Source organism: Acomys minous, assembly GCF_964271855.1.
Source record: "Acomys minous genome assembly, chromosome: 7".
In the NCBI taxonomy this organism is placed as follows: domain Eukaryota; kingdom Metazoa; phylum Chordata; class Mammalia; order Rodentia; family Muridae; genus Acomys; species Acomys minous.
Window position 1 is genome coordinate 61,545,797 of NC_140488.1, and position 72,089 is coordinate 61,617,885.

Here is a 72,089-nt window from a genome sequence, read left to right on the forward strand (position 1 = left end):
AATAATAAAAACATTTTAAATGCTATATTTTGTGCATCTCTCAGGTTTTTGAAGACTTTATCTAACTATCCTACCTTATCTTTATATAGAGTCAATTCTATCTGCTGTAACTAAACTGTATATTCTTGTGATAAAAGCAGACTATTAGTTGACATGATCATGATTTGATCAACTAACAACTTGTATAACTTATTTATTCTAAACAGCCTGCAATAGCACTTTCAAAGTACTGGAAGTAAACCTTATATTATAATTGAGTTATATATATATATTTCCTGATTGTTTTGTGGTTCTTCTTGCTGTAGGTAGTTTGTTGTATATATGTATAATAATATAAATGTATATATAAAATATTTATTAAAAATTGAAATTGTAAAAAATAATAATTGAGTTTTATAGTTGCAATACTTTTATAGATGAATAAGTAAAAATGAGAATATTTTAATGTGTCCTAATGAACTATTATTTAGTCCTATGTAATTACTAAATATAAAGTAAGGGATTTATATAAAAGTAATGTTTCAGAATATAGAGGAACAATGTTGAAATTGAACTGGGCTTTTCCGTATTACTTAATATTTCAGAGTATGGTATGTGGCAGCTCAGAAAGAAGAGTAGCAGTGGTCTTTCTCAGATTTGGACCTTGCATATTACAGTACCTGCAGGGAATCATGTGGTTGGCCTGGTATAGCTGCATGGGTTTCTGAGGTTTGATTCCACAGCTACTGGAGCAATGGGTGCCTTCCAGTTTCTTAGAAGCTGAGGTACTACATCATTCATTGAGACATTCAGGGTACTTCTGATTATTTGTGCTCCTCAGAAGTGAGAAAAGTATGTAGAAGTTCGGCAGGAAAATTAGTCTTAGACATTAATCTTGCATACCTTCTCTAGCTTGAAACTGCCATTATATCATAACAAGTGCCACTGTATTCTGTTTTGTTAACTGTATAAAATAATTGGAATGAATTCATCTCAGCTTTATTTGCTGAAAATCCTGTGAATGAGCCTTGTTTTAATTCCCACAGACAGTATCAGGTGACCCTTATTCTGTAAGTACACATTGGTAATTACAATTAATAACTTGCCAGAGAAGAGGTAGTAACTCATGAAATAGTGGCATAAGTGTTGTAAGGTCTGAGGTCCACTCTGTAAGATGAGGTTCATGATCAGTACTGTGGAACTGGCCAAATGCCCATTACTGGTGAGGTCATAGGTACTATGCATGAATCAATTATTTTGTTTTGCTAAATGGGCATGCTGTCAAACCATCTCTTAAATGTTTATGTTTAACCTGTAGATAAGCTCTTCTCCCAGTCTTAATGAAAGGAGTGTTTCTTTTTAGTAAATGGGGGTTAATATAAGAGATTGATGCCTGGTCAAGGTGCCAAAAACAAGCAGCTCTTGATTGAGTTATATGAGAAGAGGGAACGACAATTGAGAAATTGTTCCATATTATTAGACTGCAGCCAAATTGTGGTACATTTTATTAGCCAATAATTGATGTCAGAGTGTCCAGCCTGTTGTGGCTGGTACAATTTTTTGGGTAGGTAATCCTGGAATGTATAAATATGCAGGTAGAGAAAGTTATAAAGAGGAGGCCCATGAGAATCATTTGTCTGTGCCTTTGCTTCAGTTCCTGTCTCCAGGTTCCTACCTTTAGATCCTTCCCTGCCCTTCCTAAATTATGGAGTATGACCTGAGATTTATAAGAAGAAACAAACTTCTTCCTCTCTAAGCTGCTTTTTGATAAAATGTTTTGTTACAGCAATAGAAACCCTGACTAAGGCATCAGTCAAGGACTGCTTGTAGAGAGGAAAAGTCACTGTCTTCAGTGAGGTAGCCATTGCTGAATTTTCAGGGGTTAGTAGATAGCTTCATATCCATCCCTACATGGGTGGTCATGGTTCAACCCTGTGAGTTACAAAGCAAAAACAAAAATGAAATAAAAGACATGAAAGTGGGATGGGAACTTGAAGAGAAAGAAAGGTTCGAGGATGAGGTTCAGCATGAATGTATCCAGAATACATCGTATACACATATGAAATTGTCAAAAAATTAATGAACAAATAAGTAAAAATAAAAATAAATTAATTAAATAACTAAATAAAATAAAATAACATGATAACTAAGCTCATTATAACATCTGAAACTTGAAAAATTACTGACAGTGAGTTGTCTCTACAGAGAATAATTTTAGGTGAGGTAATGCTGAAATGTTTTTTATTTCTCATATGTTTACTATATTGCTTTTCACTTTTACTGTTTGCATCATGTCTTATAAAATTCAGTAAGCCTTAGTTTATTAAATGTATCATATTATTATGTATACATAAGTGGAATAATCTATCAATCTTATAATGAATGGGGAAGATATCCCACAAAGATGGGATCTTTGAGCTGATGAAATGATTTAGTAAGCAAAGATTGAGAAATATTAAGCTGCTCTCTAAATGCCCATGTTTATAGCTGTGGTCAATTGCTACTCTCAGCCTTAATCAGAGAAGTTTTTCTTTCCAATGAATGACAGTAATGTAGAGATTCAGGGCTGCTCAGGGAGCTTAGAATAATTGACGATTGAATGTTCAACCTTAAACAGCACATTTATAGCTTTCCATCTATAGCACAAGGGGCATTGTTGAAGGGAGGGGAGAGAATGTAAAAGCTAGAATATAGGGAAGAAATAAGTTATGATATATTGGTTTATAGGCATAAACACCCAGTGAAAAATGATCTTAAAGAAACTAAAATTGGTCTGCACAGGGCTGAAGCTGTCAATCTATTCAGGATTGTGAAGGGCTCATGAAGTTCTATCCTTCCCTGCTAAACTATTGACTACTGATGGCTATTGAAAAAAGAAAAGCTATTGTGTTCAACTGACTGATATGTCTTCAGTTGAATACTTTTAGGTAAGCCCACCAGGTGACAACAGGTTGCTCCAAAACCGTAATCAAACAAGTGGCCCTGGTTAAATTCAATGGGTCACAAAACCAAATCAAAAGATATGTGAGAAAATAACTTGTTGAGGAGATAGAAAACACACTAAGAGTGCTGAGTCAAAGATAATAGCATATATGAGCACAAAGAATGTGTTATATCCATTATGAAATTGTCAAAGAACAAATTCAATAAAGGTATATTCTTGAAAAAGAATATTGGAAAAAATAATACTATGATAACAATTTTATTTACCTTTGTGTAACTATACATAGTCATGTTAAAATATATACATGTGTTCTATGTGATTGCCTTTCTGCTTGTTTTTCTAAACTAAAAATAAAAGGAAAGATATAAATCATAATTTACTACTGGCTATTCTAAGAATATGAGATTGTGGGAAAGATTTGGGTTATTATCTATTTTTTCTGGCCTGGGGTTTGAAGTCAGTACCATGCAGATGCTAGGCAGCCACTCTACCACTCAGCTTTACTACATGTCTACCTAAAATTTATGTGCGTCCTCTCTAACCCTTGTGTTTAGAAGAAATATTATTAAACAAATAGTAAAAGCCTGCAGAGAAATTTTACCTAGTCTTGTCCATTATGAAATAATTGCAGAAGGTTATTACATACATGTGTGTTTAAGGGACAATATTCAATGTGTGTCATTGTTTTGATTATTTGTGTTGTTTTAAGAAAACTAAAATTTTTATAAACACAGGCCATCTTCTGAACAACCTCATTTATGTTTTCTTCCTCTAACCATGTCCTTGCCCAGTTATGTTGATAGGATGTGCAAGTATTATTGTATCTGTGACTACCTTTTTAGGCAAAGTATTCTTATATTCAAAGGTGCAGTTATCTGAAGGAGGTCATTTGGGAAACTATGTTACCAAAAGAAATACCAAAAAGCAAGATTTATAAAAAAAAAATAGGCAAATAATTCTATTAAAAATAATATATTTATTACTTTACATGGGGATCATAACATCATTTCTCCTATCCTCCCAGTCTCACTCTCCCACCCTTTCCCCCTTCCTCTCCCCTTTTCCTCAAAGAAGGAAGCCCCCACCAACAACAACCTACCCTAATTTATCAAGTCCTGTCAGGACTGAATATGTCCCCTCCCGCTCCATCCTGGGGAGGCAGCACTGCCAAGGGAAAGTGACCAAAAAACAACCAACAGAATCCATGTCAGAGACAGCCTCCACTCTCCTTACGAGGGAGCCCACACAATGCCTGAGCTACCCATCAGCAATGTCTATGTAAGTGGCCTAGGTCCAGACTATGCATAGTGTTTGATTCCTCAATCTACTCAAGCCCCTCTGGATTCTTTTTAGTTGAATCTGTTGGTGTTCAGGAGCTCCTGTCACCTCCATGCTAATCTATACTTCCTCTCACTTTTCCACAAGATTCCTTATGCTTTACCCAACATCTGGCTGTGAGTCTCAGAATCTGTTTCAATTACTGCTGGGTAGAATCTCAGAGGACAGCTATGCTAGACTCCTATAATACTACTCAGCTATTGAAAACAAGGAAATCATGAACTTTGAAGGCAAATGGATGGAACTAAAAAAGATCATCCTGAGTGAGGTAACCCAGACCAAGAAAGACACATATGGTCTATACTCACTTATAAGCAGATTTTAGCCATATAGTACAGGATAAACATACTAAAATGCACAAACTCAAAGAAGATAATTAAAAAGGAGAACCCAAAGGAGGATACTTAAACCTCACTCAGGAGAATTAGAATAGACAGTGGTGGTGGTTGAAAAGAAGGCACAAGGTAGGAGAGGGAGCGCATAGAGAACCAAGTGGGGAGATCAGACCTAGGGAAAGTAGGAGTGGAAGTACGAAGAGCTTACAGAGGGAAGAGAAACCGTGGGTGGGGCATGTCTGTGACAAGCTGGAGATCTAAGACAGTGTCAGCTTCTGGGAGAATATCGGGGTGATTCTAGCTGAGAGTCCTATTAACAGAGTCTATGGAGACTGAAGTTGCCATGCTTTAACTCCCTCCAGTGGAGAGAGGGGAACACCAATCCACCCACAGAAACTTTGAACCAAAACTTACCCTGGCTACAAGATGTGGAGGGATAAAGATGGAGCATAGATTTAGGGAATGGCCATCCAATGCCTGGCCCAACCTTAGGTGAGACCCACTCCATGGAACAGAGACAAGCCCTGACAGTATTGATGATATTGTACTATGCTGGCAGAGAGAAGAATGGAAAATAATTTTCATAGTTTTTTCTTTCTCTTAATTTTTGCATTTATTTACCTCAAACTCTAGAATTGTTTCAGTTGTCAGCCTGTTTTCTCATTCCCTGCCTGTTAGGACAGTCAGTGTTTTCAGAGAAAATGATGAAAGAGGGTTGGGATTGAGATGGGATTGATTTATTCAATTGCTTTCCCAAACTGCTTTGCAACTATAGCAGAGGCCTATAACTTCATACTTCTAATGAAATAAAGATATATAGTACTTTGATATGGTTTTATGCACATGATAAAACATTCTTATGGTGGTTCCAACATTCATCAGTGATCAGAAATAAAATAGGCACAGTTTTAGTACAAATGACACAAGTGGCACACTAAGCTAATAGGCAGCTGCAGTGAGGTTATCAACCCTATGAGTTTGTATTTAACCTTATAACTTTCCAATTATCTTTTTATGTATATTCAGAGACTCAATTAGGTTAACTGTCATTTTCAGGATGTTATTCTGATATTGAATTACTGACAAGGATTTTCCCTTTGTAATTCCAAACCCCACTTTATTTTATATTATGTGAAACCAAAATAATTTGATATGAAAATCATAAAATTATAGTCTATACACTGAGCCTGCTTTGATTAAGGAATTATATCAGAACTTTTATTTTAACTAACAGTAATATATGATAATATTATATTACAGTTTGTTGGTACCATGAAACAGTGGTGAAGATTTCAAACAATCATATAGCATTGTGAAATAAACTCTTTAGTGTATGAATCTTATAGTCTCTGTCCCCTACTTCTGTAGACCTATTATTAAGATTGACAATTGACTCTTAGTAGCATTTCACTAAGAACCATTGACTGGGTATCCTCTACTACAAAATAGAAAAATCAATGTAGACAGACTCTCAAGTAGACCAGAAATAAAGTCTTTACAGATAGGTAAGAGCTCATTGTCACATATTTTGTTCATTTGCTTCAAACACCTAAAAAACTTAAGTTTAAATGAGTTCAAAGATCACGTTGTTGAGAAATATCATAAAAGGACAAAAGCAAAAGTATATTGGTTTTGTTTATAGAGGAGAGAATTTAAAAGCCTATCTATGAATTGCCTAAGAATAATAGCTTCTCACAAAACACAACATTGCTTCTAGATCCTATTTGGAACTCAATGCAATGTTGCTTTTGAGGTTCTGGACATTGGTGAGATGTTTAATTATCCATAGTGTTTCTTGATTATGACTGATTTTTTTTCTGAAGTTCTCCAAAGGCATCCGAATATTCTACTTGTAATTTTTTTCATTTAATATATCTACAAATAGTTTGCCAAGATCCTCTTGGTCAAGGATGCTTTCTTATACAGGAATTGTAAATACGATCAGATAAAAAAGAAAGCATTCTGCTATCTGAACTAGTATCATCTAACTTGAACAATAATTTTGAAAAAAGGGAAAACAAACTACTATAAGAAACATCTATTTTGAAACCTTAGGAATATCAAGTAGCATGAAAAACACTTTGAAAATAGTGAAAATGTAAAGTAATAGTATTGACTGAATTACACTTTTGACAGGCAATAAAATCACTTTTATAAAGAGTAGAGATATAGCAAAAAAAAAATAACAACAACAACAACAACAAAACATTGGATCAATTCACTTGGTGACGCCTAGTACAAAAATGACAGTTAATACAAAATGTCTAGTAATACAGTACTACTTGTATCTTCTATGTACATGCAGAACTAATCTCAGAGTTGTCTAATCAGATTACAAACAATAAGAACCTCGTCTGCCTGCCCGCAAGCATATTCCAACCAAGCCATTCTATATGAATTTTTATATTCTATGAATGAATTATGAATAAAATTTCCAAATGTCACCAAGAAGATTATCATTATGTATCAACATCCTCAAGCTACTTTTTGGCTATAAATGTCAGATGATTTTTTTTATGGGTTTTAAAACTTATTTGCAATTTGTAATGAGTTTTTTGAAAGAACCATTATTTTATGCGTGAGAACAACTGTCAAATAAATATATTTGTAATGTTAGGAGTTTCATTACCAAATGTCTGCAGGGTAAAGTTTAGGTGCTAAACTGCTTCTTGGTTTATGGCCCCCTGATAGATTTAAAATATGGGATAGAACCCTTGCAACATTCATTAGCTTTTCTCTACCTTTTTAAATTAATAATTTAAGTTACATTTTTTATTATCTCATTGTCACTTACCCACTTCATTAAGGAATAATCATACCATTGGCGTTTAGACCATTACTGTAAAGCGAAATAGAAATATTAACAAATAGTATTGTGTTACTCAACAATAGCTATATGTTTCCAGCTAAGCTAGGAGCAATGTATATTTTATGTCATTAGAAATGTTTTCATCTCTTTTTAATTTAAAAGAGAAGAAAAGATTTAAATTGTTCCTCAGAACAACTTATACCTTATGTGTATTTTCCTATTAGGCAATAAGGCTATAATATTAGGATTGAATATATAAATAATTCTCATAATTCAAAGGAAAGAAATAAAACTACCTCAGAACATTTCATTATGAAAGGAATTTTTGTCACAGTTTTAAAAGGTGTATTAATGCTAATGAAAATCTTAGAAATTCATTCTTTAAATACTGATCTTTGTATTTTGTATTAGTCAGACTAGCTCAGTATTTATTGTTAATGACATATATTTTTTTGTTGGAAAAGTGGTAAGTATAAGACCAGGATTCACCCTGACAAATTATTGAAAATTTTGAAGTAACACTATCTATCTGCTTATGTTTCAGAATTTATAGTTGTATGGTATAAAGTATAGGGATTTAGAGAATATTTAAAGGACCATAATTGTCTACCTACACTGTTTGCACATTCGCTTCTATATTAGATTTTTGTAGATTTAAATTTTAACTGTTCTATGTAGTTATAAACAATATTTTATTTCTAAGATATATGACTTGTCACCAAAATAATTTTAATTCCATGCATTACAGTATTTATAAATTACAAATTCCTTGTCTTTATTTATTTCCAAAGTGGTTTTTTCTCACTGCTTTTTTATACTACCTTTTATTACTTCTATTAATTGTGATGAACTTGAAAGAAATTTCTTTGCAAAAATTCAAAATTAGAAATGTATGCCAAAATATAAAAATACTAATTCAGACATATAAGGAAACAAAGAATGAAGTGATGAAAAAACCCATAGAATGAGAAAAAACCTTTTATGGATATGCATCTGGTAGAGGAATTAATGTCCAGAACACACAAAAAAACAAAAAAGCAACAACAACAACAACAAAAAAAAAACCCACCAAAACAAACAAACAAAACAGAGTCAAGGAAACAAAGGCCCCAATTACAATATGGTCTAGAGATTTAAACATAGAGTTCTCCATAGAAGAACTTAAGCTGGCTAAGAAAATTATCTAAAAGTGTTCATCACACTTAGCATTTAGAGAAATTAAAATTAAAGCAAGTTTAGGATTCCATCTCACTCCAGTCAGAAAGGCTAAGATCAATGAAACAACTGACAAGCAATGCTGAGGAGGTTCTGCAGAAAAAGAAATCCTCATTCGCTGTAGGTGGGAATGCAAATTGTTAAAAAGTCAGGAAATCTGCATGAAGAATCTTCAAAAATTTAAAACAAATGTACCCTATGATCTAGTATTTTGGAAAATACCCAAAGTATTGAATATCTTACTTTGCAGATACTTTTTCAGCAATATTCATAACCAACACATTCACAATAGCAAGGAAATGTAAACAACCTGAATAGACTTCAAATGATGAATGGATATGGAATACTTGCAGCTCTAAAGAAAAAAAATGAAATTTTGAGCAAGTCAGGTAAATAGATGGAACTAGAAAAACCATATTATTGGTAACCCAGACCCAGTAATACAAACATTGCATATTCTCTCTTATGTATTGTTCATAGTTCCATAACCTCAGATGTGACTATACAACATGAAGAACCACAGAGACTAGGAAAATATAAAGAGATCATAGCTATTGAGGTCAGATTGAGTAGAAGAATAGAAAGATACAGAAGATATGACAAATGAAACAAAATAAAGGGGAGAGGGCTCAAATTAATGAAGAGGACAGGAGGTCAATGTAGAAGGAGGGATGAAGGACAAATAACAGAAAAGTGATTCAACAAAGCCTCAAAGAATCATATTGGTTTATATTTACCTAAAGTTTACATAATACAAATAAGTGTGTGTGTGTGTGTGTGTGTGTGTTAAAGGACGGTAAGTCACTTGATCTTAAAATGCTCCCCATAAGAACCATAAAGTAATAAAACCTCTAGTACCAAGGTATTAGAAAATTCATCTTTAATATTTGGTTTGGGTAGTCCAACTCACAGTGGTCAGGCTTGAATCCATGCACACAGAAATAAAAGAAACAAACATGTACATATTATTTTATACAAGTATATACATACGTATGTGTATAATATTGTAAACACATAATCATACATATAAGCATAGGTCTGATTGAAATAATAAACAAAGAAAAAGAAGTTATCAACTTGAGAATTGGAAAAGCATGGGAAAGGTTTGAGCGAGGGTAGTAGGGAGGGCCTAGAAGGAAGGAAAGGGAAAAAGACATGTGATGTAAGTTTATTTCAAATGAAACATACTAAAATAAAATAACCATGTTAAAATTATATTTTAAATTTTTGTGACAATTTAGCATTATTTATCCGTAGGAATACATATCTGAAAAATCCTAGTAATTCTACATTATGTGGTACATTATTATGTCCTCAAGTTTATTCTTGTATCTTAGTTATCTTTTGATGCAAAATTAAAAACTAACAGTCCCACATTTTCTTTCAGAGTAACTCATTACACTTTAGATTATTATGTATAAATGTGATGGTGTTACTTAACTTTATAGAATAATTTGTCTTAAAAAGTTGTATACTGAAGCATTTAAACATTTAATTCATTTATGAATGGAGACCTATGGGTAAAGTTTTTACCTGAATATTAATGTAAATTATGCTGAGTTTTAGACTAGGAATAGTAAATGTTAAGAGAAAAACATGAAAGATGTCTTTTATACTGTTGGCTGTTGAAAGATATTTATATCAAACCAATTTTTCCACTCAATTTTGAAAAAATGACAAATAAAACTTATTTAAAACCACTTTGTGTATGTGTATGAATATCCTATACATCAAATTAGGTTATATTGAGAAATTACAGTAGAACTGGTAAATAAAAAATCTACATATAAATTGTTTGTAATTCTATGAAGGAAATACATTTTTAAATATTCAAGAATATCTTATAAATCAAATCAATATCTTAGAAGATCTATTATTACACATTAGAAATTATGTTTGTTGAAGTTAAATACTTCTGTATATTTTTTTTCTTCCAGTTCTAGCCATCTTAGATTTCCCTTATATTGAAACAGCTATTTGTAGGGTTACCTTAAAGCTGAGGTAGAATGGGTAGGATTTGGCTAGAAAACTGTCAGTCTTGTCCCTAATTAACTATAGGATCTTGAATCAGACTTTCCTCACCTGAGGGTTTTGTGAAACCCTTTTGCAGAGTCTGTGGTTTCTTATGCTGAGGAAGATGGATAGTGGATTCAGCAGCCAGGCAGTATTCATTATCTGCTTTTCAGGGTGAAGTACCTTGAGGACTCGGCAAATTTTGGAGCAATACAAAGCAAATCACCTCTCCAAGATAAATGTTCAAATTATTATGAACTCAAAATGTAGGCACATGTTTTTGATTAAGTATTGCCTCCATCTAGAAGCATACAGTTAGGAAAATATGGCACTAAGGGTCATTTTTTTGTACTTATAGCAAAATATCTTTTAAATGGCACCCTAATTTCGTACTATAAGATTATAACACATCAGTTATTTTAAATATTCCTCCATACTATATAGTTTAAACAAAAAGACAGGAAATCATTGTATGTTTGTGGTAAATTTATATAAGAAAAACTTCAATCGTCACTGCCATTTAACATTTTAGCTGTGAAACCTCTTATATTTTGAAACTGTGCAATAAAGTTCATTGACTGATCTAATATTGTCTTTCTGGATACATAGAATAGAAAAAACTACTTGATTGCCTCTTCTATTAGAACAAGAGCATAACTGAAGGGAAAGAAGTAGAAGCAAAAAGGTTCTCCTGCTTTCATGAGTATTGGAGGAGAGGAAAGGGGATTAGATGCTCAGCTATAAGCATATCTAGATTTCCATCCTGTAGACAAATATCCCAAGATCATGTCAAACAAAACAAACACACAAACATATATCTACCTGAAGTTATATAATTTTTGCAAATTACATTAAAATGTCTAATTTAGCAGATAAATAAAAGATTATAAAGGTTATTGCTGATGAACAAATCTTATATGCAAGGACATAGATTTCTATATACTGACATTTTACTTGTGTATGTGTGTGTGTGATATAACCTACAATATGTAGAAATACAATACATTTAATAATAAAATTCAGAGGAGGAGAACAGAAAGAAAGTTATAGTAGAGTAAGAGAATAACTCTAGATGGTAACCTATATGTGTTTTTAAAAAAGGCAAAATTCTGATCAATTTTATCAATTAATGTATGTACATCCTATATTTTCTTCTTCTGGATTTCTTAATACAGAAACTTACAAAAGTTACTAATTATAGTAATATTGTATCAAGTCTACATAACATATAGATGTGATATGACATGTATAAAAAACATATCAATGCTTTCTTTATGTGGCCTGAGGTTACCTGCGAAAATGGTTTACTATGCTTTTGTCCCAAAATGACTATAAAATTGTGCAAATCCAGAGATTTAAAAATTTGTATTTACATTGAGTACCCTCATCAAATTACCTAAAACAGAAAGTGTAAGTATATTCCAAAATCTACCAAATATCTAAAAAGTGTCATTTCATGCATCCCATTCAGGGACATAATGGTGGAATGTGCCCAGGTCAAACAATGGGGCTGGATATAAGCAAGGTTGTTGGCACAAAAAGAATGACAAATTTTTGCTGTACATGCTTAAAAATACAGAAAGTTCTGCTAAATCAAGTGTTTAGAAATAGATTCTCTAGCACTCAGGTGAACGTGTGTGTGTGTGTGTGTGTGTGTGTGTGTGTGTGTGTGTGTGTGTATGTGCGTGTGCATGTGTGTGTGTGTGTGTGTGTGTGTGTGTGAGAATGAGAGAGAGAGAGAGAGAGAGAGAGAGAGAGAGAGAGAGAGAGAGAAGAGAGAGAGACAGAGACAGAGACAGAGAGACAGAGAGACAGAGACAGTGACAGTGACAGAGAGACAGAGACAGAGACAGAGAAGAAGAAAAAAAAAGGAGGAGGAAGGAGGGAGGGTGGGAGGGGGAGAAAGAGTGTGCTAATATTTGAGATGTTCTCCCAAACCAAAATTCAGAAAGCTTGGAAATAGACTGTAAAATTGGTACTTATATGTAAGTCTGAGTAACAACCAATGTAAAAAAAAAAAAAAAAGGAAAAGAAACTCATGAAAAAGAATAACACACTGTTAAAAACAATTACAACGATAGAAAAATGATTACTTAAGGTATAAAAATACATAGTAATTTTTCAGTGAATAAACAACTCACACATATCAAACAAATTGCAAAATGCCAGAGATAAGTACAGTTATATATAATAACAGTAAAGTAATGACCATTATGATTATATGCTGAAGATACAAGGTTATTAATAATTTGAAAATAAAAGAATAAATAAAGCTTATAAAAATCAAGCTAGAGTGTCTATAATAACTTACATACATACATACATAACATAACATTAGACCTGAACATTATACAAAATGTCTCGAAGTATGAGAGGAGACTATAATGGTAAAATTAACAATAATGATGTTGTGCATATGTATAATATATAATGATTTAAACATGTATACTCTTAATAATCAGTGACAAAATATAGCCCAAACTGAAGGAGTTTAAGTAGTATAGAGTTTGAAATTAACAGTTTCAAGCTTCAGCCTTCTATTTTTTATAATAAGTAGGAAATTAGACAAAGTTCAGTAAAAAAAGAAATACTAGTGGGCCAAATACAACATTCCATCTAACAAAAATACACAATACCCCCAAGTTGCTATGAAGAATTCTCTAGGTTAGACTTTATGCTGACCATAAAATAAGTATGTTATTTCATACCAATGGGATAAAATTTAAGGCACCAACCAAGGACAATACGTGCAGTCATCATCAAACCCCTACCCATTTCTAGCCAAGGGACAGAACATTCTCCACAATTAAGTGGAGACCGGGGACTGACTTTCACAGGATCTCTGGTGCCCCATATTTTGCCATGTTCCCTTGTTGGGGAGGCCCAATGGCAATCGGAGGAAGGATAGCAGACTACCAAGAAGAGACTTGATGCCCTAGCATCATATTCTAGGGAAGGAGGTGCCCCTCAGTCATAGGTAAGGGGAATGGGGTGAAAGCGGGAGGGAGGGAGGAAGGGAGGGAGGAATGGGAGGATGCATGGGATAGGATAGCAAATGAGATGTAGTATGAATCATTTTATTTTTTAGTAAAAATGTGTTAAAAAATAAAATATACAATAGGAAAAAAAATCATGAAAAACTGGACGTATAATAGCACTGCTATTTAGGGAAAATTTTTTATGTTAGCAAAGTTGAAAACACCATATATCCAATCACAAAGAAGTGCAGCTATAATAAAGTTTCAAGGGATATTTGTCTGTATAAAATAGCTGGGTTTTTAAAAATGTTTTGAAATAATCTTTTATAATATTAAAAAAATAAGGACAAAATAAAACCTATGTATGTAAAAATAAATTAATGAGTAAAACCCGGAAATGAAGTTGGCAAAACTGTGAATAGAAGAAATAAGAAAACAATCAAGAAAACAAAAAGTTGGTTCAAAAACACCTCAGAAAATAAGAAAACAAATGAATAAAATAAACAATGAAAAACAGAAAGTAACAAAGTTTAGCTAACTTACTCAAAACTAGATAAAGAACACTCAGTTTACCAAAGCAAAATGAAACATAGAATGTTATTTCAACGGATTAGTTTGAAAATCATATTACAACAAATTTAATAACTTGATTCTATCACTTACTTCTAAGAAAAAATGCTGAAGTCTGAAGATGACATATTATGAGCTGGAAAGTGTGGGAAGAATGAACTAGAAGGAAAATTTCAGAACCTCCCACAAAATAACTTGCAAGACCAAGAGAAGTTCCTTGGCTAGTACTACCAAGCATATATTTTTATATTCCTTCTAAATCAAGAAAAATCTCTTATAATAGTTTTTGAAAATCAGAAAGCAAATAAATCCTAAATGAGGCAATTTACCACATCAAAAGAAAAACAAATATATTAAAATTAAACACCAAATTTCTTGATGCATACATTTTGTAATATAAAAACATGCAAATATAATAGCAACCCAAACTTGGAAACATAAGAAAAGATTATAGTCTGGAATCAAGTGAAAGGTACCCCCAATGCAAAATGAATATTCTTTATGTAAATAGTAAGTATAAAGTACCAAACCAAGAAAATACAGGAAGAGAAAACCTTCAGTCATTAGTTGTGAAATACATACCATGGTAATCTAACACCTTTTATGTTTTAAATATTTCACTAAAACGAGACTTGAAGAGGAATGCCTATGAAAAATTTATAGCTGTTATCCAAATTAATGGTGAAAGACTAAATGCTTTCTTACTAGTATGTCAGAAAATATATAGAATGTCACCTGTCTCCACTTCAGAACAAACTAGAAGTCCACATTAAAAAATATACAGAAGAAAGGGGATTCTTTCCATAGCATAAATGTGGAAGCCTAAGTATAACTTGTGGGAATTCTTTTGTACTGTGTGGATACCAAAAATTGAAAATAGGAAAATGCCACTTTTGAGTGGAAAAAAAATGACATAAAGAGATCCTATTTGATCTACCCATTCTGGAATGGTAGGGAGGAGACTTTACATGGATTAAGGAGCAGGATGTCAGACATGTGTGCTGAGGAAACTTCTAGGCATACTGAGAAGAAGGAATTGTTTAAAAAAAAAACATTGGAAACTGTGTTGGTTCCCTTTGTAACACATAGGGATTGATATAGTCCTTACCATGATAAAACTTCATGGAAGTTAGTTATAGAGAAGCAGAAATAGGTATATAATTGTGTATATATTTAGAAAAAAATTTCCATTATTTTCCTTCCTCTAATAACTGCCAAATAACTGAGACTCACAAATAAGTAACCCATTGAAAGAATCTTGGCTGGCTTTAGGGTCTTGACCAATCTTTCTACCTTCTCTAGAATCTTGTTCTATGGTATTTTATCTCCGCTATTATTTTCCCTGCATCCTACAAGAAAATATTAACATGAAGATGCTGGAAATCAAAGCCAGTCCTCTGCAAGAATAAGTCTCTTAATACACTGAGCAACTCTCTGGCCCGACAAAGAAGAAAATCCTAAAGGTAACCATAATAAATCTCATTATGTATAAAAGAATAATATTAGTGATAAATTTAACCAAACTAAACAGATAAGAAGTGAGTACAGTAATATCTTCAAAGACATAAAAATTCTAGAAGCCTATATTAGTGATGATATTCAAAAACAAAATGGACTAAGGAATTATCATATGTATAGGCATTGAAATAATTTGTCTATAGCAGATCTATACTGAGAGGCAAAGATGCTATAGGAATCTTTTCAGTAGAAACAAAATGACATCAGATTGAAACACAGAATTATACAAAATAGTGAAGACCACTAGAAATACCAATATTATGGATAAGAATAATATGTTTCTGTGTCACTTAAATTTTTAATAGAACATATACTGCTTAAATAAAAATGACTACACAATGAAGTACATATTACCCATATGCAACTGTATGGCACATTAGTGTAGGGACATAAATGGGTATATTTATATTTCTGGTTTCTTATATTACATGGAATTTGACATATATGAAGATAAACTGTGGTAAATAAAATATATAATAAAATATTAACCACAAGCAACTATGAAAATAATCAGGGTTATACTTAATAAAAAAAAATGGAGGTAAAGAAAGAACATCATGATGGGTGGATCGGGGCCCAGGGGGCATCTCCTCAAGCTATTGCACTATCCAAGGACAATACAAGTAGTAAACATTGATTGCCTAATTGGATCTACCCAATGGACAGGACATTCTCCACAGTTATGTGGAGAGCACATACTGACTCTTACATGAACTCTGGTACCCCATATATGACCACTTTCTCTTGGTAGGGAGGCCTGATGGCACTCAAAAAAAGAATAAGCAGGATACCAAGATGAGACTTGATAGCCTATGACCATGTAGTGAGGGAGGAGGTACCCCTCGGTGATAGACCTAGGGGAGGGGAATAGGGTGAAAGCATGAGGGAGGGAGAAGTGGGAGGATACAATTGGTGGGATAACAATTGAGTTATAATATTAATAAATTAAATAAATACATACATACATAAAGGAGTGAAAGGTTTAAAAAATGGTGGTAAAATAAAAAATTGTTTAAATGGTCTATATAAAGGAAACAGAACAAAGAAAAATAAATAAATAGAAAGGCTTCAATAGGTAAAAAGAAACAGAAAGAATGGTGATAAACTTTAACATAAGGAATTCTGAGGATATTATATTCCAAACTCTTTGATATTCAAAATTGGAGACATTACAAAGGACATTTCTCTGTAGAGATAGACAGCATTTCTTCTATAGGAACCAGCTACATGGGACTCTTGCCAGATCCTCCACTATGCTATATAAAACATGTGCTTCCAATCATGTGAAGTAAACAAAATTGTTTCCTTTTTAATATAAAGCTTTTAAAAAGCTTATATAATTATTAGTCACCAAAATGGAGCTCATGTGTATAAAGAACATCAAATTGTGGAGATAATATGAGTTTCCAGCTACGTACCATTCAAAATAGAAGGCAGAACATGTTAAGTCTAATTCACTTCATTTGGTTAAATCAATTCTGATGCCCGGTGGTATGGGGGGAAGAGGGTAGACTACTTTCATTGAAAACATTTTGTCTTCAAAAAAAATTAAGTGTAACAGTATTTGTATGGAAGTTTTATGAGGACAGGGACAATAGATGATTAATCTTTCATTTATCACCAGTATCTGATATGTAACAAGTATTCTATAATAATTTATTGCTTTTTCTTTCCTTTTTAAAATTTCACATGTGTATACAATCATGCCCATATCCACCCACCATTCCTTATCTCCAGTTCTGTCCAGAACTCCCTTTCACAGCTCTCTCCAAACTTCATAAAATATTTTATATTTATAAAACAAAGACAGGGGAGTCACTTTAAAGATGTGTATCTTATGAGGCCAGGTAAGAATAAGGAATTTTATATGCTAGGAAAAGGTACTAGAATTTACAGAACATGGTGACATAGCCCACTGATCCCAATATCTGGAAGTGGATGCAGGATTATCAGTGAGTTTCTATCCCATCTGTGCTATACACTGAATTTGAGTCTAACATGCTCTACATATGGAGAGCCAAAAAGGAAGGCAAGAAAGAAGAAAAGAAAGAAAAAAAGATTGTGGAAAATGTTAGTACATCCAAGAAGTGAATGTTTAACCTAAAGGATAACTCCATGACTCAGTTTCCATGAGGCATCCTCCAAGATGGGGTAAGATTTAGGGAAAAAATCATCTGTTTTGAAGTCACTAACACACTCCTATAATTAATCTCCTGTGATGCCATCTACATAAACCCAATATACAAATTGGTTCACCTTAAAGAAGAAAAGAAAGCAAGAGAAAAGGGAGAAATGGAATGAGGATGGGAGGACAAAAGGGAAAAACTCAAAAACAGTTGAAATATTGACAGATATCTGAACCTGCATATTGTGTGAGAATTATAAGCTTTATAAAACAAGGATCAAAACAAAGCTATAGCTGAATTTGAACAAGGTTAATTTTGATGTGTGTGTATATGTCTGTATGTGTGTGTGTGTGTGTGTGTTTTAGTCGGTATTACTCAGATAAAGAAAACTGAAGGGAGAGATATGAGGAAGACAAATACAGAAAAATAGAGACACAATGAAGATCATTTATTTTTTTGCAAAGGTTCACATGATTGTGGGGGACTGACTAGTCTGAAATTGTAAGGGCAGAGTAGAAGTTCCAAAATTCTGATAACAGTTGACCTTTGACTTGAATCTGAAGTGTTCCCACAAAAGGCTTCTGTGTTGAAGGCTTGTTTCTCAGCTGGTAGACAGAATTTGAGGTGACTGGATCAATTGAGCTGGGACCTAATAGATGAGTTAAGCCGCTGAAGGATTCATAAAACCATTGGTATGATTTAGCGTGACCTAGCTGAAGGAAATAAGTCAGTGGGAGTGTGTCTTTGACATGCTTTCTGCCTTCTAGCCTCGAAAAGGGAAGATCCTATGCTTTACCACATGATCCTCACAATTATGTACAGCTTCCCTGTCACCCAGAAGTCCCAGTGGCCACGGACTGAAATCATACTCCAAACAAGATATCTGCTGTGTAAGTTTATTTCTCTCAACTATTTGTTGCAGCAGCAGAAAATCTACTGGCTGTAACAATTGACATTACAGAGTAACTCTAAATTTAACAGAGCAGCAAATGCAAACACTGCAGGGTCTATGTGTTGCCACTCATGGAGAGAATTTCTTCTTGCATGAAAAATCTTAATTAATGCCCTAAAGCCTTCAAGTCCTTGGATAAGGCACACTCATTTATTCAAAGTCCACTAATTTAAATGTTAATCTCTAACAAATACTTTCAAAGGAAGCTTTATATTGTATGACTAAACAACTAGTAACCACAACTTAGAACATACTGATACAATTGGCAAATGTTTTCTGTGTCCATTCCTGCTTATTTGTCTATTTATTAAAGGTCCATCACAGTGTTTGTTTCTCACTATTTTCCACTAAGATGTGAAGATAGCCTTTATGGTTCATAGTTTGTTTAAGATCATGTATTCCTTTCTTTTGTTCACTGATCCTATAAATAGGGCCAAGCAATTAGAATACTATTGTTATTAAATTACTAGGGTATTTTAATTATTTCATTATTTTTCATCTTATACTATAATATGAAATGTCCACCCTTGCCATTCTTCCCTCCAAATGCTGTCATACAGCCCTCATTTCTCTCTTTAAAATTTGTGTACTACTTTTTCATTTATTCTTGGGGTGTGTGTGTGTGTGTGTGTGTGTGTGTGTGTGTATTCTGATCTGTCTGTATAATGTTATTTGTATGTATATGTTTTCTGGGCTGATCATTGGGCATTGGCTAAACAATTCCTGTGCTCATCTCCCACACTCTTCCTTTCAGAGTTCCTTAATCACTTGTTGTTCTTTTGTTTGTTTGTTTGTTTTTTACTATGAATCTTTCTTAATATGTACATTTATATTATTACACATAAATAAAATAAACTACATACAGCAGGAAGAACCGTGAAACAATCAGGAATTATATAAACGCTATGCTCGTAGTGATTTGGCTATTAGTATTTGACAAGTTTGAAGTAAACAACTTTCCTATCTTGTTGAGTCTAAAATTCTAAATGAAAATCAATATCTATCATATCTTATATATATTAGCTTAAAACATATACCTAGATCTAAAAACATCTTAACTCCTAACCAACTAAGCTAAATTGTAAGACTAAACTATGTGGTCTTCAAACCCATCAGAGGCTTGAGAAAGAATAAAACCTAGTTACCTGAGTGAATCAAAAGTACAGGTTAGCAGCTTCCAAAATAAAAAGAAAGGAAAAAACCCAGACACAATTTGCTGCCTTACCAGTCACGCAAAACTCTCTGTAATGTTGGATCATCATCTTCAGACTACTAGCCCAATGTATATGACTGGATTGAAGCCTCATGATCTTTTTCCTGTCACTTTAACATATTCATTGTTGTTGTTCTTGTTCTGTTCAGTTATGGACAGTCATAGTGGTAGAGTTTATGAATATAGCCTATGGTATTACTTGGAGAGACAATCTCATAGAAAATTCCCTTATCCTTTTTAACCATCCCATCCTATCCTCTGCCATGATCCCTGAGTCTTTGGTACTGAAGTTGTTTTATAGATACATCTATTGAGACTGAGTTCTACAAATCTGCGTTTTGTTTGGTTGTAGCTATCTATAATAGGCACCATTTATTGCAAAGAAAAGTGTCCTTGATGAGGAATAAGGACCATACTTATCTTTGGGTATAAAGATGAATATTTATAATGGAATTAGAGATTGTGCTGGCTGAGTACAGTGTTATTTGTTGATTCTCCTCCAAGATATATGACTTTACTAGTTCTGGGTAATTGGCTAGCTTTCCAGTCCCAGGCATGATTTCCCTCTTGTTGAGAAAATCTTAAATCCAATTAAAGAGCTACTGGTTATTGTCAAGATAAACATGCCACTATTACGTCCTTTGTGTTATTTTGCCATGGTAGTTATAATTGTGATTCATAGGTGTCATAGCTGTGTAGGGCTGTTGATTGTTTTAATGCTTTGGAAGTTTATAGGGGACCTTCTGTACCATATATCTAAGGCATGTGGTGACTTCAGCAATAGGGACTTTTATTTTACCTACAGGAATCTAGCAAAAGCAAGAGCAACGAACTGTAATGTTTTAGAAGTCTCTCATACAATCTTGACCATCCATTCAAAAGAGGGCTTTTCATGCCTGGTCATGGGTTTCTTGGTAGATGGTCTTTGGCTCTCAAAGGTAATTTTTTTTTGTTTGTTCATTTCTTTGTTTGTTTGTTTTTTATCTATAAATGTATAGTATATTTATACACAGACTGATGTGTATAATATTTTTATTTTAGGTATATACTATGATTCCTTATACCTTTTCCAGACATTCTTACTACTATTTTACCCTTTTCTTCTTCTTCTGTATTTATTAGCTTCAAGAAATTCCAAATATGGCTTTAAAGATAAGTTCATTTTTTCTTTCATAATAGTGAAAATCTTGAATTCAGAGGTAGACCTAGTTTACAAATTAGACTGAATTAAAATTACACTACCAGACCTATGAAGTCATTTTAACTACATTTTAACTAAAACTTTGAAATTTAGCTTTTTGTTTCACTTTGAGACAGCTAACAGATAATTTTTATTAAACACATTTTATAAAATAGTGAAAAATAAAACATTTTTCTTATGGTATATATACTTAATCTATATTATGAATATCATAAATTCAAGGTCATCCTCAGCAGAGAGAGAGAGAGAGAGAGAGAGAGAGAGAGAGAGAGAGAGAGAGAGAGAGAGAGAGAAGGAGAGAGAACATGTGTGTGTGAAAACTAACTGGCCTAATTTGATATTATGATATGATTAGATTTCCTTATGAAATATGAATAAATTTGAGAAAGGAAATACTATACAAATTAAGAATTTAAACGGTAATGAATCCTAGATTTTCAAGTTACATAATACTAAGACCACTTTTATCAAGGTAAAAAGAGAAGATTGCCAATCTCCATTTTCATATGATTGTGGTGATTTGAATGATAATGGCTCCCATAGGTCCATTATGTTTGAGTGCTTAGTCCCAGTTGGTGGACAATTTAGAAATGATTAAGAGGTGTTTCCTTTTAGAGGACATATGTAACTGTGGATTTTGAGGTTTCAAAAACCCACACCAGGCACAGTCTGTCTTCTACCTGCTGATCAAGATGTAAGCTTCTAGCTACTTCTTTAGCTCCATGCCTGCCTACCACCATTCTCCCTGCTATAATCCTCATGGACTCATCCTCTAAAACTGTAAGCAACACCCTATTTAAATGCCTTCCTTTATAAGTTTCCTTGGTCATTGTGTTTCTTCGCAGCAACAGAACAAAGATTCAATTGAGAATGATCAAGAAGAAACATATATTTATTAAGTGACTTGAGAAATCAAGGAAGGAAAGCTATTTTTAAGAGCTAAATATGATAGTATAATATTTAAAAATTATGTTTTGCAACTGAAAACTTTTTCTTATTCAGAGTTATGCTATGGTTTCAATTAGTTTTCCATTTATTTCATAGTACATATATTACTATAGTGTAAATAATCTCATAGTAACCAATACCAGAAGTTACAACTTAGTTATTCAAATCAGGAGCAAATAAATTGAAAAGACGACAACTGTTATTGGTTCTTCATTGGCTGTGTTTATTCTTGCATATCTGATGGTCCAGTATTCTTTTGACAATTAATTTTGTCTTGGCACCTGTGCTTTTAATTATCACTGTTTGAATATACATTTGTCATCCTAGGAAATCACCCATTATTCTTATTATGTATATGTTGTCCATTCAAATTATATAATAATTAAGGTTACAAATTGTTTGAGTGGATTAAAAGATATACAGAAATTTATATAACCATCATTTGTGTGTATATTTCTGATGGTGGTTCCATATCAGACTGGTCTGTGATTTGCACTGAGAGTGAACATTCTACATTCAGTGCTGGGAGCAAGGCTTAAAAGAGGAAAAAAGCAGAGAAAATCAGAATCATGTTCATAATCTTTCTTTTTGTCTCTCCCTTCCTCAGTTGTCCTCTTCCTTTTTCTCTGTCACTCCCATTTCTCTTTTGGACAGTTATAACAACTGGTATATACTTATATCCTAAGCTTCAACACCAGAATTCCCGTTTCTCTGGCCTTTGAAGTCAAAACTTCAAAAATTATACCAGCAGGTGCTGGGAAATGGCTCAGAGGTTAACAGCACTGAGTGCTCTCCCAGAGGTCCTGAGTTAAATTCCCAACAACCACATGGTGGCTTACAACCATCTATAATGTGATCTGATGCCTTCTTCTGGTGTGCAAATGTATATACAGACAGAACATTGTGTACCTAATAATAAATAATTCTGTAAAAATAAAATAAAAATAAAATGAAAAAGATGGTTAAAAACAAACAAAAAGTAATTATACCAGCATATCATTAGTTTTTCAACTGTGGTCATAAACTATGTCGATTCTAAAACCTTTAGAAGATTTGGATGGAGCCATGCTATCAGTTTCATCTGTTCTTTCTCCCATTATGGGCCTTCTTATCTAAATAAGGATCAGAAAGTATTCACCAAATAAATACATACATATCTACCTGCTTAACTGTCTTCTATTGGGTTTTTCTCTTTATGTATTTTTAATAAAACATCTACTCTAAATCAATTAGTTTCTCTGTTTAAGCTCTTAGAATATAATCTGCTTGGTACTGGTGTGTTATTCAGCCTTGAGTTATGCATTCTTCACTGGTCTTAACAGTTAATTTTTGGAGGTAAAAAGTTTCCAGGAGTATTAGTCATACTGTTCTTATACGCTCTGTCATGTGCATAGAATGAAATCTTACTAGGGCATGTATAAATGCTAGTGTCATTTCAGTAACACTAGGTTTCCAATGAATTACTTTATGATTCATTCTGGTTATTCTTCAATTGTCATTGAATCTGGGTTCATTACTTGTCTTTCTCTACCTAAACTTTCTTTAAAGTGCTTACTGAGTTATAAGTATTCACTGACAAGAATAACCCTTTATAAATAGCCACAGATTATCAGTTCTATTTGATGATCATCTAATTGGTTGGGTTTTTTTTTTTTTGAATTGTGTTAATGAAGAACTTGTGGGAAAATTGTCTAGGGCTGGTCAAGTAGATTTCTAAAATATATTTAATGTCTCATTTATTCTGGCCAACCTTACTCTTACAGCAGGTATATTTGATGATCATGACTGCAAATGCATAAAATAAACTAAGATTACATGAAACCCACACAAATAGATGCTTGTATATTTAAGTATACAGATAGTGAAAAGGACCAATAATGATGAGTGCAGCTAAGCCTTATAGGTGTCTTAATCCAGAAATAGAAGTTGGAAAGTCAAGAAATGATGATGTCCTAACTCTGTTTTTGAAGACCTTGGATGATTCAATTTTGCTTGGTTTGGTTTGGATTTTCGGGGGTGGGAGGGATATATTTTTGTCAGCTTCTCCTCTCTTTCTCTTTCTAGACTAGTGAAACACAACCACAACTGAGCATCTACTAGAGACTGGTGGAAACATTTCCTAGATCCTTTGTTCTATTTCCTAATAGAAAGTATCTTATTTATTCAGATTAGTTTGTGAAGTTGACAGCTTGTTTGTCTCACCTTTGTTTTCCAAGAGCTGCAATAAGAGAGCTATCTAAACAATTCTCTGTGTGACCAGAATGTAACAATGTGTGAAACAAATAATTACTTCTTTCTTCATGTACTAAAATGAGTAGTGGTATTAAAATGTTTTCTGTAATGAGAGAAGTTTTACTTGGTTATCTTTCTCTGTAATATGTGCTGGTGCACTGTCTATAATTGAAGGAGAAACACTGACTCTGAGAGTTCAATGAAAAACACCTTTTATCTAATAACTGCTTCACTATATCTTGAATCCCACTTATCAAATACATGAAATCAGTTCCATCTAACTACTAGTAGATCAACTGATATTCTTCATTCTCTCATGTTTTATATCTTTCATTAAAACAAAATCCCATAAAGTTATTAATGTCCTGATAGCCTCATTAGCTCTGTAAGAAAATACACTATGCTGTGAAAAATTAACATGTATCATCGATACAAATTAATTATTTGAAAGTGGATAAATACATAACTATATTTTGTATGCATTCTTCCTTTTATGTAGTTGTGTACTAAGACTGAAAATTGCAACTTTTTCATTCAATTTTTAATTAACTTATTCTCTTCATCATATGGGGGTATTTTTCATCTATGGAGAGTAGAAAAAAATGATATTTTTAAAAATTAATCTTATTAGAAATACATTATATATATATATATGTGTGTGTGTGTGTGTGTGTGTGTGTGTGTGTACAAATTCTATTCTGTATAAGATTATGCAACATGAAAAAAATATCAATAACTTCTAACTATAATGAAAACATGAGGATGGAGAAGGAAACAAGTGCTCACTGACTTTCATTTCAATAAATATATAACCATTTTTAAGTAGTAACAGTGACAGAAAATGAGACCTATTTATCAGGTTAATTACTGAGTATAGAACCTTCAAAAACCTCTCCAGTTGAAAAGATATTTTCTTTCTCTTTTTTAACATTTTTTATTAATTTATTCAGATAACATCTTAATTGTTATCCCTTCACTTGTACCCTCCCACTCCTCTCTCCCTCCTTCTTTCACCCTATTACACTAGGTCTGTGACAGAAGGGGACCTCTTCCCCCACCATATGGTCTCAGCCTATCAGTTCTCATCTTGGTAGCCTGCTTATCCTTTCACTGAGTGCCACCAGGACTCCCAACCAAGGGGAAGTGATCAAATATGAGGAGTTTTCTTTTACATTTGGTTTTTCCTTCACTCCTCTTATTTATGCAAAGTAAAGTAGAGTTATGGTATTCAACCTCATAGTAAACCATTGAAGCTGATATTTTACTTCTTTCTATCACTTCAAAACTACATTAGTTTTATAAACTTTTAACTTTTCCAATATGATATGGTGTGAGATTTACTTTGAGTAGTAAATTTTATTGCACTTAAGATCAAGTAAGAGACATTCCTCTGGGTAGTTTTTTGATTGATTGTTTGTTTTTTCATTTTTTTGTTTTGTTTTGTTGTTGTTGTTTATTTTTGTTTTTTTGAGACAGGGTTTCTCTGTGTTAGCCTTGGCTGTCCTGCTGTAGACCAGGCTGGCCTCAAACTCACAGTGATCCACCTGCCTCTGCCTCCCGAGTGCTGGTCCTCTGGGTAGTTTCATGTGCAGGTATTTACCAAATAGATTAACTGAGTGGGAAAGGATCCTTCCACAAAGTGAGCAGAATCTACCAGAGGCAAATAAAATATAAACATGAGTTAGGAGAAAGCAAGCTGCTTTTCAGATGTCTCCTTGCTCCTTGCCTGTGAGGCTGTAATTTGGAACTCCTGGGTCCTCCAACTCTCAGTCTCATTGCTCTTGAAAGATCAAATATGTATGCAGTTAAGAGAAGGTGCTTCTACAATATGAAACAATGACTTTGGACAAAGATGAAATATTATTGCTTATCTGAAGTTAGCAGCTGAACAAACATTTTGACATTTATATAATATTAGCAATATTATATTAACAAAATTTACTTACCTAAATTTGGATATAGTTAGGATATGCTGTTTTCTTGGTTCAGTTGATTACCCTATACCTCCATAAAATATGCTTCGAATATGTTTTTGTCATTTTAAAATGTATCTCTTGGTTTTGTTTGAAGGAATCCTTTAAATTATAACTATTTATCCTTTTACTGTTCACATTCATGTAATATAAATGATGAGGTTCTTTCTTCTGTTTGCATTTAATTGGACTTACTAAAACTCATTTCTTAGATTAAAATATGATTGTTAATGCTTAAGTGTGATAATATGAATGTTCTTTCCGAAGTCTCTTTAAAGGATCAGAGTTTTTCTCCACAGTTTTGTTCATAGAAAGAGTCTTAGCCACCAACCCACCCACAAAGCCTTTGACCCAAAATTTGTCTTAACTACAAAATGTACAGGGATATAAATGGACCAGATATTGAAGGAATGGCAAACTAACAACTGTCTCAATTTAAGATCTACCCCACCCCACGAAAGAAAGCCAACCCCTGACACTACTAACAATATTCTGCTATGCTTGCAGACAGAAGCCTAGCATAACTATCCTCTGACAGGATTTACCCATCTGATTGAAACAGATTTGGAGACCCACAGCCAAACAATGGGCTCTGGGAGTTGTGTGGAAGAGTGGGATGAAGGATTAAAGGAGCCATGAAAAGACCTACAGTGGAAACTAATCTAAACCAATGGAAGCTCACAGAGATTGGACCACTAACCATAGAGCATGCATGAGCTGGACATAAGTGCCTTACACTTGTGCACCAGGTGTGCAGCTTAGTCTTCATGTGGGTCCCCTAAAATTTTTTTATCAGGGGTCGTCTCTGACTCTGTTGCCTGTCTTTTGATACCTTTCCCCTAGCTGGGCTGCCTTATCTGGCATTAGTGGGAAAGGATGTGTTTAGTCCTGCTGGAAATTGATGAGCCTGAGTGGATTGCTATCCTTCTCTGTGGAGGAGAAGGGAGAGATAGTGGGGGTAGGGGCTTGAAAGTGTGGGACTGAGGAAGCCAGGTATGGTGGTTCATGCCTTTAATCCCAGCATTTAGGAGGCAGAGGCAGACAGATTGCTGTGAGTTTGAGGCCAGGCTGGTTTGCAAAGTGAGTCTAGGACAGCCAAGGCTACACAGAGAAACCCTGTCTCGAAAAACAAAGAAACAACAACAACAACAAAAAGAGTGAGACTGAGAGAAAAGAAGGAATGGGTCTTTGATCAGGCTGTAAACAGATTAGATAAATTAATTAATGAAGAAGAGAAAATGGTCTTAGCATTAAGGATAGTTCTTTGAGATATTTGATTAAGACAGAAAGGCAAAAAAAAAAAAATAAGGAAAGAAAGGAGAGAAGAAAAAGAAAGAAGAATGAAGAGAGGGAAATGAAAAGAATAAAACATATAAAAAGACAGGGGGCTGGTAAGATAGCTTAGTTGGTATAGTACTTGCTGTGTAAGCAAAAGGCCCTGAGTTCAAACCCCAGAATGTATATGAAAATATGAATATGTTGATGCATACTACATTTTTTGTCTTTTACATTGTTTTTTCTATTAGCATGAAATGTTTATGGAGAAATTTACACCACATTACTAACATAAGCAATTGACTGCATTTTGATTATGTTCTAAGGAGTTTCCCATTGTCCTATTATATAACCATAGTATACAGACTCATTTTTATATCAAAGATGTACTGTGTTTTATATTTATGTTTGTGAGCCTTGCCTTTAATGGCTGAGCCATCTCTCCAGCCCCATGCACTGTGTTTTAACATTTAAAAAAGTTACTTAAAATTCAAACCAACTGTGTAAATGGTATCAAACCTAATTATTTTCTTTAAACAGAATAAAGTCCTAGTCATTCAAGGTAAGACAAAAACACAAAAGAAAAATGAACTGGGAGTCAGAGAAGAACAAAGAGACTGCAGTAGAGCTATTGATGTATTTCCATCCCTTGCTTTTAAATGACATAAGAATATCCAAAAATAAGATGTAGGATTTAGGGATTATCAAATTGATCTTAAGGCTTGAGGACAAATGGTAATTATTAGGTAAGTTTATGAAGAACAGGAATGAAGAAAAGAAGAGATTATTGTCTGCCATATTTTGTTATATCATATTCTGGTGCTCAGAAGGATTGGTAAGTAATTTAACACTTTTTCCAGAGACTCTATATCCCACATGTCTGCATGGGCAATTAGAAATATTGTACTTCATTGTAGATAATTATTACTGCAATTACTGTTATTACATATAAAGGTAATGTTTTTTTTCAACAACCTAGTTTAGTACAGATTTCTCTTTCATACCTTCATATCTCCTAAGGCCCTGCTTATAAGAAATAGTTACTCAAATATCAACATTAATACAATGTTGTTTCTATATTTGAGAAAGAATAACATTTCTGAAGTTATGTTATCTACTAGTTTACTGTTAAGTGAAATAAACAGCCTAGTTATGCCAGAAACTGCAGCAGTCTATAAAAAGACATAAAAAAAAAAAAACCTGGAGAATATTGTGTCAGTGGATTAGATGTGTACCACTTATGTTGATTAGCATTTCAATTGCTGTGATGAAATACCTCAACCAAAAGCAACCTGAATAGGAAGTGGTTTATTTCATCTTACAATTCAATATCATAATCTATCATCTAAGGAATCCAGGGCAAGTATTCAAGACTGGAAAATAAGCAGAAACCATGTCAGTGTATTGCTTACTGACCTGATCCTCATGGCTTGCTCAGCCTGCTTTCTCATAGAACTTAGGATCACTGAACCATACATGACTTACTCAGCTTATTTTTTATACAGTATGGTATCATTTGTCCACTTATGGCAACAGTTATACTAGGCTTGATGTTTCTTCCTTAATCATTAATCAAGAAAATACTCCATGTGGGTAATGTCTTACTCATGGGCCATTTTTTTCTTTCGTTGTCTTATTCTTTTTATTTTATTTTATTTTTTTATTAATTTATTCATATTATATCTCAATGGTTATCCCATCCCTTGTATCCTCCCATTCCTCCCTCCCTCCCCCTTTCACCCTATTCCTCTCCTCTATGACTGTGACTGAGGAGGACCTACTCCCCCTGTACATGATCATAGAGTATAAAGTCTCTTTTTGGTAGCCTGCTATCCTGTCCCTGAGTGCCACCTTGCCTCCCCATCAAGGTGACAAGGTCAAATATGGGGCACCAGAGTTCGTGTGAAAGTCAGTCCCCACTCTTCACTCATCTCTGGAAAATGTCCTGTCTACTGGATAGATCTGGGTATGGGTTCGATGTTTACTGCATGTATTGTCCTTGGTTAGTGCCATAGTTTGAGCAGAACCCCTGGGCCCAGATGTGCCCATTATAATGTTCTTCTTGTAGGTTTTTAGGACCCTCTGGATCCTTCTATTTCCCCATTCTCCCATATTTTTCTCACCTAGAGTCCCAATAGGATGTCCTAACATCTATCCCAATTTCCTGGTAGGTGAAGACTTTCTTGGGACATTCCCCTTGGGCTAGTGTCCAATTATAAGTGAGTATGCACCATTTGACTCTTTCTGCTTCTGGATTAACTCACTCATTATGATTATTTCTAGTTCAATCCATTTGTCCACAAATTTTGGGAATTCCTTGTTTTTAAAGCTGAGTAGTATTCCATAGTGTAAATGTACCACAGTTTCTTCATCTATTCTTCTACTGAGGGACACTTAGGCTGTTTCCAGGTTCTGGCTATTATGAATAAGGCTGCTATGAACATGGTTGAGCATGTGTCCCTGTTGTGTGCTGGAGCATCTTCTGAGTATATTCCAAGGAGTAGAATAGCTGGGTCTTGAGGAAGCCCTATTCCCAGTTTTCTGAGATAGTGCCAGATATATTTCCAAAGTGGTTTTACTAGTTTGCATTCCCACCAGCAATGAAGGAGTGTTCCTCTTTCTCCATATCCTCACCTAAATATACAAAATATATAAAGAACTCAAGAAATTAAACACTACCAAACCAAATAACCTAATTGAGAAATAGGGCTCATAACTAAACAGAGAATTTTCAACTGAGGAATACTGAATGGCTGAGAAACACTTAAAGAAATGCTCAATGTCTTTAGTCATTAGAGAAATGCAAATCAAAATGACTCTGAGATTCCATTTTACACCCATCAGAGTAGCTAAGATCAAAAACTCATGGACCATTCTAATGGATCAAAGACTTTGATAGAGGTTCCATCATCCTAAAAGAAAAGATACTATGACCAAAGCACTTAATTCTGGGCTTACTTACAGTTACAGAGTTTTAGTTCCTTACAATTATGATAAGGAATATGGTGGCATGCAGACAAGACCAGGAGCACTAACTGAGAACTATGTCCTGATTTATAAGAAGAAAGAGACAAGGCCTACCAAGGGCTTTTGAAACATCAAAGCCAACACTCAGTGACAAACATCTTCCTGTCACTAAGGCACCAGCCAAGGAGAAATAGGCAGTAAACTTCGAACCCCTACCAAGACCTAGCAGACGAACACGATATTCTCCACTGTTGAGTAGAGAGTGAGATCTGATTCTCACGTGAACTCTGGTGCCCCTTTTCTGACCATGTCCCCTGGATGGGGAGGCCTGGTGGCACTCAGAAGAAGGATAGCAAGTTACCAAGAAGAGACTCGATAATCTTAGAGCATACATAGGGGGAAGAAGTCTCCCTCAATCACAGACATAGGGGAGGGGAGAAGGGGGGAAGTGGGAGGGAGGGAGGAATGGGAGGAAACAGGGGAAGGGCTAACAATCAAGATGTAATATGAATAAATTAATTAAAAAAAAAACATCTTCCAACAAGGCCACATCTTCTAATCTTTCTAATCCCTTTAAATGGTTTCACATCCTCATGGCTAAGCTTTCAAATATATGATCATATGCGGGCCATTTTTATTAAAATCACAATATTCTTCTCCCTGGCCCCCAGAGAATTATAGCTATATCATAATGCAAAATGCCTTCAAACTAACTTCAAAAGTCCCAACAGACTTTCAGACTTGTAACTGCTTCAAAGTCCAAAGTTTCTCCTAAGACTTGAGGCAATCCCTTAACTGTAATACTTTGCAACATCAAAATAAAAAAAAAAAATCTGATTACACACTTCCAACATACAATGTCACAGAATATATATCACCATTTTACATGAGAGGAAAGGGAGTATTGTGAGGAAATGCTAGACAAAAGCAAGACCAAAAACTAGTAGGACAAATTCCAAATTCTCTATCTACAAGTCTGACGTCAAAGCTCCAACCCCTTTCTGCTTCATTGACTGTAGTTTAGCTCTCTTCATTTTGCTAGTTTAATACCCTTCCTTTAGCTTTTCTTGGAATATATGTATGGGTCTAGAGTTTCCAGCATCTTGTGGTCTCCAAGACAATCTAGGCTTCATCCTCACAGAGTCACACAATGGCATCTCTGGGTTTACATGCAGTGATACCCTTGACACACACCTGGCCTCAACATCTGCTCCTTGTCACAATGAGATATTCCAAAATTCTTATAATATATATTCCTTCACAAAGCCAGAGCGACATGGCTGAAGCTGCCAAATGCTTCTGCTTCCTGGGCCTGGAATTTGACATTTTGTTCAATTACTTTTACACTAGATTTTTGTTGATGATGTTTTTGTTCACTGCTTATGCTTTTTTAAAAATTCCTTTTCACAAATTGGAAGCTTAGCTGGGTGGAGTCTTGACCTAAGGTCATCACTCCTTTCATTATGTTTAATATAAGGATTTTAGTACTTTTATAAATTCCTTGAATATTACACTTAGCTTTTCCTTACTTGATTATGAGGTTAAGCCCTCTCCTATCTGCATAGCTATCCCAAACAAATTATCTGAGAAGAAAGGAGATGTTTACTGAATTGTCATTTTTAAAAAACAGCATTATTATAAAACTATCAACTTTTGTTTAGGTCATCCACTGTTACAGTCTTGAAGTTCTCTGACATATGCTCTAGGTTAATAACTGATGTGGTTAGATGATTGAGTTCTTCACCTCACCAGAACAGAAAATGGGACCTATCTTATGTATGTCAAGGTGGTAAGTATCTTTTTCTCATTCTACAAATCACAGAATGAAATAAAAATCCAGTATATCTATTCTCAATTGTCCTGGTGAGTGCATCCTATGTGCTACATATTTCCCAGGAATAAGAAAAATAAGCAGTTAATACAAGAATTCTATGAGCTTGTGATACATGTGTTCACAGACTTATGATAAGATTGCTTTTTTCTTAATTTTATTTCCACTCTTAACTGTGATCCATACTGAAAATTAATGAGTTTTCATGGAAACAACCAAAATACGAAGCCAACAGATCCCTGTTCTTTCTTTCTTTTCTTTTCTTTTCTTTTTTTTTTGTAACCTATAACTTGTTCCTTTTGAAAAATTGCTTAATTTGTATCTCAGTTTCTAATCAAGGAAAATATAGTTCTTGATTTATTAATTTCTCAATATTCTCAGTTTCTCTGTATCAGATTCAAAACAAAACAAAAACAAGAAGAAACAAAAAGAGAACAAGAAACACACACACACAGAGAGAGAGAGAGAAGAGAGAGAGAGAGAGAGAGAGAGAGAGAGAGAGAGAGAGAGAGAGAGAGAGAGAGAGAAAGAGAGAGAAGTTTTTGCCAGGCATAGTGACAGACCTTTAATCCCCCTACTCATTAAGCAGGTGTACCTGTATGAGTCTGAGGCTATTGTGGTATACATAGTGAGCTCCAGGTTTCCAAGGGTTCCACAACTTCTCTAAAAAAAATCAAACAAACAGTAAAATGTGGATTCTTGATATACTTATATTTTAGTCATGATTCTGCATGATTAAAATTTTATTTATTTTAATTTTCTTTAATTTCTGTGTTTTCTGTTCTTTGTTGTTCAAGGTATTTTTTAATTACAGTATGGTAGCAGTCACACAAGTGGCAGTGCCCATAATGAAGATAGAAACTCTTAGAAACTGCAGATATATTTCAAGCTAATATGTCTTGGAATTTAAGTCAAAGAAGCCTTTTTCAATTGAGCTAACAAAAGAAAGGAATTGACTCTAGTGAACAGCTCATTGACATCTTGATAGAAATTAATTGACTGGCAGACTTCTCAGCACACTCAGAGTAGCATCATCAATATGGTGCCACTGCACACAATGACAGGCACTCTAGGGCATTCTAAAATACAATCTGGGGGCTTTGTGAATGCTTCTATTGGAATGACTTTTTCTGTCCTCAGAAATGCTAGCCTCCTATGTGGATTTTATCTAAAGTGTTAAAGTTCTTTGTGTAGGAGAGCATTTTTGAGCACTTGTACTAATTTTGGTGCTTTCCCTCTGAGCCCCTGTAGCATCCACAAAAAGGCCAAAATAATTTTATTTATTTCAACATAGTCATTGTATGCAAGTTTCCTGGATGATTATTAATAAATACTAGTGAATATAAATTGGACATAAAATTGGAGATAACCATATTAAGATTATTAAGTCTGTCTCAGAAACAAAATTATCTGAATTTTTCCTTAATGTGTGGTTCCTAGAGTATATATAGTCACAGAAAATCATGTAGTCATAGATTAAATGAAAATAGAAATTAAAAGTGAACTTAGAGGGTTTGGATATGATTATAAACTTAAAAGAAATATAAATAAACATTTTAATTGGTTATTATTTTGAAATTGCAACATAATCTATTTTCAACATTTTTGGTGGTGGTGATGGTGGTGGTATGAAAATCATGCTTCAGAAAACACTGCCACAAAGTGCAAGTTCTGGTTTTATTTTTTCTACTAAGCCATGAAAATCCAATTAGAAACAGTCAAAAGTAAAAAAAAAGATTAATATTTACTGATAAATAATAAAACTATTAAAATAATTACCAAATTTATGTCTGTCATTTTATTAAACTCAGAAAAGTTTAACAAATAACTATTTGAATGACAATACATGGTAAGAAGTTTCATATATCATAGGCCCTCACAGATGCACACAGTTTAGTGAAAATGACAGCAAAATCAACAGGAGAAAGAGCATAGACACATGCGATCACCTTAATCATCTCCTAACTCTATTATCCAAGACCTTAAAAATTCCATTTAAAAAATTCATCAATATAAGTGCCATTTGAATATCTCTCAACATTTTAACTGACAGTGAGAAGTTATATGGTTTTTCATAGCCCACTTGATTGACTTTACAATCAACAAGGATAATCAGTATTACCTCAGTTTGATATTTAGGATAGGGAAAGAAGCAACCACTTTGGAAATCTATCTGGTGCTGTCTCAGAAAAATGGGAATAGGGCTTCCTCAAGACCCAGCTATTCCACTCCTTGGAATATACCCAGAAGATGCTCCAGCACACAACAAGAAAATTTGCTCAACCATGTTCATAGCAGCCTTATTCATAATAGCCAGAACATGGAAACAACCTAAGTGTCCCTCAATAGAAGAATGGATAAAGAAACTGTGGTACATATACACTATGGAATACTATTCAGCTATTAAAAACAAGGAATTCCTGAAATTTGTGGATAAATGGATTGACCTAGAAATGATCATAATGAGTGAGTTAACCCAGAAGCAGAAAGACTCAAATGGTATATATTCACTTATATCTGCATGTCCCACGAAAGCCTTCACTTACCGGGAAAATGGGACAGAGGAGAGGACATCCTATTGGGACTCTAGATGAGAGAAGCATGGGGAAATAGCAAAGTAGAAGGATCCAGAGGGTCCTAGAAGCCTATAAGTAGAACATTATGGTAGGCAGATTTGGGCTCAGGGGTCCTGCTCAAACTAAGGCACCAGCCAAGGACAATACAGGCGGTAAACCTTAAACCCCTACTTAGATCTAGCCAATGGACAGAACATTCTCCACAGTAGAGTGGAGAGTGGGATATGACTTTCTCACATACTCTGGTGCCTCACCTTTGACCATGTCCTCTGGAGGGGGAGACCTGGGGGCACTCAGAGGAAGGATAGCAGGTTACCAAGAAGAGACTTGATACCCTATGAACATATACAGGGGAGGTAATCCCCCTCAGGAACAGTCATAGGGGAGGGGAATAAGGGGAAAATGGGAGGGAGGGAAGAATGGGAGGATACAAGGGATGAGATAACCATTGAGATGTAACAAGACTAAATTAATAAAGGAGAAAAAAAGATAGGGAAAGAAATTAAGAAAATATTATTGTCTCAAAGACTTAGATACATAGATTTGAAGTACTTATTGCTTATTGGAAACATAGATTCCTCTTAATGAATGGCAATTGTAAGATATTGCTGAGAGTGAAATAAATGTGTCAAGAACCAGACAATAGAAAGTTATACTCTAGTATTGTAATAATAGAGAACAACTTTGTTCTGAACTTTGCTTCACTCAAGTTCATGGAGTATCAAAAAAGTATGAACTTTCTCAGACAATTAAACTTCTAGTTTCTGAAAGCTGAAAAAATATAAATATATGCACAATTTTCAATATTTGTGTTTTTCATGGACTTAAATTAACAAATAAGACACTGGAGAGCTCTGCAGTTAAAAAAACTTGCTGTTATTGCAGACGTCCTGAGTTTTGTTACCAGGATACACTTGACAGCTCACAACCGCTTGTAATCCTGTTCCAAAAGATCTGGTGTCTCCTTCTAGCTCCAATAGGCAATAGGCAGACATATGGTACACACACATGCAGCAAGATACTATAGACATACAATAAAAAGAACTGTTTTTTTAAATAACAAATTTGATATTTCTGATAGAACCCATGAAATTGAATAGTGCATAATGATTTGAAAAACATTAAATATTTTCTCATGTTACAAATTTGCATAAAAACCATATTGAGATTTGAGCTAATTTCATATTTAGCCACTTATACCCAGGATAAATATTCTTTCATTTCTTTCTGCATTTACTCCAGATGGTAGGTAAGTTTCCCTTCAAGTGAAAGCTTGTGATTTTTCTTTTAAAAACACCATTTAGACTTTTAAATTTGTCATATACTATTTAGTAATTCTCACAATCAAAATGCAATTTATGAAAACTGATTTAAATAGTTCCCTGAAAAGGCATTTTAGAAAGATTCATCCACAACTACCAGAATCTTACATTCTATTGCAGTGTAAAAACCTTGCATTAAAATTAGCATATTTGAGGCTGGAAAGGGTCAGCAAAGTCTTTAGGAGCAAGTTCTGTTTTAGCTCTATTCTCAACTAGGACAATAATCACAAATAGTACTGGTAAGAGCATTAAAGGAATAAAGCAAATGACTTGTAAACATTCTGAGGAACAATTATGCATAGTTAGCTTGAACATAAATAATCTCCATGTGATTCTAGTTTGAGGACTCAAAGATAAGTGTGCTAATATGAAGCTAATGAGATTGACAGAAGCAGTAATCAAGAAATCTTTTGTTTGTCTCATTGTGGGATTTATCCTTCATTCTATAATCATTAAGAATCTAATGAAAAGCACAATTTCAAACTACTTAAAGAATTCTCATTGCTTAAATTGGAATATTTCTCAAAGTCCATGAATTAAAAGCTTGTCATCTTAAGCGCTACTATGAGGGTAATGTATAAACACTTCGAGAGGTGAAAGCTAGTGAGACATCTTTAAGTCAATGGATTTATACATTTTTTATCTTTTATTTTTTACTTATTTAATTTGATCACTTTAAATCCCTATTGTAACCTCTTCCCTTGTCACCTCCCAATCCCAACTTCTCTTTTTCATGACCTCTCTCTCTGTCCTCTGTTCCTCTGACATCTGACTTCAGCCTATCAAGTCTCATCTATACTACCTGCTTCCTATTCCTCTGTGGCCTGGCAAGCCCATCCCAGCAGGAGGAAGAGATTAAGTTGGAGGGGTGCAAAGTCCATGTAAGAAGTATTCCATAAAACCCATATTGTGGTACTCATAAGAGACTGTGCTGTCTATATACTACATCTGAGCAGAGGGTCTAGGCCCACATCACACATGGTCCTACCTTTGTGCAACTGTTTCTCTGTGGTTATCCTGTATTACATGGCTAATATCCACTTATAAGTGAATCAGTATATACCATGCATGCCTTTCGGGGTCTGGGTTACCTCACTCAGGATATTTTCTGGCTCCATCCATTTGCCTGCAAATACCAAGATTTACTTGTTTTTAATAGCTGAGTAGTATTCCATTGTGTAAATGCAATACAGTTTATTTATACATCATTCAGTTAAGGACATCGAGGTTGTTTTCAGATTATGGCTTTTATGAATAAAGCTGCTATGTTCATAGTTGAGCAAATGTCCTTGTTGCATGGTAGAGTATCTTTCGTGAATATGTTCAGGAGTGGTATGGTTTGCTCTTGAGGTAAAATTCTTCCAAATTTTCCAAGAAAGTGCAAGATTGATATACAAAGTGGTTGTACAAGTTTGACTCCCACCAGCGATGGAGGGGTGTTATTCATTCTCCACATACTTGCCACTATATGCTATCATTTGAGGTTTTGATCTTAGCAAATCTGATAGCTGTAAAATGGGGTTATTTTAATTTACATTTCCTTGACGACTAGGGACATTGAGCATTTCTGTAAGGGTTTCTCAGCGATTTGATATCCCTCTGTTGAAAATTTTCTGTTGTGTACCCCATTTTTTCTTTTTAAATATTTTATTAATTTATTTATATTACATCTCAATTGTTAGCCCATCTCTTGTATCCTCCCATTCCTCCCTCCCTCCCTCTTTCCCTCTACTCCCCTCCCCTATGTCTGTGACTGAGAGAGACCTCTACCCCCTGTATATCCACATAGGGTATCAAGTCTCTTCTTGGTAGGCTGCTATCCTTCCTCTGAGTGCCACCAGGCCTCCCCATCCAGGGGATGTGGCCAAATATGGGGCACCAGAGTTTGTGTGAAAGTCAGTATCCACTATCCACTCAACGGTGAAGAATGTCCTGTCCATCCACTAGATCTGGGTAGGAGTTCGAAGTGCACTTCTCGTATTGTCCTTGACAGGTGTCATAGTTTGAGCAGGACCCCTGGCTCCAGATCCGCCCATCATAATGTCCTTCTTGTAGGTTTCTAGGACCCTCTGGATCCTTCTATTTCCCCATTCTCCCATGCTTCTCTCACTTAGAGTCCCAATAGGAGAAACTGTGGTACATTTACACTATGGACTACTACTCAGCTATTAAAAACAAGGAATTCCCAAAATTTGTGGACAAATGGATTGAACTAGAAATTATCATAATGAGTGAGTTCACCCAGAAGCAGAAGGAGTCAAATGGTATATACTCACTTATATCTAGACACTAGCCCAAGGGGTATGTCCCATGAAAGTGTACCCCATTTTTTCAATTGAAAATTTTTGGTTTGGTGGTGTTATATTCTTGAGTTCTTTATATGCTTTGTATATTAACCCTTGGTCAGATGTAAGGTTGGTGAAGATCTTTTCCCAGTCTGTAGACTGTTGGTTTGTTCTGTTGTCAGTGTGCTTTGCTTTACAGAAGCTTTTCAGTTTCATGAGGTACCATTTATTAATTGTCAGTCTTAGAACCTGAGCTATTGGTGCTCTGTTCAGGAAGTTGTTTCATGTACCAATAAGCTCAAGGCTCCTCCCACTTTTTCTTCTAACATATTTAGTCTGTCTGGTTTTATGTTGAAATCTTTAATCTACTTGGACTTTAGTTTTGTGCAAGTTGATAAATAATGGCCTATTTTCACTTTTTACTAGACATCGACTTAGGCCAGCACCATGTTTTGAACATGCTATTTTTTTCTCTTATATGGTTTGGGCTTCTTTGTGAAAATCATGTGTCCAGGTTTGTAGGTTTATTTCTGGGTCTTCAATTCAATTCCACGGATCCATCTATCTTTTACCATGCTGGTACCATGACATTTTTATTACTGTTGCTCTATAGTACAGCTTGATATCAAGGATGGAGATCTACAGAAGATCATTTGTTGTACAAGATTGCCTTAGCTAATTAGAGTTTTTCATTTTCCAACCTAAGTTGAGAATTGATTTTCAAGACCTGTAAAGTATTGTGTTGGTATTTTGACAAAAATTGAATAGGATCTGTACAGTGCTTTGGGTAAGATGTCCATTTTTACTATATTAATCCTACCAATCCATGAACATGAGGAATCTTTCCATCTTCTGATATATTTTTCAATTTCTTTCATCAGAGACTTGAAGTTTATTTCACGTGCTGGTTAGAGGTACACCAAAATACACTATGATTTCTGTGGCTTTCATGAAAGGTGTAGTTTCCCAAATTTCTTTTCCAACCTGTATGTCTTTTGTATTAAGAAGAGCTTCTCATTTTTTAAAAATGATTTTGTATCCAGCCACTTTGCTGAAGGTGTTCATTAGCTGTTGGAGTTCCTTGGTAGGATTCTTGGGGTTACTTCTGTATACTATCATATCAACCATGAATAGTGATCATTTAACTTCTACCTTTTCTGGTTACGTCCCTTTGATATCCTTTAGTTGTTTTATTGCTCTAGCTAGGGCTTCAAGTATTATATTGAAAAGATAGGGAGAAAATACACTTGTCATAACCCTAATATCAGTGGAATTGATTTAATTTTTTTCCGTTTTTAGTTTGATGTTGAATATAGGCTTGTTATATATTGCCTTTAATATGTTTAGGTACATGCATTATATCACTAATCCCTCCAAGACTTCAAACATGAATGGATTTAACATGTTGAATTTTGTCAAATATATTTTCAGCATCCAAGGAAATGATCATGTGGGTTTTTTTTCCTGTCAATTTGTTTATATGATGAATTTTCTTATTTTGAACCACCCATATATGACTGAGATAAAGCCTACTTGGTCATGATGAATGATAGTTTTGATGTGTTCTTGAATTCGGTTTGCAAGTATTTTATTGAGTATTTTTACATTAATGTTCATGAGTAAAATGTGTATGAAATTCTTTTTTTCTGTTGGGTGTTTATGAGGTTTAGATGTCAAGGTGACTGTGGCCTCATAGAATAAGTTTCCTATTCTTCCTTTCGATTCTATTTTAAGGAGTAGTTTGGGGGAAACTGGTGTTACCTCTTCTGTGAAGGACTGATAGAATTCCGTGCCTTTTTTTTGGGGGGGGGGGACTTTTGATGACTGCTTCTATTTCCTTAGAAGATATAGAAATATTTATTTTGTTTACCTGTTCTTGACTCAATGCTGGTAGCTATAAAAAAATTGTCCATTTCATTTATATTTTCAAATTTTCTGCAATATAGGCTTTTGAAGTAAGACCCAATGATTCTTTGGATTTTCTCAGTGTCTGTAGTTATGTCTTCCCTTTGATTTCTGATTTTGTTAGTTAGAGTATTCTCCCTCTGCCTTTTAGTTAGTTTGGCTAAGGGTTTGTCTATCTTGTTGATTTTTCTCAAAGAACCAGCTCTTGGTTTTGTTGGTTCTTTGTTTCTAATTTATTGATTTTATTGATTTTATCCCTGAGCTTGATGATTTTCAGCCTTATAACCCACTTGGGTGTTTCTGCTTCTTTTTGTTCTAGGGCTTTCAGGTATGCTGTTAAATTGCTGGTATGGGATCTCTCCAATTTCTTTATGAAGTCACTTAGTTCTATAAACTATCATTTTAGTACTGCTTTCAATGTGTCCTATAAGTTTGGTAAATTTTGCCTTCATTTTCTTTGGATTCTATGGCATCTTTAATTTATTTTTTTATTTGATCCCTTACCCATATGTCATTAAGTAGGGAATTGATCAGTTCCCATGAGTTGTGGAATTTATATTTTTTCTGTTTTTTCTTTGTTTGTTTGTTTTGTTTTTTTAGTTCCAATTTTAATCCATGGTGGTCTGATAAGATGCAAGGGATTATTTCTATCTTCTTGTATCTGCTGAGCTTTGCTTTGTGGCCAATTATACAGTCAGTTTTGGAAAGTGTTCTGAGATGTGCTAAGAAGAAAGTATATTCTTTAGTGTTTGGATGAAATGTTCTGTAGATATCTTTTAGGTACATTTGATTCATGACATCTTTTGGTTTCATTATTTCTTCGTTAATTTCTGCCTTGATGATCTATCTATTGGTGCATGTGGGGTGTTGAATTCTCTCACTATTAATGTGTGAGGTTAAATATGTGATTTAAGCATTAGTAATGTTTCTTTGATGAATGTGGGTGCTCCTGAGATTGGGGCATAGATGTTCAGGATTGAGACAGTCTCTTCGTATATCTTTCCTTTGATGAGTATGAAGTGTCCTCGCCATCCTTTTGTTCAGTTTTCATTGAAAGTCTATTTTATTAGATACTATAATAGCTACTCAGCTTGCATCTTGGGTCCATTTTCTTAGTATATCTTTTTCATACCTATTTATTGCCCTTTACTCTGTGGTAATGTTAATCTTTATAGCTGAGGCGTTTTTCTTGTATGCAATAGAATGATAGGTTCTGTTGTCACATCCATTCTTTTAGACTTTATTGGGGAGTTGAGGCCATTGATGTTGAGAGATATTAATGACCAGTTGTTGTTAGTTCATGCTTTGTTTTGCTTTTGATGTTCCTGTTTTTATAGTATGTGTGTGTGTGTGTGTTTCCTTTCTTTTGGTTTTGCAGATATGGGATTGCTTACTTCCTGTATTTTCCTGTTTGTAGTTAGCCTTCATGGGTTGGAATTTTTCCTGTAGTATCTTCTTTTTTTATCTCCTTTATTAATTTATTCTTGTTACATCTCAATGGTTATCCCATCCCTTGTATCCTCCCATTCTTCCCTCCCTCCCATTTTCCCCTTATTCCCCTCCCTTATGACTGTTCCTGAAGGGGATTACCTCCCCCTGTATATGCTCATAGGGTATCAAGTCTCTTCTTGGTAACCTGCTGTCCTACCTCTGAGTGCCACCAGGTCTCCCCCTCCAGGGGACATGGTCAAAGGTGAGGCACCATAGTATGTGAGAAAGTAATATCCCACTCTCCACTCTACTGTGTAGAAGGGGATTTGTGGCTAGGTACTGATTAAGCTTGGTTTTGACATGGAAATTATTGTTTTTTCCATCTATGGTGATTGAAAAAATTGTATCTTTAAAAAGATATCAATATATTAGTCCATTTCTTTCATTCATTCTCATTTTTGAGATATGTAGTCTTGTTTTCCCACATTCTCTATCATCATGTTTCACCTTTGTTCCAAAAAAATAAGATTTACCATAGGGTAAAATACATAAGATTATAAGGCAAAATAAACAATTTCTCCTAAGAAATTGATTATACCTTGTTAGAGTAACAGCTAAATAACACAGAATATTGCCATCTAAAAGTTGGTTATTTTCCTTTACTGTATATGTGAAGATGTGTAAGAGTTATTGAAATTATTCCACAGCAGGATTTTGTGAAAATTCAGATTACCATGCTTGAGAACATGAACAATGTTGTAATCAGAGCTTAATAGGTGAGTACTCAAAATATAAGCATGTTAATGGAGTATAGTCATCAAAGGTCATGATTAGTTAAAGTTTCAGATGAAAATGAGAACAGTATTAGGAAATGCATGGCAGGAATAAAGGTTATCTTAGGACTCATTGAGTATAAAAGAGGCTTTCTCACCTTATATGGGCTTAAAATTAGGGTATAGGACAATCACCATGCCACATTAGCCCAGTGGATTTCAGCTTCTTTGTGAACTGAAAGAATGGATCTATAAAATAAAGGTGAGCTTCAGAAAGAATTTAATTTTATTATAGTTGATAGATTAAGAGAAAGAACATGCAAGCAGAGGTCCCATATAGCAGAAGCAGCCCCCTGGATGGATTGCCACTGATGGTCTCTTTCTATGGGTAAGTATGGCTTTACTGGATTGAGGAGTAGGGGATGAGAAAAAAAGATCATTCCATTTTCTCATCCATAAAGCAATCATATACCACTCATTGGAGGGTCTGCACTAGAGTTACAAGGAGAGCATCAAATAGCAAAAAATTACTAAAGAATGGATGCATGGAGGAAAGTAGAGTATGTACCTCTACAATTTTAAGATCAAAGTTTAAGTTACACACAAGGCTTTTTAAAGGCATTCAGAGATAACTAAGTTTCTCAATCAAGTGAAAGCATTTCTAGAAATCCAAAGATTCTACATTCATCTGAACAGAAGCTAAAAATAATTAGATATTACCAGAAAAATCTAGATCATGGGAGTGAAAAACAGTGTTATTCAACATGGGCCCACAAGTTTCTGCAGTAAATTTATAAACACTACATGTCACAATAATCAGAAATCTAGAAGTGATCTATGAGATCATTAAAGATAAAAATAAGCATTGAAGAATGGGAGGCTTGGAGGCAACAGGACATAGGAAATAAGAACAATTGAGGAAGAATTACTAAATCAGAATGGCACACCAGAGAAAGAGAGGCAAGGATTTAGGAGATGCAACATGTATTTTACATAAGAATTGAATATGTACATTTATCTTGTAATTTCTTCAATGATGTATGTTTACAACATTTATATTTAATACTATAAGTTAAAAAATCAAAAAAAGTTTTAAAGTCAAGTCAAAAAGAAAGAATATGAGCAGCAACAACAAAAAGCTGTGAGATTGAATGTTTTACTTACAGAAAGAAGGTCATTAAACCACTCAGATATAAAAATGTGTTCCATTTCATCAGAAAAGAAGGCTGATTCAGAGGACAAAAATCAAGAGCTGAGAGAAAGTAATGAATACACCAGTGATTCCAAGGCCCCAGGGAGTTAAATAAAAAGACAAAGATGCCCAGACCATGGATTATACTCTGAAACACATCCAACATTTTCTTGTATCTGAAATGCTTGGGCCTGTGATTTCTCTCTTTCTATTTCCTCCATGCTTGAACTCTATGGTCTGCTATAACTATTTGCTAATACTTATTCTAGCATTGTGTGCTGAGGGTAGTGGTAAAAAATAATGTACCTCTTTCATTTTGTATGTTCTTAGATGGAGAAATATTACTCCCAGGTACTTGGTTTCTACCTTTACACATAAAACAGGTCATGAAATTTTGAAAGCTGAAACAAGGCAACTTAAGGGATAGTTTAGCTTACTTTATTTTAGATTATAGTATTTCTATTTCAAAGGTGATATTTTGCACATAAGTGAAATTCTGGGTTTTGTTGACTGTCAAAATGAGAGGATCAAGAGGTGACTTAGGAATCAAGCTTAAGGCTGTGCCTCTAAGGAACTACTCATATTATGTAGTTAATTGGACTGGGAAATCATCTTTTAACTATAGGTTGCACCATTCCATAGACTCCTAGACTGAATAAAAAGAGAAATGAAGCCAAGTTCCACCATTCTTTTCTCCTTGTTTGTATATACTATAGGACCAGCTGCCTCAAGTTCCTGTCACCATGATTTTTCTCCTTGATAGACAATACACTTGAATTGTGTACCAAAATAAACCTGTCATTCCGTAAGCTGCATTTGTTAGGTGTTTTGTGGCAGATATGAGACTAACAAGTAGATGTGTGATGAGATCAAAATATAAGGAATTTAAGAGGCAGTAAATTTATTTTTGAATGATGACTAGAAATAAATCATGTAAAAAAGATCTCTGCTACCTGATATCAGTCTTGCTTTCATGTTATATAGAAAAATGAATTTATAGATCTAATTAAATTATTGATTAACCGATCTTACAAAAATAAGAGATAATATGAATTGGCCTACACAAATTTGTCTCAGAAAAGTGTTTTATTATCAATTGTAAGATGGGAGATGAAGTATCTTGAAGTATGGAGCTAAGCTGAGAAATATTCACTTGGAATAATATATCATTTCTATTAGCAGGCAAGCACTAATGATTCCACTATAAATTAATAAAATAACCAAATTAAATTGACCTTTTTTGATTCTGGATCTGTAATAGTCATATCTTTAATCATTTTGCTTACAGAAAAACAGGAAAATTTTGCTATTTATTTTCCTATTTATTTCTTTTTCTTAAACTCACTTCAATTGCATTTTCCTCCACTAGACTTTCTAAGAACCCCCAGCATTTTGATATTAAATTCAATAACCACCCTTCATCTTCATCTTTTGTAACTTAACAGTGATGTTTAAAACAGATGCTACCAAGTGCTTTAGGCTCATCACTGTTTTAGTTACTCTTCTGTTCCTGTGATAAAAAGTGTTCTGAAAGACAGCAATTTAAGTAAGAATTTATTTTTGCCTCACAGTTCAAGACACAGTCCATCATAATGGAAAGTCTAGACATCAGAATCTTGACACACTGATTGTGTCATATATATAATCAGAAAGTAGAGAATGAAGCATGCATGCTGCTGTTTAGATCCCTTTCTTTACTTACATCAGAGACCAATATCACAGTCAAGAAATGGTCAGTTCACAGTCGGAATGATTTCCACTTCAATCAATGTAATAAAGGTAATCTTCCTGTCCCTAGGAATGCTTGAGATGCTTAATCACACTAGAACACTGTGAGATGCTAATCCCACACCAAACACTAAGAGAACACTATAGAATACCTACCTTATTTTTTGTTTCACAACAGAAGTTGAGCAAAGTTTAGATATTCATCTATCAACATTTATGACAGTTTGACAGCTGCTCTTGGGAGAGTGACATTAAATTCTTAGAATTTTGTGTATTCTTTGTGTAAGAACATATTGCAATTTAGTGTCCAGAGACAATGCTAAAAAATAAAATAAAGATACATTGCTGCTGACCTTTTGAAGTTGGGCTTATATGTGTAAAAATGATAAATGACAAAGGCATGCAAGGAAGGCAGCAAATGGTATTGGATGTCTTTTGTTATATAGACCTTGGATATTTTCTTTTTTATCACTGCATTTGTGATATCAGTACTTTTGCTATTGCAATCAGTACCATGAATACAAATTCCTTCTTGTTCATATCTCATATCTAGTACATCATGAAATTTGGTACTCCCATAAATTAACCAAAATTTTCTATTTCAGAAGTTGTAATATTCTTAAAGAAATAAGGTACACTGGATGTGGTAGTTTATACTTGAAATGCAAACACAGAAAACTGAAGCAGGAAAATTAAGTTTGGGCTAACCTCAAGCAATCCATATATTCAAAGCCATGTCATTACCAAAACTTTTAATGGTTTCTTATCTTACTCAGAACATAAGCCAGTATGTTTTTTTATAAAATATAATATCATGCATAATTTATATTTCCTTGTTATTACTACCATTTATTAGATATAAATTAATATATGCTTTAGTCCAAAACCTGTAAACCTTTATTTAAAGCATATTATCACAAAGCTATGTTTTCTTCATTCCTATACTCCTATGTTCCATATTTTGCTATGTTTTACATATATTTGAGTCCTAATAGTCATATATAATTTTATATTAATTTTATATAACCTGTGGATACTTTATATTTATGCACTTATATACCAACTTCATAATTGTTCACATTTAGATACTGTTTTAAGAATGATTTATTAAGGATCTACTATGTTTAAATGAAGGCAATGATGTTCAATAGACATATTTGAATGACATAGAAAAACAAAATATAAAATAAAATATAATATTCATACAAAATCTTACTTAGGAACAACTCAGTTAAAACTTTGGAAACATCAGAGAAAAAGAAAGCAGAATGATTAAGAGCTAGAGGATCAGGTTGGGATATCTGATAACACATAGTGTTTTCTACACATAAGAAGCTATATCCATGAAATATGAAAAACATTGTCAGCTAAACAACTCCTGAACAATGATAACACCAGTCGCCATGTTAGCACAGATGAAGAATATTTCATAAGTTCCTATCTAAAGTGGAAGTTTCAGCTTTCTCTTAAAACTCCTTTGTGTCTTGTGAATATGTTTTTTGTTTTGGGCCCATGTGTGGGGTGTCAGATATGTGAATTTTTTTCCATCACTGAAAACAGATTTGTAACTTTGTTAGCTGAAAACAGATTTATGAAAGTGTGTAAAATGTTTTGCTGGAAGCTACCTCATTCGAGGGGTATGGTTCTTTCCAGGTGGAGAACATCCTTGTGTTGCCTCTGTGAAGGGATAAGTAGAAGCACACAGGCTTTAGAATGCAGTGCTTTGCAATGGTTCACAATGCTTCACTGGTCTTCATTTTTCTACACTTCACAGAGAAATGCTCTAGAGAACTTTGCATGGCATTCTGGCTGAGTCTTGCCTCTCCTGCTGATTTATGCTACTTTGGTAGAGAATTGCTGCTTCCTCTGATTCATGCCAATTTGGCTGAATCTTGCTGTTTCTACTAAGTTGTGCCTCCCTGGAGGCTGTTTTCTAGTCTGCTGGTATCCTGACAACAAAGACTGGACTTGTCTAAAGAGGTCCAAAACTCACTTTCCTACTAACCTACTTCTCCCCTACACCAGATAGGTGAGTTAGGAGGGAGATAGAAGCAATTAAGAACCCTAAATAAAGTAGGTTTTTGAAATATCTAAGCCTACATCAATCTGTGGATGAAAAGTTACAAGAAATAATGATTGCTACAAAAAGGAGAGACAATCTTCTCTAGAGGTGAATCTCCTGATAGATTATCTAATCCCAAAATCCCAGACTTAAATACAAATGGTCAGCACAAAGTGAGCTCAGCAGGTTGTATGTATAAACGTTTGTGTCTATGTATGTAACAATAATAATTAAAGAATGGAGGCCAACTATATTTTAGCATCAAAAAATAAAATAAAATACAAAATAAAAAACTCAATCAGAAAAACCTTGCTTTTAGATCTATGGACATTACTTTATTGACAGTATTTCTAAAAGGCTAATAAGTCATATTTAGGAGAAAATAAACCAATCCTTTTTAAGGAGAATCTAAATATAAATGAGCAAAGACTGGTATATTTTAGTTCACTGGCATTTTTCTATGTGACATCTAGTATGATATTTTTACATTGTTCCTGAAGGAAGAAGTCTGTTGTATGCTATCACATTTCGACTGTGACTAGTAAATTGTTGTGGGTCGTGAAGTGACCTGTAGTATGCTTGTCTCTTTGCTACAACAAACCACACTGAATAGGATTCCTAATATACTATCCATTTGTCTTCAGAAGGTGATTTCCACAAAATCACCCTCATGCTACATTTCTGGCCAGTGATGATTTGAGCTATAGAAAGTAATCACAAGTTGTTGCTGAGGCTTTCATTTCTATCAAAAGATTTTATACAGAAGCCAAAGTGGTAAATAATTTAGCAGTTGGATAAACTAAAGAGGATTTTTCAGCAAAAACATCCCTTTGCTTTATCCTTTGATGTGAAGAAGAACAGGGGGAAGATGAGAGTTTAGTCAGTGGAACTTTCTCAGTACATCTATCCATAGTCAGTAGAATATTTTTTTTAATTCTCTAAACTTTGCAGTTAAGGGAAAAAGTAGAAAACAGAAAAAAATGAGATTAAGTGTCTCAAGGAAGGTACTCCAGGGAAAAAAGTATTCAGTTTTTCACAAACATCCTGCACAGAAGACAAAAACAAGCATATCTGGAGTTTTAGTATTCCTTCTCACTAGGGCAGTTTAGCACTCTGTATAATACATACATACATACATACATATATATATATATATACATACATACATATATATATATATTCATCTTATGAAAGAAACATCTGAAATATAGTGCATGTTGAAATTTATATCCAGAAATATTTTTCATTTATCAGTGGCAGGGCAAGTGAAGTAATGAAGCAAACAATAGTGAATCTGTGATGATCTTTGGAAAGTGAGCCTAATTTTGGAACTTGGTGGAACACTAAGCTAGAAATATCCTTTGCCAGTTTTGTCATTTATTTACTTTGCATTTTCATGTCATAATAATAAAAAATTGTAAAACTCTTATGTTTAAAAGTTTCCTGCCATAATGTATTATAAATGTATCCATTAAGATTTAATTGCACAACTCTGAATTTTGAGTGGTTGTTGTTTTCTATGTTAGACTACATCTGTTTCAAAGACTTGTTTCTTTGATGAGGGTGAAGAGACATGACAGGAATATATTCACTATAAAAATAGGCACTGATAAAAGGAGTTATTAATCTATTACTTATAAGTAATCTTAAATATTTTCAAATAAAATAATACATGGTAAACTGTAAAGGGTACTCATTGAATTAACAGATGTATTTGAATAATATATAAATATAGAATATTAAATAGAATGAATAATTTAGATCAAATTTTTTTCAGAAAATAATCAATTAAAAGGGTTGTTGTTGTTTTTGTTTTTGAGACAGAATTCCTCTATATAGACTTGACTGTTATAGAGCTTACTCTGTATGCCAGTCTGGCTTTGAATTCACAGATATTGGCCTACCTATACTTCAGCAGTGCTGGGATCTAAGGCATAAGTCGCTAGCATCCAGCAAAGAATTGTTTTTGATAAGTAGGAATTTGGATATTAAGCACAGATATATTTAGTAGTCATATATTAATAACAGTGATTAGAAACAAGAATTACTTGTATCTATAAAAAATAACAATGTGGAAAGTAAAATGAAATATAGAAGAACATAAATATAATATAAAATTAGTGTTGTTAGGTGTTTACAGAAAAAAACAAGCATCAGCAAAAATTTCAGTAAGTGACAGACAATTAATGCCTCATGCTTCTGTTTCAAAAGAGAGTTCATACATTTAGGTTCATCTTAGCTTCAGCTCGGAGAGTCATTGATAATATACAGATATATGACTGTGGCTGGGTTCAATCAAATTTTGTGGCCACATATATTTGATTTTAACACATTTCATCTGCTAATAAATATCTCTTGCCTTCTTCTTCTTCCTTGTCTTTCTTTTTCTATATTTTAAAGCATTTTATAGTATCTTTATTAAGTCAAAAGAGATATAAAAATAGAGTGAAAGCCATTTAAACTACCCCGTCTCAATTTTCCCACCTATCATAAGAAATAATCATAACTGTATGAAAACAGCTAGGACTAATGAAATAAGATACTGTACCAACTTCACCTGTCAATCTATCAAAGTTAAATGTTATACCTGCAGAAATACATTAAAGAAAAAAACTTTCTTTCACACTATTTGACTATACTCTGTATACTATTTCAAATTGTTCTCTCCTAAATATATATCTTTTTCTCTTTCTACATCTAAAATGGTGCTGGGGCTTTAGATGCATCAGATCGTCACAAGTTGATGCATCAAAATATTTGGCTTAAGAGAAAATCATTTTCTCCTTCAATACTCAATATCAAATAGTATGCCCCAGTAAACTCAGCCTTCAGTAATTATAGAAGGTATTAGCCACATGGTAAGCTAATAATAAAGCTGCACATTTATTTTAATTTTTATTTAACCATCCATTTCAGAGCACTGTTGGGAGCCTTGTGGTAAGGGGGGGATAATTGGTAAGACCGGAATTAGGCTCAAGAAAAAAATTTCAATACTGCAATTTGAGTTCTAATACTCAACATTTAGCTTCACAATAATGCAGTTACTATTACTAAAGTGCTTGATCAAGTATATTTGTATTTATAAAAATAATTTCATATTTACATACTACTCTATGGATACAGTGAAACACATAACAAAATTTTCAGATTGAGATTTAGATGTCTAAAATTGTGATACACAGAAGACCTTAAGTACATAGCTTTTACTTGGTACCATCTACCCAATTTTTGAGGTCTCTAAACATTGTTTTACAAGCTTGTTCCAAAGTTCCTAAATTTAAAAAATACTTTTTCAAATATATTTCAAAGATTCAAGATGTCTAAACATTGGTTTAAGATAATTTGAGCTCAGTTAAAAATTACTATTTTGCTCTTATCCTTTTTCTCTCTCATCTACTGCTCACATTTCTCTTACCTCTCTCTTTCTTACAATTTCTCTCTCTGTCTCTGTCTCTGTTTCTGTCTCTCTCTCTCTCTCTCTCTCTCTCTCTCTCTCTCTCTCTCGGATTCAACTTCTCCACTCTTTCCTTCTCTCCCCATGCTCATACTGTAAAACTTCTTGATCTAATATCTGTTGCTCGGCATCTTATTTCCTTATTTTTTAAATTATTAAATTGGTGCAGTGATTCAGTATGAAACCTTAAGGGCCATAAATCCCGTCTCCTTTTACCATTCAAAACAAATTCCTGTCTCTAAGTATTCAAACTGCTCTCCTACTTCTTCCTGCTGCCACTGGCTGGAACTCAGACTAATCTAGTCATGTTTGCTTCTAGCCACCTGTGAATAAACCTTTCTGACCAGCTTTTCAAGACTGCCACTGAGTATCCTGCCAGGCTTCATAAATCCAGGACATCGCCAAAGCAGCTACCCACAGTTGCCTTGGTCCAACTTCACAGATCATGTCAGCTGGAAGTGCATTGCTTCTCCTAGCCACAGATGTTCTCACACCCTGGATAGCAAATACAATAGTCTACTCTTCCAGGACCTGCCCAGCATTTCAGACCTTTTATCTCCCTGTCACCTCCCTACTGTCAGCAGGAAGCAGTCAAAGACATTGATTACTTCACCACTTATCCATTTACAAAAGGCTAAAATGATGTACTCCAGACCCAGGACAAATAGCACCAGGTTTTCCCGAGACTCCACATCCTTATCAGCTACAGGACATGGCTGACATATCCTGCCTTCTACCCTGAACTTTCAGGACAAAGTTTTTCCTTCCTCTTCACCATATTATCTGTACATTTTGTTGCTTTTGCTTTTTCTCTCTCTTTTCTCCCTTACCTACATTTATATACTTTAAATTACCTTACATAGAAAACAATCCAAGATTTCTCATTTTTTTATTATAGAAAAATTGAAGAATGTTAGGATTCTGCTTTAGTATGCCTACCTGTGATGTCATTGCCTACGTACTGTAGAGGTGTGTCCTTGGCCAGTATAAAAAATGATAGACTCAACTTGTCCTGCCCTCTTACCACTTCTCTTTCTCATCTCTGTCTTATACCTGTCTTATCTCTCTCTTTCTCCCTATCCATATCACTCTGTTTCTTTCTCTGTCTCTCTCTCTCTCTCTCTCTCTCTCTCTCTCTCTCTCTCTCTCTCTCTCTCTGTCTCTCTCTCTCTCTCTGTCTCTCTGTCTCTCTGTCTCTCTGTCTGTCTGTCTGTCTCTCTCTCTCTCTCTGGTACCCATCCTCCCCCTTTCCTTTTCTCCCCATGCTCATACAATAAAACTTGTCCATATAAATAAAATAAAATTAGATTTTTCGAGATCGGTCAAAGAAGGTGATTGTGGAACCGAATACCACCCCTACCACTAATCTCCCACCTGAGGAAGAGGAAAAAGCAGAATCTAATCAGGACATTGCTAACCAAGAACACTATATCAAACACTCTTTACAGAACAGGTGGGCACTCTGTTTTTTAAAAAAAACGATAAAGGCAAAACATTGCAAGAAAACCTTCTATTGATGTCTAAGTTTGATACTATTGAAGACTTTTGGGCTGTATACCACTATATTCTGTTGTCTAGTAATTTAATGCCTGGCTGTGACTAATCACTTTTTAAGGATGGTGTTGACCCTATGTGGGAAAATGAGAAAAACAAAGGGGGAGGATGATGGCTAATTACATGGAACAAACAGCAGAGACGAAGTGACCTCAATTATTTTTGGGTAGAGACACTGCTGTGTGTTACTGGACAATCTTGTGATGACTACAGTGATGATACATGTGGAGTTAATCTTAGAGCTAAAAGTGCTAAGATAGTAATAGGGACTACTGAATGTGAAAAGAGACACAGTCACACACATAAGGAGTGTATACAAGGAAAGGTAAGGACTTCCTCCGAAGATAGTGATTGGTTATCGGTCCCATGCAGACAAAGCTACAAAGAGTGACTCCACCACTAAAAATAGGTTTGTTGTTTAAGAAGACACCTTCTGAGTATTCTCACAGGAGACTGTGTCACACAATCAAGGTTGGGAGCTGAACCAAAGCTCATCAGAGCAGAGTGCACTGCGTTGAAGCTGATTCCATCTAAATGTTGCTAAGAAATATGAGAAGTCTCATTCACCTTTGTCTTGTACTTCTGTGTTCATTCTTACCCCCACCCCATTTTTTGCTAGTCTGTACTATCCCAATCAAAGAATCACAGTGTAGATCACTCCAGAATCTGCAGTTGTGTTCCTGGCCCACTCTTTAACAGTCGGTTAGAAGTAGCATTGCACGCACATTTATTTCTAACGTGTTCAGAAAAAGAACTTACATTTCTATTACCTTAGCAGGAAAAGATCTCTTTCTGCTCCATTCCACAAAGGAGCAAATTTTGCTGGTGTGAGAGTCTGAGTACAGCTTTCTAGCAACCTTCTGTTTCCTTTCACAGCATTGTCCTTGCTATCCTCTTGGTGATGGCTGCTAGACTTTAATTTATTTGCTTCCCTCCTTGATAACATTAGTAATTCTGATTTCAGTTTTCCCATTTGTTTTTTTTTTCCTCATGCAACATTGGTAAAGGATCCAGGAATATGTCAGAAGGGTGCAATAAACATTATACTTGTGCTTTCTTCGGCAATTTTTTGTTAAATACAAATCTTTGCTAAAAATTCATGCATTTCGTTCAAATCAGTGATCTATGTCTGTGTGATCCCTAAACATAATTGTGGACTATAAGAATGTGACAGCATAATTACATTCCTAACTAGAATTAGTATGTCTGCTTTCATATAATTATCCTGTACTTTAACACTTTGCATTTTTTTGGTTATTTTGGTTTGGTTATAATTGCTCAAGTAGAAAAGAAGTCCCATTCATATTAAGACAGTGTACAAAACTGTAAATAAAATGTGTACAGTGAATTGTCTTTTAGACAATAACAAAAAATTAAATTAGATTTTTCTTTTTGTCTATAACAAGACCTTTTATTACAAGTTTAGTGGAATTAGAAGTTGATGTAGACAAAAGATTTTTTTTCTTATAACCTTGTTATCTTAGTAGTAGAAAATCAAGGAAGCTTTCAGGCTAAATTTGTTTTTTATAGGCACTAATAAGTACACAGAGTCTACAATTGCAAGAAAAATAAGTCACAGCTCTATCACTTAGGTTTATCTGTCACCTCATTACATAAAATTATCAACATTTGTCTATTTGAATCATTTAAACTCTGCTATTGAAAACAATCCAGAAATAATGGATAATAGGGACAGTTAACTAGATAGATAAGTAAGTAGATGATAGATAGATAGATCTATAGATAGATAGATAGATAGATGATTGATAAATAGATGTATTTGTATAGAGATTTGTAGGTTGATAGATGATATATTTGTAAGTACACAATAGATGAGGAGCTTTATTAATAGAATGGGTTTATGTGCTTAAAGAGGCTGAATTTTTCCTTGACATGATATCTGCTAGCTGTTCATCCAGAAATGCTAGTAAAATGATTCTATCTTTGCCTGTATCAGTAGAAGCAAGAAAGTTAACTGTATTATTCTCTATTTGAGGTTTAAATACCAAGATCCCCAAGAAGGTCATCGACTTAGATCTTCAAGCTCAAAGGCCCTTGACCTGAATTGTTTTTATAGTAGCAGAGGAATCTTATCAGTACTACAAAAAAATAGAGCAAAAGTCAATTTCTTTTTTTATTAAATATTTTTTGATTTATAAATATATATTTATGTTATTATACATTTATACAATAAACTACCTACAGCAAGATGAGCCATGAAACATTCAGGAATTATATAAATTTTACTTTCTTAGTGTTTTGGCTATTTGTATTTGGAAGTCGTGAAGAAAACATCTTTTCTTATCTTGGCACATCTAAAATTCTGAATGTGAATCAATATCTATCATATCTCATCATTATCAACTTAAAACATCTGTCTAGACCAAAAAACATCTTAACCTCTAAACAACTAAGCTTACTTGTAAAACTAAACTATCGGGCCTTCAACCCCATCAGAGACTAGAGAAGGAACACAATTGATTACCTGAGTATACAAGGAGCATGATGTGCATCAAAGAACATCCTTTTAGATATTGCTTCAAATATTACAAAGAATCCACTGGGCAAAACATCCTCCTTTCTACCACAGACAGAATTCTGCCTACAAAAGGGCAAGCTTGGATGAAGGCAGAGTCGATGTCCAAATTCTGCCAAGACAGGGTAAACAAGTCCTCAGTAGTTCCTACCTTACAAATATGTCTGTCAGATGTATTGGAACAGAAGGCTGAAGATGATGATTCAATGTTAGAGAGAGTTTTTGGTGACTGTTCAGGTAGAAAACTGTGTCTGTCACCTTCTCATTTGGGAAGCTACTAACCTGCATTCCCTGTACATTCAGGGATGTCAATTTCTTTTCTCTATTCTTTTAATTATCCATTTATCAAAATAGATGGTTACTCTCTATATAGGTAGAAAGCAGATCTTACCCATAGCAATTAACATAGCATCTTCTGGAAGTAGAGTACTTTTTTACTTTTCTTATTGTTGTGACAAAATATCTGACAGAAACATCCTATTGAAGAAAAGACTTACTCTTAGCTGATAGTCTCAGAGGATAAGGAAAGCATTTTGACTGAAATCTCTCTAGCTGTAGTAGTAGGACCATAAGTCAGCATCTTCTCAAATATTAGTAGATGAGGAAATGCAGAGAGAATAAATAACGAAGCCAGGCCTCACTGCTAATGACCATCCTCTAACAGAGAGGCCCCATTACTTTTTAAAAGTTGCAGAAATCTCAGACTAGTGTCAGCTGCTGGATAAACAGATAGCATCTGTTTTTGTCTAAGTCTATTCCTTATGTTCAGCTCTGGGATTTTACAAAAAGCTACTACATGGGATGCCTAGAAAAGCCTATTGAGCACATCCTAGAGGATGAGATGTATAAGATAAGTACTCTATCCTACCTTTCAGGTAGATAATTCTCAGATTCAATCTACTCAGTTTCGTAGACAGCTCTAACTTGATGTGGTCTGTTAGCATAAAGCAATTACTAGTATGATAATACATTCTATTACTGACCATCTTCTTTCCCTAATGCACTGTTCTTTATCATTTACATTATATCTCTGGAATCATTTCTAAAGATAAGAAATCATACCACAATTTTCATAAAGTCTTAGTCTTTCCTTTGTGTCTATGGGAAGCCAATATAGGATAGTGATAGTCACTTTAAATAAATACATAGCAACTCACTATATATTCAATATGCAGAATATTACCAACTTAAACTTATTTATAAACACTAGCATGATGATTTAGAAGCCACATCTTCTGATTAGAAATAACACAATCAATTATATTAAGTAGGTTACTGTAAAACTTTCTTTTAAATGCATGCTGAACACATCTGGAAAATTGGGCTTCCCAAGAATGTTCTTTAAAAACCAGCGTGCAGAGTCACACACACTATGAATGTTGAAATGGATCAAAATAAATTATACATAGGTAGCATAGATTTCATTTGGTTTAATTCTTCATAGTGCATGTTCAAAATTATTTGGAGAGCTAATTCCAAATTTATTCATGGTTTGTTGATAGGTATTTTCAATTTTCATTTTCAAAACAAACTGAAGGATGTGGGACACAACTTTTGTTATTATATCTAATGAGAAAACCAATTCATTATCTGTGGTTAATCTTACTTAGGACATCCCTTCAAACTAAACAAGATCAATATTTTATATAATTATTTGAGAACATTATATTTGAAAAATATAGAAGGCATAATAAAGTATATATGACATGTATACATAAACTTATTTATTATTATTCAATGTAGTTTATATTAATATATTCCCCAAACTAGTTATATCAAAATTATATGCAAACAGATGAATAATTAGATAGGTAAATGATACATAGATAGATAGATAGATAGATAGATAGATAGATAGATGTTAAGTAGGAAGGATGAGATGAAATGAATATCCAGATGCAAAGATATGTAGATAGATGACACACAGTGTGGTGGACAGTTTTGTAATCTTAACACAAGATAGGCTCAACTTGGAAGAGAAAATCTCAATTGAGATATCACCTCCATCAGATTGGCTTATGGAATATGTCCTTGGTTAGTGATTGATGTGGGAATGTCCAACAATCTGTGGGTGGTGCCACCCCTGGGAAGGAGGTTCTGAGTTGTATAAGAAAGCAAACTGAATAAGACACTGAGAACAAGCCAGGGTACAATGTTCTTCCTGGTGTTTACTTTTGTTCCTGCCATGAATTCTCTTTAGAATGCTATGTGGTTAGGATATGTAAGCCAAATAACACAATTCTTATCCAAGTTGCTTTTAGTCATTTTAGTAAGAGAAAGAAGCCTGGATACAGACTGATAGATAAATATCTCTTGTCTATATCCAAGCAACAATGAATCAGACTCTCAGAATATGTAAGCACAAAAAATATTGTGGGAACTGGAAAGATGACTCAATAGTGAAGATCATGTATTAGTCTAACAGATGATCCTAGCTATTGTCACGTTCTCATGTCAGGCATCTTACAACTGCCTATAATTGTCATGTTCTCATGTCAGGCTTCTTACAACTGCCTATAACTCCACTTTGTGTGTATCACATACTATCTTCTAGGAACCTTGGATCATCCATTCACATGTCCAAATCCACACACTGAAACACACACACACACACACACACACACACACACACACACACACACACACACAAAGTTAAACTTTAAAAGCCAAGTTCTGTTGTTAAAAACATTCCCACATGGTAAGTTTAAAATGTGTACTAATACATCTGTACATCCCTGTATAGAACCCATTTTTCTGGACACCCTCCTGCTGACTACCAAGGGTGACAACCGCCTCCTTGCCCTTCTTCCTCCTTTTGGGTTTCATCACAGACATCTTCCTACCACAGACACTAAAGCTCATCAAATTGGGATGGAGTCACTTGTAGGTTACTAGTACACTCCTTCATAAGTTCCTTCTATAGCGGTCATCCCCACACTTTCAAGAGACATTTGACATCCTCACAGCCCTTCTCCATCTCTAATAAGTTGTCAGTATACACTGAAGTAGTGACTTTCTGGTTGCTACTTGTACCTAGGCAACCCAGATTATGCTCTCCTTTCATGACTCATCACAGCCCTGTTAACTGTCTGATAAGGACCTGCCATTAAACTATATGACCTTAAAATGCAAGACCAGCTTACACTGACAGGCGAAGTGTGTTTCAAGCCACTTGATCAAGTTTTTGAAGGTACTAGAATATAGCCAACAAATAGAAAACCTGGGAAAGAGATTGTAGTTCAATATACCAGAAAAACAAAATATATTGACATCTCAATACTTTTATGAATTTACCACATCCTGAACATTGTAAACATCCCTGCTTAGAGAAGAAAGGTGGCTTGTAAAAGGAAAGAGAAACTCGACCAACAAAGTAAATCCAGATATTCAAATATGAACATAGACATAGAAACAGCACCCTCAAAAACGTAAATCACATAACAATAGTCCCTACTAAAAATAAACTAGAACTCTCAAAGAATTTACCAGAATGATTACAACTATTGTCAGGCAACTCAAATGTGACCAAGACAAGTACATGAATGAAGTAAAAAAGTCAAGACTATACATGAAAATAGAGCTTGAAATTTTAAGATAAGCAAAACTGAAACAATTCTGGAAATGAAAACTTTAATAAACCAATTAAAACCTCAGTGAAAAACCTCAGCAACAGAATGGAACATGCCAAAAACAGTGAGTCAGAGATGGAAGACAAAGATGAGTAATCAGATCTCTCAGTAAAAGTTAATAAAACAGGGTTAAAAATAATATTCATGGAGCATGAGAAAGTTTGGGAATATCATGAAAAGACATAATTTGTGAATTATAGGCATAAAAAGAGAATATTGTAAAGAAGATACTAAGACTATCTTCAGGAAGTTCATAGAAAATTTCCTAAACCTAAAAAAAGAGACACCCACCCATGTACAAAAAGCTAAGGGTAAAAGAATGATATTGTTTTAAATATTTTCTTTATTTAACATTTTTCATACTTCATACAAAATAGGCTTGAATGTGTGAGGCATATGTAAATTTAGTTGTGAGACAAACAAGAATAAAACTCTAAAGAGTGAATGAATTCACATAGAAAACCAGAGAAATTGTGAGAATTAACAATATCCATCTTCCATTATATATGTGCTAAAATCATAGAAACCAAATATCTAAGATACATAAGTGGGAATCACAATAAAAGAGATGGACATGAATTAAAATTTGTTAACAAAATTTGCTAGATATTACTAATGAACCTATCATATTTACTGAAAGTGTCAATTTAGCTTCAATTACCACTATATTTTGTTCCGTTTGGAATCTAGACAAGTGTTCTACCTACTTTGACAGTTTTGTGTGTTTGTTATTTAAATATAATAGCATCAGCTTCAAAAATAAAAGTTGGAAAAGAGAAGTATGATAATGTGCCAAAATTATCTACTAAATTTAAGGCCACATAAAATCATTCAAAGTAACTTTTGAAACCCTACAGGTAACTGTTTTACATTAGATTAGATTGTACTTAGAAGGTAGTTCACTTAAGTGATGGTTAGAATCATATAATAAAGTTTGTATACCATTCTAATCTGTTATTTTTAAGAGGTTCATAAAGCTTCATGTTTCTCTACATGAAAAAATATATATCAATCTTATTTTTTTATTTAAGAATGCCACACTGTAAATTTCAAAGATGAAATATAATATGATTCTTCCTAGTGAAATTTCTGAAATGGCTCTTAAAACTCTATGTGCTATTGAAAATGGAAACTTATACATATATAATCATATAAAAGTTATTATTGAAAAGAATGTAATGGTATTAATATAGAAAATAACCTGTGTTGTGCATTACATGTGAATATATTCTGTTTCAGTTGTAAGAACTAATCATTGATTTCTGTGTTAGTTACTTTTTATGCTTAAGTGATACAATGTCTTTCCAAAGCAATTTTCAAGAAGGGTTCCTTGGCTTACAGATCATAGATACAGTCTATCACTTTGGAGAAGTCACAGCAGGGAGAGTTTAAAGCAGTCAGTTACACCGACTCCATTGTCAAGAAACAGAGAAACATAAATTATTCTGCTTGGTTCATTTTCTACTTTTTACATATCCCAGAAAGGGGATCAAAAAAAAAAAAAAAAAAAACAACACCATGTACAGTGGTCAGGACTTGTCATTTCAATTAACATAATCAAGTTATTCTCCCACAGGCATCCCTACTCACTCATCTCCCATCCATGTAATTATAGATCTCATCTAATTCAAAATTGAGATTAATAATCAAAACTAAAAAACAGTTTGAGTTTGGGTTTATTCTTTTCCACTATCTGTTCTTAACAGCAGAAATGTGATTTGAAATAGGAACTATAACATAGAACCCAAGAATGTTCATCTTATTACTGTAGAGTTACTAACACACACAGTGGAAAAGAGTATACACACAAATTAAACTGAAGAGTGTATACAAAACACATGACTATAAGCCATTTTATTTTGTAGAATACTTAGGTATTATAGATCAGAGAAGAGGACATGTAAGCTGACATAGTCACAGCAATCTTTACAAAGAATTTAGACATTAAACCAAACCTTGACATGCAGGTAGAATTTGCATAGGAGAAAAAAATTCAAAGATAAGTCAGCCAATAATAACATGAAAGAAAAATAATGGATAAACTTGCAGGACAGGGGTGAAAATAGTAATGATAGAATCCACGGCTGTTCCTTAGTAAAGTTCAGAATCATTATCATTCTTATAATAATGTCTTAGAATAATTAACTTTTAGTGAATATGAACTTTGTATAGGGCACCCAAAAAACCAGAATAAAAAGAAAAAAAAAAAAAGAGAGACAGTCTAAAAGTCATATTGCTACTCATTTGGAAAGGACAAATTCAAAAAGAAATTAGTAAAGGAGTGTTGATAGTGCCAAAATGTCATGGCATTATTAGAACAGGAGTTGGCGTTTGGACCACATGAACAACATATTCCAAATTATTACCAACCTTTGAGTTTTGAAATTTTTATGTTATTACTCTGAAGGAGAACTAATTTGCCTAAGGGGGAAAACATTATTCCTTAATTTCAAAGTCTCCTCTTCTCTTTCTTTCACTATGAAATGTTTTGTAAAAACTTTTAAATTATCTTGCTGATTTTAGCAAACCTATATTTGATTCTCATCATAGTGAGGGCTCTTTGAATTGTTCATGAAGAAAACCTATCAAATTTAGTGATGTTTTCTTAATAGTAATTTAATCAATATCAACAATGATAGAGCAAAGCATCTCTCTATTTCTGCATTTCTCAAACTCTTCTTAATTTGTTGCCTTTACAGTGTTGGCACCATTGTACATTTTAAAATTAATTTTCTCCATAATTTCATCACAAAAATAAAAATTCTCAAAGCTATTAACTTATCATATCTTCTTCTACCATCTAATCTATTTCTCATAATCTCTACCTTAAAAAGTAACAAAAATGTTCCTTCCCCAAAAAGAAATCCTCAAATTCTATAAATAATAATTTTAATGTCTAGGCTTTTGTCTCTCCTGAGATCTCTCCTGAGATCTTATATGCTTGCAATCACTTTAATTTCAACTGTGTCCTTCTCAACATCATTCAAATTAGGCCTGATCATATTATTTGACTAATTATAGTATTTAAATTCACAATGATGATATGCTAAATTTCAAACTCATTCTCATGGCAAGATTCTTCTTTAATCAATATCTACTGGCTTATTAAACACTTTGCTTGAAATCTCTGCATTTAACTGCCACACAACAAAAACAAACTCACAAAATTAACCTTTATTGATTTCCTTCCATCTGACTGGTCACTTCTGTTTAATGTAACCAAGTGCATTCTGGTGCTTCAGTCTTTCTCCTTTTAGAGAAAGTATTATAAACTTTAATAATTAAGGTAACTCCTAAGGCTGCTGTAACTGACATAAGTAGTCCTGACACTGTGTAGACTATATAGACCAACCTGATCCTAAATGGGAAATCCTCCTAATGGCTTGGAGTATAAGTATATCTCATGACATCTGATTTCAGTAGGAGAAAACAGTTGCAATAGAGGAAAGAGAAACACTTAACAGTCAGCTATTAAGAAGCATCGTATTACAGCAAAGGCTGAACAGATGCTGGTTCGCACAATTTTCTCAAATATGCATTTGATTTAATGAAATTTCACTTATTTTTACACTACATTTTAAATTGTTTTCTTTGATAAAAAATAAAATGTATTTTATTCACAAGCTATTCTCAAAATTTTTAGGCTATTTCACAATAATTTAGCCAGATTCCAAATAGTGCTGAAATATAGACACTGTTTATTGGTATAATGACAGATACTACAGTTTTGCATGCAATCCAATTATGAATGCATATTACAGCCTATTAAGAACTTAATGCTTGAGTTCACTTTCTAATTAATTAAAACATTGTAGATGTGACATAAATTATACTGAACAATAAAGTTTCTAATACTTATAAACAGCATTCTTATACCCAATTACTCTCCTATAGAGAGAGTGAGAGCATTCATTTAACATTGTTCAATGAGAAAATAGAAACTCAGAATTTCTGTAATTCGTTAAAATTAGATACCTAGTTAATGACAGAGTAAAGATTTCAATTCAGGCTGTACAGTGCTGGGTGTACTCTGTGTTGACTACACAATATTCTTCTGACACAGGAAATATAGAATTAACATCAGTACCAATAGTTAATGAATTTCAACCTTAATTTGAAAATAATGTTTCTATTGCACAGAAATTACCTCAAAAATTTATCAGTATTTTCTTACATTAGCTCTCTTGTCTTTTTCATGCTTATATCATTTATGCATCTGTTTTTAATATTGTTGGAATGGAAATGGAAAGCTAAGGTGTAAGATTTCAATTATTTTGTCAAGATCCATGTACCATATGTCTAAATATTTAAACACTTAAAAAGCAAGTTAACTATATAATAAAATATATTCCTCATGAATATATATATTCCTAAAGACCTAGGAAGACAAAAAATATAGAAAGAAAAATTTTGGCACCAATATTCCAGAATCCTTTGTGTTCTCTACCTATAGGTAATGATTACATGATGTCGATCAATTTTTTTCCCGACTTTATCTCAAGAAGTCTTGCATACAATATCTATGGGCAGACTAGCTTAAATGTTTAAAGTCTATCTGTAACTTTACCTTGCACTAGCTATGTATATAATAAACATTATATATCAGGATTTCTATCAGGACAGCCCATTCTCCATGTGGAGGTAGGGGTGGTAAGAACAGGAACTGCCCCTACCTGGCATGAACTCTAGTGCCTGTGAATTGATCACTTTGTGAGGCGGCCTTGCAAGGACACAGTAGAAGGGGATGCAGGCTATCCTGATGTTACTGATAAGCTGTGGTCATATGGTGGTGAAGAAAGGCCCCCCACCATCTGAGATCTAGAGGGAGGAAGGGTGGAAACTAGAATGTGAATAAATTACAATTAAAAATTTTAAAAACATTTCAACAAAGAATACACATGATGTAATTTATAAGGAATGAATTTTGCTCTGCAGCATCTATTAAGTTTATAAAATAATTTGATAACATGAAGATGAATATAAGGAAAATACAAATTTATTGCAAGCATTTTGGACTCACAGAAAATAAAAATATCTGCATTTTATAGAAGCATATTATTTGTGATTATAAAAAAGAGAAGAAAAGAGATGTAGGTAATTTATATAAGAATAAATTACTTTTGGGAAGTGTAGGCTTCAAGCTTTTTTAAACTTACTTTATTTGAGATTACTTAATGCTTATACCTCCCTTCCAACCCACCTACCCTAGATAGGAGAGAAAAGACATTAATGGGGACTGGAGTAGTAGACCTTTTTGGACTCAGTTCCTGGAAAAGATTCTCCTGGCATACTAAGCAGGATTTCAGCAGATCAGCAATGCAACTAAACTTGTTGCTGGAACCTGGAGCAGTATCTGGAAACCAGATCCTGGAGAAATTCTCTGGTGCTGTTCTCTCTAAGAGTGTCCAAAGTGGAGCAATGAACAGCCAAACAATACCAAGACTAAAAAAGCCCTGCCTCCTATATATATCAGAGTCTGTACTACAATGTGTTTCAGATGGCAAAAACCATGCCCGTGCACAAGGTGGTTCATCTTCCAGTGGATAAATATCATCTGTTCTCTCACAAGTCTGTTCCCCATCCTACACTTGGAATAAAACAAAAACATGTTTACCTCCACTACATGGAAAACTGAGTAGAGTTTTAGAGTAATTTTATATTTAATAATTGAAGCAATGATAGATAGAAGATATCAGACAGAAGATATTATGCTATGCAGAGTTTACTAAATGAGCCTGAGATTGGAAGGGGTAGCAGAGAGAGAGGTGGGGGAAGGGAGGGAGGGAGCAAGGGAGGGAGGGGGGAGGGAGGGAGGAGGGAGGGAGGAAGGGAGAGAGAGAGAGAGAGAGAGGGAGAGAGAGAGAGAGAGAGAGAAGTAGACAGACAAGTAGAGAGTGTAGAGAGAGAGACCACGTGGAGGGACTGTCCTTTTATATGGTCCTGGACAGGGTTATGCCCTGTGGCAGGTAAGGGATGACATCATAGGTAGGCAGTTTGAAGCAGAATGCTAACAGTAATATATTATAATTTGTAATAGTTTTTCTAGATGTAATGGAGATTAAGAAGGAATCTTTTCCTATAAGTGAGTTTCTCATGTGTCCTCAGTATGAGTTAATTTGCAATCCATAGTGTTATATTTGAAGCTGGAATTTTTAAAATTCTCTTACAATGGATAAAGAATAGTTGAGAAAGAAGATTGAGACAAAAGATACCACTTTGTGATCTTCCCACTCTCTCTTAAAGTGACACAGCCTCATAAAATCTAGGATGAAGCCCTATAAAGCACATGGGCTACTGGGGGTCAGGATATACTATCCAAAATATGACTGCAGAAAACTACCTTACACAATTCCAAGTATATGTCTTTAGAATATTGCTTACATAAAAGTTCAGAAATTGTAGACTGAGAAGTAGCTTTGAAAAATTATCCTTTTGTAAGATAAATCAACATTCATTGTAGTGAATGTGAAATGGAGTCTGGAGGGAATGTATGTTTTTTTTTTCTCCTTTATTAATTTATTCTTGTTACATCTCAGTGGTTATCCTATCCCTTGTATCCTCCCATTCTTCCCTCCCTCCCATTTTCCCCTTATTCCCCTCCCCTATGACTGTGACTGAGGGGGATTACCTCCCCCTGTATATGCTCATAGGGTATCAAGTCTCTTCTTGGTAACCTGCTGTCCTTCCTCTGAGTGCCACCAGGTCTCCCCCTCCAGGGGACATGGTCAAAGGTGAGGCACCAGCGTATGTGAGAAAGTCATATCCCACTCTCCATTCTAGTGGGACTATAGATGAGAGAATCATGGGAGAATGGCAAAGTAGAAGGATCCAGAGGGTCCTAGAAGCCTACAAGTAGAACATTATGATAGGCAGATTTGGGCACAGGGGTCCCGCTCAAACTAAGGCACCAGCCAAGGACAATACAGGCGGTAAACCTTAAACCACTACCCAGATCTAGCCAATGGACAGGACACTCTCCACAGTAGAGTGGGGAATGTATGTTTTTAACATGGAGATTGCTATGTGAAGGACCCATGCTGAAGACAGGGGAATAGCAAGACCTTCTCGGTGTGATGTTATAGACTTCTTCTTCTTCTTCTTCTTCTTCTTCTTCTTCTTCTTCTTTTTTTTTTTTTTTTTTTTTTTTTTGGTTTTTTTTTTTTTTTTTTTTTTTTTTGGTTTTTCGAGACAGGATCTCTCTGTGTTAGCCTTGGCTGGCCTCGAACTCCAGCGATCCTCCCGCCTCTGCCTCCGGAGTGCTGGGATTAAAGGCATGTGCCACCACGCCCGGCTAGACTTCTTCTGTTACAAATGAAAATGTTGACAATATTTTCAGAAAATATACACCTTAACTTTCTTCTATTGGATGTCTCTGGCCTGAAGACTGCTCCCCTACAGAAACTGATCGTGCTAAGATTGGCTAAACCCACTCCTGGTTAATCTATATATTATAGCCCTGCCACCTTGTTTATCTGTATTTAATAGCCTCTATTTTCTTATTCAGTTGTATGTAGTAATTTCACTTCCATATTCAGTCATTATACATAAAGCATACCAGGCTTTTCCATAAAAGAGCCCAGACCTTCTAATCCAAGCTTTTCTGTGTCCTTTCTCTATCCTTTCTTTGGTCCCTTCCCACCCCAACTGGTCAATCCCTAAAGCTGTGCAGAGCACAGAAGTTTATAATGTAAATTTTCTTTCATAAAGGTATTTTTATCAGGAATAGAATGGTGGTAGACATTATCACGTAAGAGATTTTCATCCCTATTGGCTAGATCTGGGTAGGGGTTTAAAGTTTACCACCTGTATTGTCCTTGGCTGGTGCCTTAGTTTGAGCAGGACCCCTGGGCCCAAATCTGCCTATCATAATGTTCTACTTTTAGGTTTCTAGGACCCTCTAGATCCTTCTACTTTGCTACTCTCCTATGTTTCTCTCATCTAGAGTCCCATAGCCAATGGGTAGAACATTCTCCACAGTTGAGTGGAGAGTGGGGTATGACTTTCACATGAACTCTGGTGCCTCATATTTGACCATGTCCCCTGGAGGGGGAGACCTGGTGGCACTCAGAGGAAGGACAGCAGGTTACCAAGAAGAGACTTGATACCCTATGAGCATATACAGGGGAGGTAATCCCCTTCAGTCACAGTCATAGGGGAGGGGAATAAGGGGGAAATGGGAGGGAGGGAAGAATGGGAGGAGACAAGGGATGGGATGACCATTGAGATGTAACAAGAATAAATTAATAAATTTTTTTTAAAAAAAGAGACTTTCATCCACAGTGTAAGGCAATGATTATTCACCATGTATTCCTATCCTCTCCGTAATTCTCCAGTAATTTATGTAAGAAACCGTGTTTCCACCAACACCTAGATACCTCACACTCACGTTCCTTCCTGTGTTTCAAGATAATACTGAAATTTCTGTCTTATGGTTCTTCAAGATACAATTTATTTTCCAACACTTATTTGTATACACACACACACACACACACACACACACACACACACACACACACACAAACTTTTTATTTCTTCTGTTAATTTGTTCTATGTCAATGTCGTGGAAATGAGAATGCTGGAAGGATATCATTCTTCCACCATGAACCTCAGGTTATGAGTGTTTTTCCTGGTCTAAAAGAGATAGAAGTGAGGATATAACAATCTTTATGTAGTATTAATTAATAAAAATATTAAATAATAATTATAAAGATATATAGTAACTTGGATTCTACAAAAGTCCTAATTAAATAAATATTACTCAGCATTTTCTCAATCATTTTATAAGAAATAATTATTTTCAAACTTTATAAATTACAACATGTAAAAATGCCTCATACTCTGGATTTGTGAGACTTTTATTTACCTGAGGAAGTGAAAATGTCATTCACTCATCCCCAATATAAATGCACAAAATTGTAAATGAACCCAGTAGCTTTTGTAAGGGATTCCAAAAAGCTTAACCTTAAAACTATTGTTTTTACAATAAAAGTTAAGGACTTTCAAAACCAAGGCTGAATTAAAATGTAGTTCATCTCATTTTGATAAACATGCTCATGTTGCTTAACCTTTTTAAATTCAACTTCATTTATCACATAAGACTTGAAACAAGGTTTTCAGCTGGTGTGGGAAACAAAACATTTATCTGTGTTTGGCTTAAGTTAGCATGCACCCAGTTTCAAAGGATTTGCAATGGTACAAGTTGGAATGTATACTGACTGGAAGACAGCTGAGAAAGCCTTTAGAAAAAAAAAAACAATTTTCACAAATTGAAAGGGCAAAAGCTTAGTCTACAATGGGTTGATTTCAGCAAGATACTTGCATGCAAATCTCTTTAGCAGTAACTGGCTGCCTGGATTTATGCAGCCGGTGTGCTTTAAAAGGATTTGGAATGTATATATTCTGTAATACAAGCAAGCGCCTATTTAATGACAAGAGGAAGCACACATGAATTTAAAATGGTGACTTTGAGCTTGTATTTTGTCAAGAAAAATACTGGGAAAATGAAGAATAAGCCATTAATTCATCCTTCTAAGAACTAGTAGACAATGACTTTCACTTCATCATATATTTTTATGAATATATTTATAGTTTATAGAGATAGATGTCAGGGTGGGGTTGAAATAAATGTTTGAGATTCATGCCAAAGCATTAAGAACAGAAATGAAAGTAGTAAAAAATGGACAATTATTAATTTTAGAATTAAAATCCAAGACATACATAGAGCTGAGCTTCATGTGTGTGTGACATAATTTGAAGAGGATATTCATGTGATTATGATGACTCGCATTATGATTTAATTTTATATTACTGTGCTTAAGAGATCTATGAAACAAAAAGACCTCTAACCTATAAGCCCCACTTGTATGAGGACTTAAACTTCCTAGAATTCTGGGGCTATTGTTCATGTTATCTCTTCTGTAAACAAGTTTGGTTGCCCTCTATCATAGAGGGTGTGTGCTTGATCATAGGTAGGAAGGAAGATATATCAGGATATGTTCTTGCCTCTGATTGTACAAAGGCAGGAAATACATAGCCTTGCAAAATTTGCCTTATAAGCCCCTGACTAATGCAATTTGGTGCCATACTGTGATCATGAACTTCAGGTGTGGACCAGGTCAGTATCCACGGCCCTGGCCAGTATTTAATAAAGCCTCTTATTTATTAAAATTTATTCAGGACCAGACTGATGAATCTCTGAATAATCCCAATGCATACCGTAATTTTGTGACAACCAAAAGTTTGAATTACTATTCAGAGATTATCAATCATTTAGACTGACATAGTATTCTTTGAAAATACAAATATCTTACTTTTAATGAATTATAAGTTACCTAAAACTACGAACCATTTTGAAGAACCTGATTTGATATTTGATACAAAATAATGTTTTGATAAGTATTAGCTCTCCTGCCTCTTAGTACATAAAATTAAATTATAGCATTTAATAATTCCTTCACCTGGAAGTAAATATAGATGTATATTAGAAATATTTATACTTAAGTTTCATATCATAAATAGCTTTTACAGTGTTATGTATAAAAATAATTATCAAGCAACATACAAATCAATGAATCTAAATATATGTCAGTGGTTTTTGGAGGGTTATATGAGGAAGAACAAGCCTACACATGATAAGGCTTACTTGGTATGAGGAAAGATAGCAGGCAGGGAAAACACTGGGAACCTGAGAAAGGGTACGGAAGCTCACTACACATATTGAAGCCTTTGCCAGGAATGGAACAAGAATTCTAGAACAGCTAACAGCTGCTTAAAACTTTTCTCCATTCCCAGTTAAGTCTAAAAATGTTGTGAGTATCTCCTGAGACAACCGCCTAGCTGGAGAAGATCATATACTAAACCCTTTGTGTAGCCCCAGTCATACTTTGCTTTAATTTATCAAATTACAATTCAACCCATAGCATCTCAGAAGTACCTTCACATATCTCACTTACCAATGGATAGGAAGAAATCAAAAGTAAAAAAGGTTTATGAGCAATGAGATGTATTTTGAGAGTCACCAAGAAGATATTATGGTTAATGGTAAGGTAGTTACTTACTCTGTCTAAGGATAATCATTACCTACATTTGGGTCTGGTTTACTTTCCTCTGCTCTCCCTTGGGTAGCCCATGCACCTACTTGAGTATGGCTTACTTTTCACTGAGTGCTTCTCTTTCCCTTAACCCTTGCACTTAAGCATGTATTAAAATATCTTTAAGCAAGTTTTCAATTCTGCTCCAATACTCCTTAAATTCTTCAGATTTCTGAGGAGTGGTTTAAGGATAAGTAGAAGGATATGTACATTTAAGCAGTTGTTTTCAATTTATGTGGTGATGCCCATCATTGATACATCCTTGTCTTTTCTGTAAGATGTTCTACCAAGTTGTAAATCTCTATCTGGGAGGAAAATTTCTGCTCCAGATTGATCAGGCTTTCTTTTCTCCCAATATAAGATTCCTGCGGGGGGGGGGGCGAGATTCCAGTTTCTTAGACTTCATAACATATATGTTTCTTCAAAAGGTCTTTATCCCTGACAGACCCAGTATAATGTTTGTTCTTCTGACTCCCTATTTATTTAAAATAAAAAACTGTATGTTTTAAACACAGTATGCAAATAGAATATTTGACTGTATCAATTGACATGTATTTTCTGCTGACCAAACTAATATTTTTGTTTTTCAAAATCCTGTGAATTAAAAGACCTTCCAGCTAGGACAAGATGAACATCATTTTATCCTTTTCACTGCTGAAAACTACTGCAAGTCCCAAACAATATCAGAACCTTAACAGAATAGAAAAGGATATTAGAGGAACAAAATTAAAGAACAAATTTATAAAGAAGGGGCTATGGCTTATCAAGAAGCAGCAGCCATTCCTTAGCTGAGCACTGATATGCAAAATAAAGCAAGCCCTGCCAAGCTGGTTGCTCCCTCTTCTTTCTGTCTATCTTCCTAATTCATTTGCCAACCTAATCCTTCTCACCTGGTGGAAGATATGCCACATTGCCTATATGCGTGTTAATAGGAACACTGGACATTGTTGAGATGGAAGCTGTTATACTTTAAAGGAAAGACAGAGTTTCTGCTCTTCGAGGAACTCAACAGAAGAACAAACTCTTCTTCAAACACAGGGCTGCTTCAACCCATCATGTCTTAAAAATATTTCTGAGTTGGGACACACCGTCCAAGTGGGCCATATAGTCTTTAACTAATTTTTCCCAAGCCTGGACATGCATAAAAAGATCATCACAAATCTCTTTGTCCCATAAAGAACACTCATACAGAGCACTCAGGCCTCACAAAGAAGAAAGATCCTTATTGGTGGAAAACATAAATCTCTCATCAAAGGAGGTAAGAAATAATTTATTCTAGAGTCAAGTATGAGTGGCCATGGCCTAGGAACATAAAGTTAAGTTTTCCAAAATGACATGTTTGAACATAACAGTTTGAGGAAGTTTTTAATAGCAACAAAATAAAATCTTAAGCTAAGCATTTCTCAAATATATTTTTGGAAATATTATATAGCTCTGTTACCAAAAAAGTAGGAGAAATCACATCTTTAGCTGTCAGATGCTGTTTGATGGCATTCTTATCTCTTTTGTTGATAAACACTAGGCTATGCTACTTTAATACATTCCAAAAGCATTCATCTAATAGTTACTAGGATATTTGACAAGGCACTATGTTGGGAAAGGAATGGAAAATAAGGGGGCTAAACAGGATTCAAGGTTAATTTTAACTAGACTCTAGTCCTACAACATTCTAAACTCTCTATGCATTTTTTAAATTTTTTATTAATTTATTCTTGTTACATCTCAACGGTTATCCCATCTTTTGTATCCTCCCATTCTTCCCTCCCTCCCATTTTCCCCTTATCCCCCTCCCCTATGACTGTGCCTGAGGGGGACTTCCTCCCTCTTTATATGCTCATAGGGTATAAATTCTCTTCTTGGTAGCCTGCTATCCTTCCTCTGACTGCCACCAGGTCTCCCTCTCCAGGGGACATGGTCAAATATGAGGCACCAGAGCTCATGTGAAAGTCATACCCCACTCTCCACTCAACTGTGGAGAATGTTCTGCCCATTGGCTAGATCTGAGTAGGGGTTTGAAGTTTACGGCCTGTATTGTCCTTGGCTGGTGCCTTAGTTTGAGTGGGACCCCTGGGCCCAAATCTGCCTATCATAATGTTCTACTTGTAGGTTTCTAGGACCCTCTCGGTCCTTCTACT

The 72,089-nt window shown here is 34.3% G+C and overlaps 1 pseudogene across 1 annotated transcript; it reads left to right on the forward strand.

Annotated features, from left to right (window-relative positions):
* Nucleotides 1–45,650: 45,650 nt before the first annotated feature.
* Nucleotides 45,651–53,236, forward strand: LOC311601986 (eukaryotic translation initiation factor 4E-like; annotated as a pseudogene). Its single transcript has 2 exons — nt 45,651–45,680; nt 52,453–53,236. The product of its transcript is annotated as a eukaryotic translation initiation factor 4E-like (transcript).
* Nucleotides 53,237–72,089: the final 18,853 nt, after the last annotated feature.